Source organism: Lithobates pipiens, unplaced genomic scaffold, assembly GCF_037356315.1.
Source record: "Lithobates pipiens isolate NorthernLeopardFrog02 unplaced genomic scaffold, aLitPip1_a1.2 Scaffold_23, whole genome shotgun sequence".
Lineage (NCBI taxonomy): Eukaryota > Metazoa > Chordata > Amphibia > Anura > Ranidae > Lithobates > Lithobates pipiens.
The window spans coordinates 45,556,796-45,617,743 of NW_027507785.1; the positions used below are offsets into that span (position 1 = coordinate 45,556,796).

Sequence of the window (60,948 nt, forward strand, 5' to 3'; positions counted from 1 at the left end):
TAATAAAAAAATTAAAGCTTTTCATATGTAGGGAGTGCCAGTTATGAGTCCAGGCATCTGAGACAAAACCCAAACCTACTGATACCCTAAAACTTTTGGGGGGCACAAACAAACTGAAAAATTCAGGAAAAAAAACCCCATCAAACGCAGCCACACTGTACAAAGGGTAAACCGCGCTACTCGAACAACAAAAGAAAGCAACCTAAAAGCAGCAACCCTAATCGTAATACTCCGATATCAAACTAAATAGGTGAAAAAAATGAGCTGCGCTAAAAACAAATTAGAAATTAAAAATTAATCAAACACCTAAAACCTAATCAAAACCTATACAAAGTAAGCATAAAAAACAATATTAAATAAACAAAAATGTGATTAGTAAATAGTATATATGAGTACTATCATATCATCATAGAGTGAATAAAGTGTGTACTAGATCTGAAATGAAATTAGTATAAATAATATAGAAAGCACCCACAATAATTAATGTAAATTGAAACAAAAATAATGATGTGTGCTAAATCTAAACGAATAATATTAATAAAAATAATATTCAAAAACCATAAAGAGTTCATATGTGATAAAGGAAAAAATGATATTTTTAGTCCAAAAATATTATTATTGTTGATTCTTCAAACTTGATATTAAGGTGAAAAAAAAATTTTTTGTAGAAAATATTCAAAACAATCCTCCACCAGTGAGAAGAGGGGCCGCTTACCAGAGCTTTAGATCCCAGTGTTAGTGAGATCAATAAGGCAACAGCATAGGGGTTTCTGGGTGAACCGTCACAGGCATCCCACCATCTATGTCTCCAATACGAAGGCTCCAAAACGAAGGCTCCAATCGAGGAACGAAGGTGTCGTAGATTGCTGACACCACGCTGTCTCTATCTCCAGTACGAAGCCTCCAATCAGGGAACGAGGGTATCGAGGATCATATATAAAAGATCAAAGACACTCGCATAGCGTAAAACCACTTGGTTTAATAAAGTAGAATTTAAAAAAAATTACACTCACATACGTAAAGAAAAAACGATCACATAAAAAACGAGCCGGCCGGACTCGTGTGCCGCCCGCACTTCCTGGTTGGGCGTAGAACGCGGAGACGTCAGAACGCCTATCTCCCTACGCGCGTTTCGTCTCAAACGGACGTGTTCACGGGATGCATCCCGTGAACACGTCCGTTTGAGACGAAACGCGCGTAGGGAGATAGGCGTTCTGACGTCTCCGCGTTCTACGCCCAACCAGGAAGTGCGGGCGGCACACGAGTCCGGCCGGCTCGTTTTTTATGTGATCGTTTTTTCTTTACGTATGTGAGTGTAATTTTTTTTAAATTCTACTTTATTAAACCAAGTGGTTTTACGCTATGCGAGTGTCTTTGATCTTTTATATATGATCCTCGATACCCTCGTTCCCTGATTGGAGGCTTCGTACTGGAGATAGAGACAGCGTGGTGTCAGCAATCTACGACACCTTCGTTCCTCGATTGGAGCCTTCGTTTTGGAGCCTTCGTATTGGAGACATAGATGGTGGGATGCCTGTGACGGTTCACCCAGAAACCCCTGTGCTGTTGCCTTATTGATCTCACTAACACTGGGATCTAAAGCTCTGGTAAGCGGCCCCTCTTCTCACTGGTGGAGGATTGTTTTGAATATTTTCTACAAAAAATTTTTTTTTCACCTTAATATCAAGTTTGAAGAATCAACAATAATAATATTTTTGGACTAAAAATATCATTTTTTCCTTTATCACATATGAACTCTTTATGGTTTTTGAATATTATTTTTATTAATATTATTCGTTTAGATTTAGCAGCCACACTGTGCCCATCAAACTCTGCTACTGTGCCCATCAAACGCAGCCACTGTGCCCATCAAACGCAGCCACTGTGCCCATCAAACGCAGCCACTGTGTCCATCAAACGCTGCCACTATGCCCATCAAACACTGCCACTGTGCCATAAAATGCTGCCACTGTAAGATCTAATAGTGCCACTGTGACCCCAGCCAGTTCACCGTCTGCCTGGTGTCCTATCAGATAGTGCCCACTATTGACAAGTGCCAGGGACAAACGCTGCATGCTCCGTAGGGAGCAGAACAACAGCTGATTTTGAGATAAGCTGTTGTGACGGTGAGACGGCGCCTGCGCACAATAGTCGTTGGAAGAAATGTTTGTGGTAGATTGTGCCCTGCCGAGGCGTGTTCATGTCGGTGAGGGGCGGATTTGTACATGATGGGGGTGGATTATTAAATGATGGGCAGTGCTGCAAAACATATATTTTTCTGATCGAAAAACCCGGCCTTCAGTTGGCTAAACACGCCCCGCAAGCGTCCAGGAAGAATAGCAGAAAAATATGTGTTTTGCAGCACTGGCCATCATTGAATCATCCGCCCACATCGTGTACTAATCCACCCCTCACCGACATGAACACGCTTCGCCAGCACGGGGCACAATCTGACACAAAGATTTCACAAATCACAACAGCTGATCGTAAAATTAGCTGTTGTGCTGCTCCGTATGGCGCATGCGCGGCCCATGTGCCGTTTGTCCCGGGCACTTCTCGATAGCGGGCACTATCCGACAGAACACCGGCACTTATCCTGTCTCAGTAGGGCAGCGGGTGACGGCGGCGAGCGGTGGGACCTTGCAGCGGCTCCTGTGTCCTCTGTGCATCACCCCCACTCCTTTCGATAGACGTCCAATTGTAGCGCCTGTCGTTTCAGCCAATCAGATGACAGGTAACAGACCCTTGCACCTGGTTGGCTGAGAGGCGGTTCAGTGTTAGGAAAGTGAATATTAACTCGCTTTTCTGACACACGTGGGTGAACTGCAAGCAGGTCACCTTTTTTGGAGCTTATTCAGGCTTTTTTGTCTCTAATCAGGTGCTTCAAAAGCAACCCCCTGCGCTGGAATTCAGGCGCCTGGCGTCCGCAAAGGGTTCGGGCACCTGAATAGGGGATGGTTACAGCGGCCATGGATAGATTCATGTAATGCATAGATCTATCCATACTGCACAGAGGGGGCTGGCTCAAGAGAGGGGGCGGCGCCCGTGTGCCCTTAATGGATGCACCGCCGCTGGCAGCTAACATGTACCCACCAGATCATTATCCCCCCCCCCCCAGCTAACCTTTTCCACTTTGAAAACTTCCACTTCTATAACCCCTCCTCCACACCTACCCACCCAACTCCCAATCTCCAAACTCCTATATCTCCTCCTTAACCCCTAACCACCCAACTCCTATAACCCTTCCTCCAACCCTAACCAACCAACTCATATAACCCCTCCTCAGACCCTAACCATCCAATTCCTTTAACCTCCTCCTCCACACCTACCCACCCAACTCATATAACCCATCTTTCACTCCCAACCACCCAACTCCTATATTCCCTCCTCCACACCTAATCGCCTAACTCCTATAACCCCTCTTTCAGCCCTAACCACCCAACTTCCATAACCCCACCCCTAATCATCTAACTACTATAACCCCTCTTTCATACCTTACCAACCAACTCCAGTAACCCCTCTTTTCAGCCCTAACCACCCAATTCCCATAACCCCTCCTCCACTCCCAACCACCCAAGTCCTATAACCCTTTCTCCGCCCCTAATCACCTAACATCTATAACCCCTTCTCTACTGCCAACCATCCAACTTCCATAACCCCTCCTCCAACCCTAACCACCCAACTTCCATAACCCCTCCTCCAACCCTAACCACCCAACTTCCATAACACCTCCTCCACCCCTAATCCCTTAACTTATATAACCCCCTCCTCCAACCCTAATCACTTAATTTATATAACCCCTACTCCACCTCTAACCACCCGACTCCCATAATCCCTCCTCTATGCTCAACCACCCAACTCCTATAACCCCTGTCCTCCAACCCTAACCACCCAACTACTACACCCATCCTCCACCGCTAACCATTAAACTCCTATAACCGCTCCTCCAACCTGAATGACCTAACTCCTATAACTCATCCTGCATCTCTAACCACCCAACTCCCCTAACTCCTCCTCCACTCCTAACTCCTGTAAACCTCTCCTAACCCCCACGCCTAATGGTCCTAACTTTCATAACCTCTCCTCCTCCACGCTAACCACCAAACTTCTATAACCCTTCCTCCACACCTAACCACCCAACTCCTATAACCCCTCCTCCACACCCAACCACCCAGCTCCTATATCCCCTTCTACATATTTTAACCTCTCAGGTGCTATAACCCCTTCTCCACACCTAACCACCAAGCTCATATAACCCCTTCCCAACACCCAACCCATTTGGGTGCATCTAGGTAGGACCTGGGAATGACCCAGGAAAGGGGCCCTTTTGTAGTCACAACCTCTAATATCCTCCATTGCATTTTTCCACAGTGTAGCAAATGTACAGATAGATGTTTTTTTTAGAATGTGATATTTTAGGTTCTATGAAATCTCTCTCATTTGTATCTCTTCCTCACAGGAGACCTGCCAGAAGCTTAAGTCGTACCTGGATGGAGATTTGGGTCGATACATTGTGAATGTCACCGCCGCGGCCTCTCTTTGCAGCCAGGAGCTCTGTGGTGGAAACGGACGCTGCCAGCGCCAAGAAAACGTCACTGACGCCTTCCTGCACCTCAATCCTGCCAATTTCATCATCATTCGGGCTCTTCCAGGGTTCAGTTCCTCTGTTCCTAGGTGGGTGCAGGGCCAGCTGTCGGAAAGTGACATCAGTAATCTGCGTTCACAGTTTCAGTGTCGATGTTATGTAGGCTGGAGTGGAACCACCTGCAACATCCCACCACCATCCACCTCAAACCCTGTGGGAGCTGCAGCTTCTCCCATAGGCCATGTACTGGTGTGGCTACTGATGGCCTACCTCTGTATTTTTCTTTAAAGGCCAGGACAGTTTTTTATTTTTATTTTTTAGGTGCTGCTGAGGACCCCGTTATGGGAGAGCCCATGCCTTTCCAAGAGGGTGCGGAGTTCTATCCGGGGATGAAATGGCTCTGTGTTTTCCAACCTCTAGGTCTACACCTACCGCTATACAGTGTTAGGTACAAGGTCGAGCAGGTCACCTTGGAGCCCATATGTTACAATTGGAGCCCACCAGTCCTAGAACTGTGCAATACAATTCTCTTCCCGTGTCCGGAGATACGGGAGTTTTTTTTTTTTTTTAACCAAATAACTGCCTTGTTAGAGATCAATGCAGTCCTTTCTGCCCTGATTTGGTAGCCCAGGGGTTAATAGCGAAAGAGACGCTCAGGGAATGTACCATTGTGCCATTCATTGGGGGGCCCCCAAGATTTACATTGGGGCCCTATTTTGACTGAGCTTTGTATGAAGGATAAACCTGGGGATCAAGACTTTAAAAAAAAAAGAGACTATAATGTTTTTGGTCCGTTTTCATTATTAATGATAATAGTTATATATTTTAATTATTAAATCTGTTTCAAACCTGTATGAATATGCACAGTCTTTGTTTTACAATGAATACTGGGATAAGCAATGACACAGGATTACTGATGGTACAGATGGACCCCTAAAAGTGAAGAACACTTGGATTATTAGTGCAGGGCTAGGGGAAGGGGAATTTATCTGTCTGGGGTCAGTCTTAAGCCCCATACAAACGGTCGGACTTGTACAAACTTTTCCGTGGACTTTTGTACAAAGGGCGTGGTCCACAAGTTTGTATTGCATACACACGGTCGGACTTTTTGACAACAAACACGAACGTGTTGACGTCAGAACGTACGGACGCCACTTCAAAAGAGGACGTTCAATGACTCCAGCGCCACCTTTGGTCAACTTCTGTATTGTAGTCTGATCGTTTGCAATGGTTCTGAGCATGCGTGTTTATACCTTGTACAAAAGTCCGATGCTTTTGCGTACACACGGTCGGACTTTGCTCCATTGGACTTCTGTTGTCAAAAAGTTTGTCCGTTCGCACAGCCAACAAAAGTCAGATGAAAACAGAAAAAGTTTGTCCGATGGAGCGTACACACAGGTCGGATGTTGCTCCAAACCAGCTAATTTGCATGTTTGTTGTCAAAAAGTCCGACCGTGTGTACGGGCCTTTAGTAAGGACTGAGAAGTCACTGGATTCAGGCCTCTATTGAGTACTTATGTGTCACTTACCTCTATTGAGTACTTTAGACCCTTTTCAGGAGGTAAGATGGTCATGCAGTACAGATGGGTCCCCAAGATTGAAGATCACCCAGATTATTAGTGCAGAGCTAGGAAGATTTACCTGTTGGGGGTCATAGTAAGGACCGAGAGTATGCTGAGTCTGGGCCTCTGTAGACTAGTTTGGGAATCTGTAGGAGGTTATAAATCTACGTTGTACAGATGGATCCCAAAATACAAAGAACATCTGCATTAGGGAGCTTTGTATTTCTGGGGTCAGTCCTAGTAAGGGTTCAGAAGTGACTGAGTTAGGGTCCCTGTAGTTTGGGCCTCTGTAGCCCAATCCAGTTGGCCGCAGAGCTGGTTTTCATAGCAGAAATGGCACCACCCTCATCCTCGGGGATGTGGCATAACAGAAGATAAGAATCTCGATGTACATTGGAGGCAGTATGGGCCTCCAAAGCTGTGTAGCTCCTCTTGCCGCATCCTTTCCTCTTCATTTACCACTAACCCAAACACCGCGTCCTGCAACGTCTTCCAGATGTGACATCCAAAATGTTCTGCATCAACTGACTGGAGCCCCCCCCCCCCCCCCGGGTGGGAAATGGAGATTAACTCTTTCATGACTGGTCACAACTAGGACTGTAAAGTGAACATATACAGGGAACAGAAAACTTAAAGGAAAAATGTAAAAGAGGTTATATTGACGGTGATGGAGAAATGTTTTAGGGATGTATCATAGCCCAATCCAGGGCCGTTTTTAAGGCAGGGCAAAAGGGGCAGCTGCCCTGGGCCCTGTCATTGTTGTGGGGCCCAAAGCAGCTGCCTCACACTTGCCAACTATCCTGGTTTAAATTCCCTCGTCCCTTGAGGTTTTAGTCCTGTGCTGTGTCCTGATATCTCAGTGTGAAGTGCTGCTACTTATGCTGCTCAGCTCGCCCTTTTGTTGTGTACAGATGACTCACCTGCAGACCCTGTGTTTACATGTAAATTACCTGCATTCATATGTAAATAGCGGGGGCCGGCAGCACTGATATGTATACCTTGCCCCCCTGAGGTCATATCCACAGCAATCTCTAGCAGCCAATCAACAAGCAGAAATCATGTGCTGTAACCACCTAGCAAATAACCAGTGAGCTGTAATGTGTGCTGTAACCTCTATCAACCAGTCAGGGAGCGGTAATGATACACTGTAACCTCTAGCAACCAGTCAGTGAGCGGTAATGTGTGCTGTAACCTCTATCAACCAGTCAGTGAGCGGTAATGATACACTGTAACCTCTAGCAACCAGTCAGTGAGCGCTAATGATACACTGTAACTTCTAGCAACCAGTCAGTGAGCGCTAATGATACACTGTAACCTCTAGCAACCAGTCAGTGAGCGCTAATGATACACTGTAACCTCTAGCAACCAGTCAGTGAGCGGTAATGATACAGTGTAACCTCTGGTAACCAATTGCAATAGCTGCCTGATCTGATTCAGTAAACTGATTTTGAGTCTAGCTGCTATTTATTGTATGTCTCAGAGCAGGTGGAGAGCAAAAACTGCATGGGGGGGGCCCCAAGAAAAGTTTTTTGCCCGGGGACCAATCAATATTAAAGACGGCTCTGGCCCAATCTATGTAAAACAAAGGTGTCGCAGTGGCGGAAGGTTTTTCCAGGACTTCCTGTTTAGTATTCCCATTGAATACAGCCAACTGTCACTCATGAGCTTCGTTTAGAAGCAAATGCTGAAGAACAGGCAGCACATTTCTCTGACATACAAGAAAGCAGGAGACAACATTTTATTCAATGGATACTTCTTGTAGTGAGCAGCTGACAACACTGCCTCTGCTCGGGGCCAGGATAAGGGGTGGGCAAGAGGGACAGCTGCCCTGGGCACAATGGTATTGTGTGAGGTGGGGGAGCACCACAAGAAGATTGGGGGGGGGGATTTGTGTTAGCAGAGGAACTTTGGGGGTGGCAGGGGGTAAGTATTGTCCTAGGAGGGAAAATGGGGGGGGGGTTGCTTAGAGTGGTGAACTAGGGAAATTTGTATTGGGGGGGGGGAGAAGATTTGTGCAAAGAGGGGGATTTTGGAGGGAATGTGTGCTAAGGGGGAGGGATTTGAAGTGGATGGGGTCATGGGGGAATGGGGGAGAGGGTAGATGCACTAGGAGTGGAAATCCTAGGGGTAGAGGATTTGTGCTAGGAGGGGTACATTTTTGTTGGGGGGGGGCATTTGAGCCCGGGGGGGGGGGATTGGGGTACAAAGATTAGTGCTGAGAGGGGAGGTTTCAGTGGGGGGGGTGGATTTGTGCTGAGAGAAGAGGGAATTTAAGCTTAGGGGGTACACATGCAGATTAGTGCTATGTTTTTGTTGGGGGGGATTTTGCTGACACATAATGTTCATACATACAGAGGGGAGAACAAGTATTGGGTACACGGCCGATTTTGCAGGTTTTCCTACTTATAAAGCATGTAGAAGTCTGTAAATGTTATCATAGGTTCTCTTCAACTGTGAGAGACGCAATCTAAAACAAAAGCTCAGAAAATCACATTGTATGATTTTTAAATGTCTTACATGCTTTGTAAGTAGGAAAACCCGCAAAATCGGCAGAGTATCAAATACTTGTTCTCCCCGCTGTATTTGAGGTGGGGGGGGGGGCAGTTTGGTATGTTCCCCCTGGGCTCTACATGACCGTTGTCAATCCTCTCTTATTCTCCCTCCGGCCGGACTACAGGCCAATTTGGCACTGCGTCGCTTTAACTGACGATTGAACGGTCCTGCGGCGCTGTACCCAAACAAAATTGACGTCCTTTTCTTTCCACAAATGGAGCTTTCCTTTGGTGGTATTTGATCACCTCTGCGGTTTTTATTTTTTGAGCTATAAACAAAAAAAGAGCGACAATTCTGAAAAAAAAAAAATAACAATATTTTTTATTTTGCTATAATACATCAGTTTATGCCAATGCGTATTCTTCTTATGGAAGAGCTCTGGGGCCATCAAAAAAAAAAAAAATCTGAATTCTGAGTTTGAAAGTCAGAATTCTGACTTTGAATCTCAGAATTCTGACTTTAAAACTCAGAATTCTGACTTTGAATCTCAGAATTCTGACTTTCAAACTCAGAATTCTGAGATTCAAACTCAGAATTGTAAATTAAATTTTTTTTATTTTTTTTACAGAATTCTGAGATTAAAAGTCAGAATTCTGAGATTCAAAGTCAGAATTCTGAGTTTGAAAGTCAGAATTCTGAGATTAAAAGTCAGAATTCTGAGATTAAAAGTCAGAATTCTGAGATTGAAAGTCAGAATTCTGAGTTTGAAAGTCAGAATTCTGAGTTTGAAAGTCAGAATTCTGAGTTTGAAAGTCAGAATTCTGAGTTTGAAAGTCAGAATTCTGAGTTTGAAAGTCAGAATTCTGAGATTCAAAGTCAGAATTCTGAGATTCAAAGTCAGAATTCTGAGTTTATAAATATAGCAGTCTTTATTAAGAAGATTTTAGGACCAATGAGAAATAATGTAGTAACACCCACAGACCATCATTCTGCAGACATTCATGTCTGCTCTGTACATGGATATGTAAACCTATCTTAGTTATAGCACACAGTATGGGGAAGCAGGCAGTGCTGGGTTCTCTGGTTCCTCTACTGTATTAATAATTCCTCAGTTTGCTGTCTTATTCCTCTCTGTCATCTGCTCCAACAAGAAGGGCCATGCTGAAAACATGTGGGGGGGGGGAGACACAGCTTCCATACATAACAGAAAACAATGGCCAGCACAGCTCTGCACCCCAACTTGTAGGAAACATTGCACTATTGTCCCTAAATTGAGGGAATTGTGAATGGCTAGAAGGCAGCAGGACAATGTGTTTTATGGCCCTAACGGATTGATCTTGGCAATTACTTATCTGAACTAACAGTTGTTTCACAAACAATTAACCTCCTATTAAACAAAAAAGACACTAAAAGTAAGTAGTGAGAGTTGGTATAGTGGTTAGAGCAGCAGGCTTAAGTAGGTAAAGGCAAGGGTTCTAATCCAGGTGACAGAGTATTTTTTTTTTTTATATATATATTTTTTTTTAAAATATGAGATAGTGAGGGCTTAAATTGTATTTTATCAATATATCCAAATTGATTTTAAGGTATATTAACAAAGACACACTGATATATTGAGCACACAAAGTTGTAGTATATGCTGGCTACTATAAATTAGAGAGTAGAGATTTAGAAGAAAAAAATGTGTACATATTAGGGTGATCAAATGGGAACATTAAGGTGTCATCTTTAGTTTCCCCGGGGGGCGGTTCACAATTTCAGGAGACTGCTCATAACAGATCGATCATATCCATTACTTGTCTGGACTAGTACAGTAATTTCACTGAGAATTAATCTCATATTAAACTTAAAAAGCACTATTTAAGAGTCCTGGAGTGATAGTATAATGGTTAGAGTGAGAGGTTTATATTGTTGAAGTTGTAGGTTCTAATCCAGTTCAGCACTTGGTATATGTATATTTTCAATACATTGATTTTATGTTAAACTTATTTTAAAGTATGAGTTAGTGAGGGCTTAAATTGTATTTTATTGATATATCTAAATTCATTTCAAGGTATATTAACAAAGACATATTGATAAAATTGTTCTATATGCTGACTATTATAAGACCCCTTTCACAGTGGGGCGCTTTGCAGGCGCAGTGGGGCACTTTTCAGACAGCTGCTGCTCACCTTCCATTGGCTGCCCTGGCTTCCTAACTTTCTCTGAGCTGGACTGGCAGAGGGCGGGCGATCCGTGATTGAGGGAGCTGGGGGGTTACAAGAGGAGGGCAGAGTAACAGTCTGGGACACATGGGAAATCACCGTGCTGCACCTGCTTTCATACAATCAATCCCCATAGCGATGCCGCTGGCACCTCTGGCCTGGAGCAGGGGGTGGCTCGGGCTGCTGCGGTTGACAGCCTGGAGATCATGCCACGCTCGCGGGTGTCCGTCAGCCCGTCGTCAAATGCGGGAGACTTGGGATGTCTGCATTGCCATCATATAATGCTGATTGAACAGAAATGCTATTACACACTGCTCACTACCCTGTCTCTACATTGTGTTTAATGACTGCCCTGACACTGCCAGTACATACAGCTCATGGCCTGCTCTGCACTGCCACTACCAGGGCTGTCTCTACTATTCATTGGACTCTAGGCAAACATTTTCTTGGCTACCCCCCCCCCCCCCCCCACCTAAGAAATACAACAGATAGCAGCTAGACTCAAGAATCAGTTTACTGCAGCAGATCAGGTAGCGATTGTGATTGGTTGCCAGAGGTTGCAGCACATCATTGCCACTGATTAAATGGTTGCTAGAGGTTACTGCACATCATTTCTGCTTGCTGGGTGGTTGCTAGAGGTTACTGAACATCCTTAACACTCACTGATTGGTTGCTAGAGGTTACTGCACATCATTATTGCTCACTGATGGGTTGCTAGAGATTACAGCAGATCATTACTAAATTAACACAAATCTATAAAAAACAGATTCAAGCAGCGCTAATTACAAATAACTGCCACAATAAAGCAATTATTTTAACATCAGTCCTTTTTTTGTAATCCATGCTCTGTGTAGCTAAACATATAGTCCATATATCAGATCATGGAAATCACTATCAGACGCTGTATAAAAAATTCTATTGCAGATTCATAAAGCGGAATGAATGCAGAATGCTGACACCGACAAACACCACCTTCACATGTGCACAGGTAGAAACAGGGGGCATGTGGAAGAGACCCCCCTTGATACAACCCTTACCAGAAAAAAGGTTCAATCTGACGTATAAATATACAATCAAAAAGTGGCAGCAATCTTCGTTTTCTTATCCACCTCAAAATTCAGTGAAAGAGAAGAACAGCGGACATAGCGTAATCTAATTTAAAACATCTTTAATGCTATTTATATAACTTCACAGTGTACACTCACAAACAAAGGATAATGTCATAGCGTTGTTCACAATATGTCAGAAGAACCAGATAGATACAGCGTCTCCTACCGCTCACTGCTACTATAGCCGACAGAGGATCCGACTGCCTTCCTAAGACTTCTGGCGTGGTTACACTTGTCATATGGCTGTTCACTGATTGGTTGCTAGAGGTTACTGCAAATCATTATCTCTGCATCAACTTGTGGGTGTGGCTAAACTGCACTAAACAGTGAGGCATTGTTACATACCAAGATTTTAGGAGTGCACTATATACAGACTGCAGGGTTGAGGAGTGTGCTACGTACAGAGTGCAGAGTTGAGAAGTGCACTATATGCAGAGTTAAGGGATGCACTATATGCAAAGTGCAGGGTTGAGGATTCCTTTAGTACAGAGTGCAGGTTTAAGGGGTGCGCTATGTTAAGAGTGCAGGGTTGAGGGGTTCTCTATGTGCAGGGTTGAAGGGTCCTCTATGGGCAGAGTGCAGGATTGAGGGCAGAGGCATAACTAGAAACATTAGGGCCCTGGAGAAAGAAACCATGAAGGGCCCCCCTGACCCCCCCTTTGCACCAAAGACCCGGGCTTCCAGTTCTGGGAGGGCTTTCATGGAAAAAACTCCCAGAGCCCTGCCTCCGGGGGCACACAACCAGCGCACTCTGTAGCTGCTGTGTCCTTCAGACACAGCTGATCACAGATCACGGTAAAGGGCCAATCACAGCAGCCCTTTACCAGGTGATCAGCTGATCACATATAAACAGACTTGCTGGTTATCGGCAGTACTTTCCTTCCATGCTGTGTCTGTGTGAGGAAAGGAGAGCCATTAAGTGGCAAGAATGTCAGTACCTTATTTACACAAAAAATCAGGGCACTGATCATCAATGCCCTGATTATCAGTGCATCACCATTAGTGCCCATCAGTGCTGCCTATCAGTGCTCCTCAATTCCGCCTATCAGTGCCCATCAATGCTGCCTATCAGTGATCATCAATGCCGCACGTGAGTGTCCATCAGTGCAGCCTATCAGTGCCACCTTTCACTGCTCATCAATGCCACCTATCAGTGCTCCTCAATGCTGCCTATCAGTGCCACCTATCGGTACTCATCAATGCTGCCTATCAGTGCTCATCAACGCCCCTTATCAGTGCCCATCAGTGCTCATCAATGCCACCTATCAGTGTTACTCAATGCCGCCTATCAGTGCCACCTGTCAGGGCTTATCAATGCCCAGTGCAGCCTATCAGTGCTTATCAATTCTGCCTATAAGTGCCCATCTGTGCCGCCTTTCAGTGCTCATCAATACCATCTATCAGTGCCACCTATCAGTGCTTCTCAATGCTGCCTATCAGTGCTCATCGATGCCACCTATCAGTGCCAACTCTGAGCTGAGGGCATCTCTTTCATAGAGCCCAGAGCCTGCAATGACAGTTCCCCCTGCCTCCTCACTTGCACGGATTGGAGAGAACTAAGCGGATCTGCCCCTCTCCCTCTGTGTGCACCCTGGGAAGTGGGAATGATCAAATTCAGCTGCTGGGCTTCACAATTCCCATGGTGCACAAAGGTGGAGCGGGGCAAGAGGGAAAGGAGCATATCAGCTCTCTTCTCTCCCATCCGTGCATGTGAGGAGGGAGAAGGAACTGTCAGTGCAGGCTCTGGGCTCTATGAGAGAGACGCTCTCTGTTCAGAGCCCTCCAGTCAGCAACCCCGCTGGGTGCCCTCTACAGTGTCGGAACACCAGGGACGGTCGCAAGTGTGATCTTTGTAACCCTGGTAGTTCCGCCACTGTCCCCCAGGAGGTCTGTCCCCATTATAATCCCCCCATGTCAGATGGATCATACTGGGGTATATACCGACGTGGGGGGATTACACTGGGGGACAGATTGGCCTGGGAAATGGGAGGACTGTACTAGAGGACAGACTGACTTGGGGGGGTTATATTAGAGGACATACTGGACGATCACAGTGTGCATAAATACAATCTAAACCCCCCACCCAGATCAGGCTGTCACAGTGTGCACAATCACTAGTGATGGACACACTTCCGACGGGACGTTTCGCGAACGCGGACCACGAACACGGGCGATAGTTTGCGAACCGGAACGTTCGCGGCGGGCCCCATTGACTTCAATGGGAGGCGAACTTTGCAAACCTACAGGTCAAATTTGCAGCCACAAAATAATGAATAGCTGTGCAAACATAGTCCCACCACATGGCCAATGACATAACACATGTATGAGGTGAATCTGGGATCGACAACTACAAGCATTCTTTTTTTATATGGGAAATTGTTGTGACAATTCAGGACTGTGGAGCGCATGAAGGCAATGGAGGAGAGGGAAGGTCAGGGACCAGGGTAGACAAAGAAGAGGGTGCAGGAGATGATCACCAGCAGCGTTACATACAGCAATGACACCTGCACCGTGATAGAGTCATCTGACTCCAGCACCGTGATAGAGAGCACTGACATCAGCAGGGTGACATAAAGCACTAACACCAGCACCGTGATATACAGCACTGACAGCAGCACCGTGATAGAAAGTACTGACATCAGCACCGTAATATACATCACTGACACCTTCCCCCGTAAGCAGCCCCAGGAGGAAGTCAGCATAGCACAGGGATGGTGGGAGCCCCTCATAAGGAGCATAGCACAGGGATGGTGGGAGCCCCTCATAATGAGCATAGCACAGGGATGGTGTGAGCCCCTCATAATAAGCAGCCCCAGGAGGATGTCAGCATAGCACAGGGATGGTGTGAGCCCCTCATAATAAGCAGCCCCAGGAGGATGTCAGCATAGCACAGGGATGGTGGGAGCCCCTCATAATAAGCAGGCCAAGGAGGAAGTCAGCACAGCACAGGGATGGTGTTAGCCCCTCATAAAAAGCAGCCCAGTAGAAATATGATCCACCCCTGTATACCACCCCTGCGGAAGGGCCTGCCTCTTCCTCTGCCTGTCATTTTTTAAAACAGGCAGAGTCCCTATACCGATGAAGGACTGCTGCAGTATAGGTCAGCGGTCAGTAGTAGTGCACCTCAACCCTATGTATTGTGGACCTATACCAGTCCTTATAGAATAGCAGACTGTACCTCACTCAACCCTATGTACTGTAGAACCCTAGACAGACCAAGTTACCAGTCCTTATAAGGACCTTTGTGGAACAAGTAGGTTGTGACTGATTAGCAGACTGTACGTCAGTCCCTATACCGATGAAGGACTGCTGCAGTATAGAACCCTAGACAGACCAAGTTAACAAGTAGGTTGTGACTGATTAGCAGACTGTACGTCAGTCCCTATACTGATGAAGGACTGCTGCAGTATAGGGCAGCGGTCAGCAGAAGTGCACCTCAACCCTATGTATTGTGGACCTATACCAGTCCTTATAGAATAGCAGACTGTACCTCACTCAACCCTATGTACTATAGCACCCTACACCAGGTTATTACCAGTCCTTATAAAGGACCTTTGTGAAACAAGTAGGTTGTGAATGATTAGCAGACTGCAGCAGAAGGGCAGCAGTCAAGTATAATATTCTTTCTATAATTGGAAGAAAGAATATTATACGTGTACAAGCCTATTACCATACCACTGATACCAGTCCTGAAAAGAACCTTTGTGGACCTAATATAGTAACAGCTACTGATTAAACTGACCCTCACTGCCTCACACACTACTTCCTGCCTGTCCCTATATAAACTGACAAAACAGAGGCTACTAGAACAATAACTGGAATAGCACTTTTGTGGACCTGATAGTAACAGCTAATGACTAAACTGACTGTCCCTACAGCAGACACACCGTCCTGTCCCTTTCTCTAAACTGACAAAAGACGCTCAGGCTGCTGCAACAATCAGTAGCACAGCAAACCTATATACACCTATACCAGTCCTGAAAAGAACTTTTGTGTACCAAATAGCTAGCGATTTGGGTCACTTGCAAACTCTCCCTGCTCCACACAGCAACCTCTCCCTATCATGACAGAAGAAAGAATGTAAAATGGCTGCCGGATCGGGTGTATTTATAGGTTAGGGGGAATGTCCAAGTGTCCATGTGCTGTAATGTCTCAATTGGCTGTCCTGTACCCCATGATGGATGTGTCATCATAGGTCAAAGTTCTTTTACACAGTAAAAACACGGAAGTCCGCCGGGCGAACGGTGGCAATAGTCCACCGATCGGGCGAATCGCGAACAGCCGAAACAACCGCCGGGCGAACCGTTCGGCCATCACTAACAATCACTCCCCCATCCATATTTACACACAGTACTTAAGCAGCATGTGGAATTTCTTTTCTCCCGGGCTCTTGCAGGTGCAGTTAGAATGGCATCATTGCCCCCCCCCCCCCCCGATGCCGATCCCACCCACATGCAGTCGCGGTCTGCTCCTGGAAAGCAGCAGGATCTGACTGGAAGGGAAGTCACACTATTCTGTTGTGACAAAAAGCATAACTTACACAGAACGTCCATGCAGGTTGCTGGCTTCACGAGGATCGTGTAGATTCTTCGCCCCTCTCCCTCATCTGCTCTCATGTAGAGATGTAGAGAGCAGAGAGGATTCTGAACGGCAGCTAACAAAGCAGAGCAGCCAGCAAATGACCAGCGCAGGTTGTGGAACTCCGGCTTAAAAAAAGACCTAGCGGGCAGGAGCGTGGGTTTCAGTGCAGCTACTTTGGGCCCCCCTGCAGCAAGTGGGCCCAGGGCATCTGCCCTGTTTGCCCTGCGCTAAAGACGGTCCTGGCCACTACATACACTAGTTACTGTGCATGGCCCTGTACATCTTTACTACTAAAACTTATTGCATGTCACTAATTGCCTCCCCACAATCTCTGCATACTATTCTGCATGGAGACTACATATCATGGCTGCATAGCACACACATTAGCACCAACAATAACACTGAGTGGGGAAGTTGGGCTGTTAGGACCCTATGATTTTGAAAGACAGCTCTGTCTCTAGCAATGACTATAGCTCTCAGTGACTCTAGCATTGATCATTGTAATGGCACTGAGTCCCAAAAATGTATCCGTGAGGATGACTATAGCCTACTGTCACCTCAGTCTCCACAGCTGAGATAGGACAAGGTCATCCAGTACCCAACTGTGCCTGCTCCCCCCTCTCAGGTAGGGATTTTGAGAAAATAGTGGCATACAGAGCAAAATACTGTACCTGTATATGCATATACTGTATATTTGCAATATGTTAGAGTTTAAAACTGGCGCACACATAAGGGGCTAACAGTAGTAAAGAAGAAAAATAACCCTGCATCAGTGGTGTCATTGGATGGAAAAAATGACCCTGCATCGGTGGTGCCACTGGATGGAAAAAATGACCCTGCATCGGTGGTGTCATTAGCTGGAATAAAATTTCCCTGTGTCAACGGTGTAGCTAAGAGGAAAATGGCGCTGCCTCAGTGTCAGTGGGGATAAACTACAGCCAATCAGTGAAGGGGAGATATCGGCGTGTGCATGTGCATTGTAGTACACACACACAGATTACCTTATAGTACGGAGCCCAGGGCTGAGTCGTGACACATGGTGGTTATCATGAAGCTTCCAGGGACAGTCTTCTGAAATTGAGAACTGGCCCCATGTTACCAAAATCATCCTAATATATACACCGATTTGTAAAAAAAAATCCCTACTCTAATTTAAGCCCCTTTCACACTGGCGCGGTGGGTGTGTTGGCGGTAAAACACCGCTATATTTAGCGGTGCTTTACTGCCAATTTTGTGGAGCTATTCGGTCACTAGCGTGGAGCTAGAGGCTGAGAAAGGGTTAAAACCACCACAAAGCTTCACCACTCCTTCACCGTTCCAAAGATGCTGCTAGCAGGACTTTTTGTAGTGGCCTGCCAGAGCACCACTGCAGTGTGAAAGCCTCGGGGCTTTCACATTGGAAACACAGCAGCGGCTCTTTCAGGGCGCTTTGCAGGCACTATTTTTAGCGCTGTATCGCCTGCAAAGCGCCCCACTGTGAAAGGGGTCTTATAGTAGTCAGCATATAGAACAATTTTATCAATATGTCTTTGTTAATATACCTTGAAATCAATTTAGATATATCAATAAAATACAAGCCCTCACTAACTCATACTTTAAAATAAGTTTAATATAAAATCAATATATTGAAAATATATATATACCAAGTTCTAAACTGGACCAGAACCAACAACTTTAACAACATAAGCCTGTTGCTCTAACCATTATACTATGACTTCAAGATTTGAACGCTCCCATCTGATCACCCTAATATGTACACATTTTTTCTTCTAAATCTCTACTCTCTAATTTATAGTAGCCAGCATATACTACAACATTGTGTGCTCAATATATCAGTGTGTCTTTGTTAATATACCTTAAAATCAATTTGGATATATTGATAAAATACAATTTAAGCCCTCACTATCTCATATTTAAAAAATATATATATATATATAAAAAAAAACATATGGTAACCTGGATTAGAACCCTTGCTTAAACCTGCTGCTCTAACCACTATACCAACTCTCACTACTTACTTTTGGTATCTTTTTTGTTTAATAGGAGGTTAATTGTTTGTGAAACAACTGTTAGTTCAGATAAGTAATTGCCATGATCAATCTGTTAGGGCCATAAAACACATTGTCCTGCTGCCTTCTAGCCATTCACAATTCCCTCAATTTAGGGACAATAGTGCAATGTTTCCTACAAGTTGGGGTGCAGAGCTGTGCTGGCCATTGCTTTCTGTTATGAATGGAAGCTGTGTCCCCCACACACACACACAATACACACGTTTTCAGCATGGCTCTTCTTGTTGGAGCAGATGACAGAGAGGAATGATAAGACAGCAAACCGAGGAACTATTAATACAGTAGAGGAACTAGAGAACCCAGCACTGCCTGCTTCCCTATACTGTGTGCTATAACTAAGATAGGTTTACATATCCATGTACAGAGCAGACATGTATGTCTGCAGAATGATGGTCTGTGGGTGTTACTACATTATTGCTCATTGGTCCTAAAATCTTCTTAATAGAGACTACTATATTTATAAACTCAGAATTCTGACTTTGAATCTCAGAATTCTGACTTTAAAACTCAGAATTCTGACTTTGAATCTCAGAATTCTGACTTTGAAACTCAGAATTCTGACTTTGAATCTCAGAATTCTGACTTTGAAACTCAGAATTCTGACTTTGAAACTCAGAATTCTGACTTTGAAACTCAGAATTCTGACTTTGAATCTCAGAATTCTGACTTTTAATCTCAGAATTCTGAGATTAAAAGTCAGAATTCTGAGATTTAAAGTCAGAATTCTGAGTTTTAAAGTCAGAATTCTGAGATTCAAAGTCAGAATTCTGAGATTAAAAGTCAGAATTCTGAGTTTGAAAGTCAGAATTCTGAGATTCAAAGTCAGAATTCTGAGATTCAAAGTCAGAATTCTGACTTTCAAACTCAGAATTCTGTAATTTTTTTTTTTTGATGGCCCCAGGGCTCTTCCATATTCTTCTACATATTTTTGTTAGAAAAATAAATTACAATAAGCGTATATTGATTGGTTTGCGCAAAAGTTAGAGTCTACAAAATAGGGGATAGATTTATGGCATTTTTATTATACATTTTTTTATTTATTTTTTTACTAGTAAATGGTGGTGATCTGCGATTTTCATTTGAGCGGGACTGCGACATTGCGGCAGACAGATCGGACACTTTTGACACTTATTTTTGGGACCATTGACATATATACGGCGATCAGTGCTATAACAATGCACTGATTACTGTTTAAATGTCACTGGCAGGGAAAGGGGTTAACACTAGGAGGGGAGATCAAGGGGTTAAGTGTCCCCTGTGAGGTGTTTCTAACTGTGGGGGGGGGGGGGAGGGGAGGGGAATGACTGGGAGTAGAGAGAGAGAGATCGCTGTTCCTGATCACTAGGAACACCAGATCTCTACTTCCTTGACAGAACGGGGATCTGTCTGTTTACATTGACAGATCGCCGTTCTGTCTCTCTCTAAGGAGCGTTCGCGGGTCGTCGGCCAAAATCGCGGGTGCCAGCCATGCGCATCTGGCCCCCCCCGCCGTGCAGCGGGTGCGTGCACGCCTGTTCTGGCTCTTAAAAGAGGCGACAGACAGGTACGGTGATTTGCGGGAACGGGCCGACCTGCCGCAGTATGCTGACTTGGTAAGTGATCAAAGTAGTACTATAGGCAAAACATTTTTTTTTCATTTTGGATAGAGTAAGGGAGGGTTAAAACCCCTGCGAGGTTTATGTTTGCCATCTTTGTCTGTTTGGGGGGAGATTTCCCTTTACTTCCTGTCCCATGGGAAAAACAGGAAATGAGAGGAAATCCCCGCAAAATTAAGGTACTCCCTTGGGCGACACCCCCCCAGGTCACCGCCCCCCCCCCCAATTGGAAGATTTACCCCTTTATTACTTTTCTGGGGACAACCCAAAATTTGGGATTTTCAATGATAACGGTAAACTGGACGCATAGAGAGGGTGACGCTCCCTGATGGGAGCACAGACAGCAATAAAGACCTGCCAGGGGTTCTAATCCCTCTCCACTCTATCCAACACTAAAAAACAAACAAGGTTTGCCCTTAGTTATACTCTAACACCTCTTTGTCTCAATATCATACAGGGGAGGTGTTCTGTAGTCCAGAGGGACAACTGACATCACTGCTCGGGAGGGAGGGAGGGAGCGTGGGTGTCAGCTCACGCAGAAAAATAAGAGCACACTGGATTTCTGGCAGATCAGCCAAGTAATTATTTTCTGTAATTCTTTTTTATAGGGCCAAAGTAAAAGGAAATGTATTATAAGGATGTGCTGAATATGTTTTATTTTCACTTGCACTTTAATCGGTATGGTGGCCAGATTATTAGCATTTTCAGAAGTAGCGGCCGTCCCCGTGTCGCTCGCGGCCGCATTCCGTTCTAATAAAGACCATTCTCCTTTTCTTTAATTCTATAGAAGAATGCCGAGAGCTCTCCCCTTGTGCGACTCCTATAGATGTCCCCATTGTTTTCCCGTTTTATGAGAAGTCACTGTTAGGTGTGACCTCAACAAGTCACCTATTTGTCAGGTTATGTTACCGTTTCCCAATTGTTAGTTAGAGTTCTTATCTGAGCAAAGAGACACGGAGGTATTCAGTATTTCTGCTCAGAAGTCCGTCGTTAACTCTAACTGTCTCTGACTGACTGTGGCTCTGAGGCTTCTTTATTACATCTTTTATAGACAGAAAAGAGCAAACATCAGCAAATGTAAAAAAAAAAACATTTTCAAAGTAAAGACAATTCTCCGAGTGTTATCAGCTGATAAGACAATCTTCTGGGCGTAGACTGCTTTTTAGGGCTGATGCGGCCTCTTCTTGATGAGTACGTGACAATAGATGACGAATCCTTATTTTACAGAGAGAAATACAAGTAATTAGTAAGACATAAGGTCAACCATTTTGTTTCAACATATACCTTAATCCTTACATTTCCCCCTTTGACATCACCCCTCCCTCTTGCCCTGGGTCCACCTGAACAAGTTCTAGTCGGCCTATATCCAGAGTACTCTCCCTGACCGCGAGTTGTCAGAGGGGTATACACCCATCCCCCTGGACAGTACCAACATCTAAAATTCAGGAAGAGTGGCTTTTCTGACAGATGGGTGATGTCAAGGATCTAAATCTACCTATCTTCACAAAAGTTCCATCTTTTCCGCATCATTTACCTTGGCTTTCTTGCAAAAGCATATGAGCAGTTTAAAGCATGCATAAAAGAAAAATACGAATAAGAGCACCACTATAATCGTCATTGCTGCCTTCTTAACCCAAGAGAATAACCCTGAGAAACTAAAAGTTCCACCAAACGGATCCCAGTCGCGACCAATATTTCGGGCCTTCTCTTGTAAATTCTTTACTTCCGTACGGTGTTGTGCAATGATGTCATAATAATCAGGTACCTCAATGCTGGTGTTATGTATCCAAGTACAGCACTCATAGTCCTCAGTAGTTTCACAGAGTCCTGTCAATGCTGCACTCATACTTTCAATTGCTAATTCATGTAATTCTAATTGTTAATGCTACTGTTAGCAAGATCAGTATAGTTTATAGGAACTGCCATCAGTGGTATACTTGCTGTGCTGGGGTGTAATTTGCTACAAATCCAACATTTCTCATATCCTGACTTCTGGGCATAAGCATATTTAAACTTCAGTAATAACATTTTTTTAGAAAATCCTTCATCCTTGTGTATTTTATTCTGTGAGGTAACCAAACTATTAGCCAGGATTACTGAAACAATAAAAAGATACATGTTGTCATTTGCCAACTGGCTCCTTTTTACAATGAGAAGCGTGGATCCAGGTAGGTTTCCCTTCCAATTTCACTGAGGTTGCTGTAATCAATAGCACCTGGAAAGGACCTTCAAACCTTGGTTCCAGTGTCTTCCTGGTATGTTTCTTTACATACACATAGTCTCCTGGTTGTAGATCGTGTGTACCTGTGACAGAATTAGGGTCTGGAAGAGAAGAATATACACTCTTGTGGATTTTAGTCAGACGCTGTTGCAACTGTATTACATACGTAGTTAAACTATCACATTGTAATTGCATACTTTGAGGAAAATATAAACCTAATCTAGGTGCACTTCCAAACAGTATTTCATATGGGGATAACCCTGTTTTTCCTGTTGGGGTGTACCTAATAGAGAACAAAGCTAAGGGTAGGCACTCAGGCCATGGTTTGTTCAACTCCTGCATAACTTTTTGTATTTTCAGCTTGATTGTACCATTTACTCTTTCTACTGATCCTGAACTCTGTGGGTGGTAAGGAGTATGAAAACTTTGTTGAACCCCTAACATTGCCATCACATTTTGCATTATTTCTCCCGTGAAATGTGTCCCCCTATCTGATTCTATTGTTTCTGGGAGACCAAACCTAGGTATCAGCTCAGTAATCAGTTTCTTGGCGGTGGCTTTTGCCGTAGCTAATTTCACAGGATAACTTTCTGGCCAGCCTGAAAAATAGGCAGATGCACACAAGAACAAATTCAAAGGGGCCGCTCTTAGGCATTTGTATGTAGTCAATCTGCAGTCTCTGAAAAGGATATTGGGCCCGGACCTGATGTTTACGTGGGGTTTTCACTCTCTGTCCTGGGTTATTAATCAGACAGATTTGGCATGCAGCACAGTAGTTCCTTGCAGTACTACTGAATCCAGGGGCTAGCCATCCTTGGCTTACAATCCTATACATAGAATTGGAGCTGACATGAGTGGGTAAGTGAACAGCCGCTGCCATTGCGGGGTATAGAGAAGCGGGTAGACATATTTTGTCTCTTTCTCTCCATACATTGTCAAGGCCTGGTGCAGCTCCCTCCTTAACCCAACGGTCCTTCTCAATAGCCCCTGCTTGTTCCTGTAGTTCCATTAGCTGCTGCCATGTGGTTTCGGGCATACTCACCTGTACCGTGGCTAAGGTCTCAGGGCTTACTTCCCCTAGAGCTGCCTTCTTTGCAGTTAAATCTGCAAATGCGTTTCCTTTTGCCTCAGTTGTTTTTGCGCTCGTGTGTGCCGCTATCTTCATGATGGCTACTCTTATAACCTTTTGAAGATTGTTCAGGACTCTTTTGATTCCTTCACCATGTTTAACAGGTGTGCCTGCTGCTGTAAGGTAACCTCTAGCTTTCCATATGTGGCCATAATCATGTGCCACACCGTAGGCGTATGCGGAATCAGTGTAAATGTTCCCTTCTTGTCCCTCTAAGTGTTCTAGGGCTTTCTCTAGAGCGGTTAGTTCCGCTTCTTGTGCCGACATGTGTGCTGGTAGTGACTTTGCCTCAATTACCTGTGTGTCCGTTACCACAGCATAACCTGTGTGATATTTACCTTTGTCATCGGCAAATCTACTACCATCTATGTACAGTGTGTGTTCTGCATTTGCAATGGGTATGTCTGTGACATGTGGGAACCCCGTGGTTTCTTGTTCCATAAGTTGAAAACAATCGTGTTCATCAGATGTTATGTCATGAAATGAAAGTGTGTCAGAATCCTGAGTATCTTGTGCTGTGTCTACACCATTATCATCATTACTCCCCCCTGTCAAATCTGTCTGTAATGGTAAAAGCTGTGCTAAGTTAAAAGAAGTGCATCGCTGAAAGGTAACATTGGGGGGTAGGAGCAAAGTGCATTGCAGACGCAGCTGCCTTGCCATTGATATGTGTTTTGGCTGGACCTGTGACAAGATGGCGTGTATGTCATGTGTGGTATGTACCACTACAGGATTGTCTAAGACAATTTCTGAGGATTTGTCAATGATAATTGACACTGCTGCAACTGCTCGTACACAGGACGGTGATCCTCTAGAGACAGGATCGAGAGCCGCCGAGAAGTATGCTACCGGCCTTTGTTTGATGTGTTGTTGTGTCAACACCCCTGTTGCGTGTCCCGTGATTTCAGCAATGTACAAATGAAATGTTTTGGTATAATCAGGGATCCCGATCGCAGGTGCCGAAATTAGTAACCTTTTTAAGGTGCTAAAAGATTCATGACCTGCTTCTGTGAGTACATAGGGTACTATTTTCAAGCAATCATATAATGTCTGCATCAGAGAACTGGCATGTGGTATCCATTGTCTACAATATGATACCATTCCCAGAAACATACGAAGTTGCTTAAAATTGCGTGGGATATTCATTTGTCTTATGGCCTGGACTCGGTCTTCAGTGAGGTGTCGAGTACCCTGGGATATACAGTGGCCCAAAAAGACAACCTTTTTCTGACATACCTGTAACTTAGTTCTATTCACCTTGCACCCTTTTTCAGCCAGGAATTGTAACAATGATAGAGTGGCTTTTAAACAAGTATCGTTATCCGGACAACATAACAATAGGTCATCTACATATTGCAACAATACACAAGTGTCAGGCGGTAGCCATTCCCCCTATTTTTACCTTTTAAAGGTTTAGTCAGTCAGTGGGGCATCGGACAAAAGACCGTCATAACCACTTATGGGTATGGTGTCACGGGACGTCATGTGTGGAGGGACTACTGAATCAGACAACAGACTGCGTGACGCTCCTGTGTCAACCAAACAAGGAATATGTTTACCTTCCACCTTCATCAACATGTGGAGCATTTTGTTCTCTGATTCAGCTAGGACTGGGGCAAGTCATGCGGTCGGATCGTCCCTATCATTGGTACGCCTCTGTCTGTAGTCCCTCGTGTCTCTGTCCGTGTTTCCTTCCTGTTCATCTTTTATCCTTTTCCTACAGTCTCTTTTTATATGTCCCACCTTGTTGCAGTAATAACAGGTAAGAGGTTTACGGGAGGAATTCCCTCCTTCATTGACCCGGGCAACAGTGTTAACTCCCGGTGTCCTTCTGGGTTTAGTTTCTGCTAAATCAGCCTCTATGCCTTGTGCTTTCTGCAACAATGTTCCTCTGTCCCGTATGGCTCTCCATTCGGGAGTACATGCCTTCAGTTTGTCACCTATTTGGGGTACTAGTCCTTCCATAAACTGTCGATTGAAAGCCCTAATGGTGACGGGTAAGGCTAAATCTAGACCTTCGTCAGCCATCATGCTTTCCATGTTGAGGTAAAATTCTGTAACAGTCTGACCTGGGGCCTGTTTTATGGGCGCTGTCGAACCCCTTTCCTGCTGTTTCCCTTGGCAAAATTCTCGTAACTGAGCAATAAACAGGGGTCTAGAGTCTATATGACGAGGGTGTACTCCTGGTGGATCTGCCGCTGGATCCCCTTGTGGTCTATGTGGAGCAATTTCATTCATAAATTGATTAAACATCGTTAGTGTCATTTTATGTCTACATATATCTTCCCCATCTTGCCAAGTTGCTTCATGTGTGTCTAGTAATTGTGTCACGAATCTACAGAATGCGGCAGGTTTTGCTACGGGATCAGGAGCATTCTGTATTAATGCCATAAGAGTGTCAGCCGACCAAGGTGTCCATGTCCTCAGAACGACTTGTTGAGTCACTGTAGGTGGCTGTCCTGCTTGACCCGCATTTGGATTATTTACTTGTATTACCCTAGTCCGACTATGGACTGGAGCTACGGACTCTGGTCTTTGAGCGCCGCAATGCACACATTCCTGTGCCCAGTCTGGGTTCTGGGTACCGCATACTCGGCATACCCACCCTCTTCCTCTTAAGGAAGGATAAAGTTTTGGTCTTTCGCTACCTGGTGTGGTAGTGTTATAAGGAGGTGGAGTATCTCCCGTATTTACCCTATCGCCGGGAGCAGAAGGAAGACTTTTGCGTCGGACCTTCATATCCCATCCACCCTTTTCCTGACAATACTCCCATCCCTCCTCTTCAGCCCTGTTGGAAACCTTAATTAAACATTGCATTTGTGATACCCATCTGTTCTGCAATATCTCTCCCTGTCTGTCTCTCTTTATTTCTTCCCAACCTTCTACACTTAATCCATTTTCTCCATCCATCCCCAATTTCTTGAGAATCCTATTTGTGCCCTGTGCCTTATCCTTCCCATACAACATTGTAATTATGTCTTTAACAGCATAACATTTCTGAGATTCCTCCTGGGGTTTACCATGTGTCTGGCCCATTTTGACAGTCCTGCCTAGGTGGCGTTTGGATCACTTACTAAGTGTCTCGTTGCCTTCTCCTCCTAGGGTGCCAAAATACTAAAAAACCTCTCCTATATGAGATCGAATTACTTTATATGCTAGCCAACTGACAAATATTATGACCAGACTGACAGCTACAACATATACAAGCATTCCCTTTTGGTGGCCAAACACATATGACTAGGTCTCCGGGGCTTTGTGGAGACCTTATTTCCCTTCCCATTACCATGGAATCTCTCAGCATTCGTTTCTTATTCCTGCTTTATTGAGGCAGGGGGGGACAGGAAACCACATAATCACATCAGTGTCATGATGAGGAGGAAATGTGATTATTCACAGACACAATGGTTTCCTCTATCCCAATAAACACCAATCACTCCAGCAATAAATCTCACCCTGGGAAATCCCATACATCGTACACTATATTGTCAAAAGTATTGGGACGCCTGCTCTTTACCTTTACACGCACATTAACTTTAATGACATCCCAGTCTTAGTCCGTAGGGTTCAATATTGAGTTGGCTCCGCCCTTTGCAGCTATAGCAGCTTCCACTCTTCTGGGAAGGCCGTCCACAAGGTTTAGGAGGGTGTCTATGGGAATGTTTGACCATCCCTCCAGAAGAGCATTTGTGAGGTCAGGCGCTGGAGGAGAATGCCTGGCTAGCAGTCTCCGCTCTAATTCATCCCAAAGGTGTTCTATCAGGTTGAGATCAGGACTCTGTGCAGGCCAGTCAAGGTCTTCCACCCCAAACTTGCTCATCCATGTCTTTATGAGACAGGTGTCCCAATACTTTTGACAATATTGTGTATATCGGGGTGCCAAGATTTCACTATAGAGCAGGCTCTCCAACATTTCTAAACAAAGGGCCAGTTTACTGTCCTTCAAATTTTAGGAGGGCCGGATTGTGGCCTGTGGGGGAAGAAAATGTCTTGGCATCAGTGAGTGTAAACAATAACCCATCATTGGTATCAGAGGGAGGAATAGTGCGCCATTTTTGGTGTCAGTGCAAGGAATAGTGCCCATTGTTGGTGATAATGGGAGGAATAGTGCCCATTATTGATGACAATGAGGGGAATAGTGCCCCAGTTTACCAGTCATTAGATGGGATGGCTGCATTTGTTTTCTTTTTTAGGCTTTATTTCCACACGGTGATCCAGCTAGTAATACACCTCCTGGATTAGAGGTTCCCACCTCTGGATGAAGGAGCACAGGGGGCACCTTTGGACAGCAGCATCGTCAGTCTGGTCTGGGGGGGGGGGGGGGTGTTAGATGTACAAGAAGATTTTGTGTTATCAGTGCTGGGGGCTTATTGTAATCACTGACACCAACTCTGGGGGTTATTATTGCATCCACTGACACCAAAGCTGTTGGTTATTATTCCTGATGCCAATTCTGGGGGTTGTTATTACTGGCACCAATGCTGGGGGTTATTATTGCAATCACTGACACCAATGCTGGGGGTTATTATTGCAATCACTGACACCAATGCTGTTGGTTATTATTACTAAAGCCAATTTTTTTTTTTTTATCACTGACACCAATGCTGTGGGTTATTATCACTGACATCAATGCTGTTGGTTATTATTACTGGCACAAATGCTTGGAGTTATTATTGCAATCACTTACACCAATGCTGGGGTTAATTTTGAAATCACTGAAACCAATGCTGTGGGTTATTATCAGACACCAATGCTATTGGTTATTATTACTGACACCAATTCTGTTTTTTTTTTATTTATTTTTTTTATTTTTTTAATTACTGGCATTATTGCTTGGGGTTATTATTGCAATAACTGACACCAATGTTGGGAGTTATGTTTGCATTCCACTGACACCAATTCTGGGAGCTTTTATTGCAATCGCTGACACCGATGTTGGGGGTTATTATTGCACTTACTAAAAATAAAATTGGGAGTTATAATTGCACTCACTGACACCTATTATTATTGCAATAACTGACAACAATGTTGGGGGTTATTAATCCTGACACCAATGTTGGGGGTTATTATTGTACACACTGACACCCATTCTGGGAGTTATTATTACACTCACTGACGCCAATGCTGGGGGTTATTGTACTCGCAGCTTCCTCAGTGTGCATTAAGATTTGCTGAAAAAAATAAAATACAGTAGGACTGACATTTGTGGGCGTTGAGGTGCATTATAGCTCATTCAATTTGAGTGGGGCGCCTAATTTGACACATTGCACCTTAATGCATGAAAATGTGCTGCTATTGTGGGGCCCTCTGAAAGTCCCGGGGGCCACATTTGAGGCCCTCTATAATTACTAACATGAGTGCCACTGACTTATAGAATAACATTGAATTTGTTTTTTTGTTTTTTGTTTTTTTTTTCTTCAGTGAATTGATTTGAAAGATTTATCAACATTTTTAGGTATTTACCTCAAGTTTGATATTTTACTTTAATAAGTTGACTATTTATCTGTTATTATAGCATGTAGTATTTGAAAATAAAACACAAATATAGAATGCAATAACTGTTAATGAATTGACCCCACATATGCCTACCCTGTATCCCCTAAAATAAGACCTAGCGTGATTGTCGGTGTTGGCTGCAATATAAGCCCTACCACCCAAATAAGCCCTACTCAGTTTCCTCAAAAATAAGCCCTACCCTGAAAAGAAGACCTACAAGGACTTTAACTAGGGCTTACTTGGGGGGTAGGGCTTTTATTGCAGCTATCACCAACAATTACACTAGGTCTTATTTTAGGGGAAACAGGGTATTAGAGGTTCTCAGTGTGAATGACTTCTTATAATAATGTTGAACCCATAAATCGAGGATTGTGGCACCATCTAGTGGATGAATGGCAGAATGCAGGCATACCCAATGCAGGGCAATTATGCCTAATACTACATGCTTGTAAATGTAGTCTGGGAAAAAAAAAAAATAATAATAAAAAACACTGCAAACTCTAACTACATATTTCCACATGAAATGTATTTATTGGCTTTGGTCAGGTCTTTGGCTCTCCCTGCTGTGATCCAACCTGAGTATCTCCCCAGCTGCTCATCAACGTATGGATGCGCCATGCCTACTGCAAGCCTTATATCAATGTTCAGCTGGCGTGATATCTCCAGACTTGAATAACAGATTTAATAGATTTAAACTGATAAAAAGCGCTCAGTTTTTAATTACTTTCAGGACTGATTTAATCACTTACAGAGTATGCAGCTTCTTTATCTTTTGATCCTTACCAGGTTCCAGGCTAAGCTGGTGCCATGACCCCTGCCCCGGGTTTCCTTTTTTTCGGGTGGCTCCTTTATTTTGCAGGATGCTATGGAGCCACTGCTGTATGCAGAGGCTGGATTTGTGTCTCCCTGCACTGCGTGCATCAATAGAAACACACAGCCCCATAGCCTGGGATGGCAGGGGACTCCCATCCTCCTTCCTTCTATTCCTACCTCCATTCTCCAAAACAACAGACTGCACACTGTCCACTATTACCTTTTCTTGTGAAGACCATATGTTCAGGAAAGCAGCACTGAGAGCAGGAGCCAGCAGCGTTGAATGTAAACTGCAAGTGCTGGGTAGGAATAGTTTACTGGGGGGTGTTTATTTTATTCTTCTCAATGTGTTGAACTAATGCCGTGTACACACGATCAAACAATCGGGTGGAAAAGTCCGGCAAACTCAAGTCCGCCGGACAATCCCCCCGTGTGTAGCCTCCGGCAGACTTTTTTGACCCGAAAGTACGGCGGACTTAGAAAGTAGTTTTGCACTCCAATCTTCCCGCCGGACTCGCATTTCGGCGGACAATCCGGCCATGCGTATGCCAGTCCGCCGTACTTTTGCAATGAACAGACTTTTCCGGCACGGAGAAAAGTCCGCTCATTTCGAGTGGGTCTCCAGGTAGGCGGGGCCCGCGAAGGAGACGTCGCTGGCCCCGCCACCTGGTATGGACTTAAAGGGGAACCCCAATGCCCAAAAAATCAGAGTGGGGTTCCCCCCAGGTCCACATCAGACCCTTGTCCAAGCACGCTACCCGGCCGGCCAGGAAAGGGGGGGACGAGCGAGCCCCCCCTGAACCGTACCAGGCCCCCCCACCCCAAAGCATCTTGTCCCCATGTTGATGAGGACAAGGGCCTCTTCTCGACAACCCTGGCTGTGTACCCCTACCCATTCACCTGTGAAAAAAAAGTACAAAAAAAAACACAACACAAGGTAAAAATAGTTTATTGCACAGCTCCGGGGGTTTTCTCGCCGGACTCCTCCGCTATCTTCTGCTAGCTCTTTTGCTAGCGGAGGAGCCCGGCTTTCTTCCTCGCCGTCGGCCTCTTCTTCCGACTTCGGGGGTCTTGTCCCCCTCTTCGGTTCTTCTGCCGGGCCACCGCGCCTTCTTATAGCTCTTTTACAGGCGGTGGCCCGGTCTTCTGTGGCCGCTGTCTGTTCTTCTCTTCTTCTCTTCAGATGTTGACTCGTCGCATCCTTCGCTCACAATGGCTCCGACGCGATGCGTGGTGACTTATATAGGGACATCACCGGATGATGTCCCCGCCTATTATTATGTCACAGTCCCAGCATCCTCTGGGACTGTGACACCATAATGGGCGGAGACATCATCCGGTGATGTCCCTATATAAGTCGCCACGCATCGCGTCGGAGCCAGCGACGTCTCCTTTGCGGGCCCCACCTACCTGGAGACCCGCTCGAAATGAGCGGACTTTCCTCCGCGTGTGTGGGCGAGACCGTTCATTTCAAAAGTATGGCGGATAGTACGGCGAACTTAGTACGCCGTATTAGTCTGCTGAAAAAGTGCCGTGTGTGGGCAAGTAGCCCGTTCGGAAAGTCGGACGGACAGTCTGGCGGATAGTCCGCTACGTGTGTACGCGGCATAAAACATACTGAGGGTTCAATACTGCTGTAACTGAGAAACTGTATAATGACTTACTTACCCCCCCACACACACACATTACCTGCAGTTTCTGCAGAGAAGAGGGCAATATCAAGGCAAGATTCCAGGAATGCTGATCATCCCAGAACAATGACACACTGACATTTGGGGGTCCCAGAACAATGACATGCTGACACTTGGGGGTCCCAGAAAAAATGGCACGCTGACACTTGGGGGGCCCAGAACAATGACACCCTGACACTTGGGAGTCCCAGAAAAAATGGCACGCTGACACTTGGGGGGCCCAGAACAATGACACCCTGACACTTGGGAGTCCCAGAAAAAATGGCACACTGACACTTGGGGGTCCCAGAAAAAAATGGCACACTGACAGTTGGGGGTCCCAGAACAATAACACCCTGACACTTGGGGGTCCCAGAACAATGACACACTGACACTTGGGGGTCCCAGAACAATGACACACTGACACTTTGGGGTCACAGAACAATGACACACTGACACTTGGGGGTCCCAGAACAATGGCACACTGACACTTGGGGGTCCCAGAACAATGACACACTGACACTTGGGGGGTTCCAGAACATTGACACACCGACACTTGGGGGTCCCAGAACAGTGACACCCTGACACTTGGGGGTCCCAGAACAGTGAAACACTCCCACTTGGGGTCCCAGAACAATGACACCCTGACACTTGGGGATCCCAGAACAATGACATACTGACACTTGGGGGTCCCAGAACATTGACACACTGACACTTGGGGGTCCCAGAACAATGACACACTGACACTTGGGGTCCCAGAACAATGACACACTGACACTTGGGGTCCCAGAACAATGACACACTGGCACTTGGGGGTCCCAGAACAATGACACACTGACACTTGGGGGGTCCCAAAACATTGACACACTGGCACTTGAGGGTCCCAGAACAATGACACACTGACACTTGGGGGGTCCCAGAACATTGACACACTGACACTTGGGGGGGTCCCAGAACATTGACACACTGACACTTGGGGGTCCCAGAACAATGACACACTGACACTTGGGGGTCCCAGAACAATGACACACTGACACTCGGAGGTCCCAGAACAATGACACACTGACACTTGGAGGTCCAAGAACAATGACACACTGACACTTGGAGGTCCCAGATCACTGACACTTGGGGGTCCCAGAACAGTGACACCCTGACACTTGGGGGTCCCAGAACATTGACACCCTGACACTTGGGGGTCCAGAACTATGACACACTGACACTCGGAAGTCCCAGATCACTGACACTTGGGGGTCCCAGAACATCGACACACTGACACTTGGGGGTCCCAGAACAATGACACACTGACACTTGGGGGTCCCAGAACATTGACACACTGGCACTTGGGGGTCCCAGAACAATGACACACTGACACTTGGAGGTCCCAGAACAGTGACACCCTGACACTTGGGGTTCCAGAACTATGACACACTGACACTCGGCGGTCCCAGATCACTGACACTTGGGGGTCCCAGAACAGTGACACACTGACACTTGGGGGTCCCAGAACATTGACACACAGACACTTGGGGGTCCCAGAACATTGACACACAGACACTTGGGGGTCCCAGAACATTGACACACAGACACCTGGGGACACAGAACATTGACACTTGGGGGAGGGTGCAGAACAACTGGAAATGGAGTCAGATGGTCTGGTCCAGGAACACTGCCCTGCAGGCTGCCCTAGGGATGGTATGCGGTCATTATGGTGTCTAGTGAAGACACAGTCTAAGGAGCCTCAGAGGCAGATGGGACTCAACAAGAGACACTCCTGGATTTCATCTTCTGTTGGAAACAGAGGGGGATCCGAAATTGGGAACTCGAGGACAGCATGACCGGTAATTTAGGATTTAATTAGTACTTACTTGTATGTTGACATTGTAACATTTCTGGGAAGTAATTTGTAGCACAAATCAGATCCGTCTGAAGTCATTGTGCTACAATGTATCAATTGTGAGGGGCTTTAGGCAGGTGTGATGCTATTGCTGTAAATGAAGAAAACTTTCAGAAATAGAAGTGTTAATAGTTTTGTTATTTTATCAATCAACACATTGAAAAAGTAAATGAACAGAAGAGAAATCCAAATCAAATCAATATTTGGGGTGACCTCCCTTCGCCTTTAAACCAGCATCAATTCTTCTAGGTAGACTTGCACACAGTTGTTGAAGGAACTCGGCAGGTAGGTTGTTCTATGTACATCTTGGAGAACTAAGCACAGATCTTCTGAGGATGTCGGCTGCCTCCAGTCCTTCTGTCCCCACGATGGTGAGATCAGGGCTCTGTGGGGGGCCAAACCATCCCTTAATGTTCTTCTTTACACTGAAGATAGTTCTTAATGACATTGGCTGGATGTTTGGAGTGGTTGTCCGGCTGCAGAATAAACTTGGGGCCAATCACACACCTCCCTGATGGTATGGCATGGTGGAGAAGTATCTGTTTCTCTCAGCATTATGGACACCATTGCTTATTTTATTGCTTAAAAAAGAAGTTCAAATATCAACCTTTTTTTATGTAAAAATGTAAATTTAGGACACTTTCACCCCTTTCCTGCCCAGGTCTATTTCCAGCTTTCAGCGCTGTCACACTTTGAATGACATTTAGTCATGCACCGCTGTACCAAAATTACATGTTTATCATTTTTTAGACATATAAAGCTTTCTTTTGGTGGTATTTAATCGTGGTAATAATTTTGCTATATAAATTAAAAAATACCAAAAGATTAAAAAAAAAAAACACTTTTTTTTTCTTTGTTTCTGTAAATAAATAATATTTTTCGTTAATTTAGCCCAAAATGTATTCTGCTACATTTCTTTGGTACAAACAACCCAAATCGGTTTAAATTATTTAGTCTGCGTGAAAGTTATACAGTTCACAAACTATGGTATATGTAATTAAAAATGAACCAATCCCGACACCTCATTACAAATATCCCCCGAATTACCCTTTTTGGAAAGTAGGTGGTCCAAGGTATTTAGTTAGAGGCAGGGGAAGTGTTTTGAATTTGTAATTTTTATGTCACAATAAAAATAAAAAATAGAGTGAAAATAAAGAAAATTAAAACTTTTTTTTTCACGTTTATTAATTTTTTTACATACATGTCACCAGTGCAGTACAGCTTCACCAAAAAAAAAAAGACTGGTGCGGCTGTGATCAGGGATACTGACTGGTGACCATTATATTTATGTATAGAGGGGTCAAGTCCTGGGAAAAAAAGTGTGGGAACTCACCCAAGATTCCCCACCCAACCTCAAAAATAAAAAAGGTGTGTGTAATATAAGCACTCCTTTTTTTAACAAATAAAGTGCAACATTTATTGTAAAGTGACAGTTTACGAGGACACCTCCAAAATTCACATGCATCAAAAAAATAAATATAGAACAGATCTATAACAAAATAATTTAATTAATAAATATAGAGGGACCACTCATCATGCCCAATTTAAAGTTTCTCCTGCCCAGACCCCACCTCCTGATATGAAGGGACCACCCATCATGCCCATTTTATGGTTGCTGCTGCCCAAACTCCACCTCCAAATATGGAAGGACCACCCACCATGCCAATGTTACGGTTACTCCTCTCCACTTCCAAATGGGCAGGGACCCTCTATCATGCTCACTTTACAGTTGCTCCTGCCCAGATCCCACCTCCAAATATGGATGTTGCACCCACCATACCCATGTTATGGTTGCTCCTACCCAGACCCCGCCTCCAAATATGCAGGGACCACCCATCATGCCCACATTACTGTTAACCTGCATGCTATACCAACAAAAAAAACACAATGTGTGATAATGGTTCAATTCAGACTCACTGTGCCCATCATTGCAGCCTCACTGTGCCTATCATTGCAGCCTCACTGTGCCCATCAATTCAGCCTCACCATGCCCATAATTGCAGCCTCACCGTGCCCATCAAAGCAGCCTCACCTGTGCCCATCAATGCAGCCTCACCTGTGCCCATCAATGCAGCCTTACTGTGCCCATCAATGCAGCCTCACCTGTGCCCATCATTGCAGCCTCACTGTGCCTATCATTGCCTCCTCACCTGTGCCCAGTGCTGGGAGAAGATCATCCAGCGCCCAGGGCAAAGACACCAAATTGCGCCCCCCTTTCCCTTAGGGTTAGGGTCAGGGTGCCCCCTACCCCTACAATAAACCATTGCGCCAGGGCCTGCCGCCCCTCCTGCCCACCCCTTGTCCCGGCCCTGCCTGTGACCATCAATGCAGCCTCACCGTGCCCATCATTGCAGCCTTACTGTGCCCATCAATGCATCCTCACCGTGCCCATCATTGCAGCCTCCCCCAAGCCCAAGGTGGGAAGCGCTGCAAGCCAATGGGAATTTGCAGAAATCTAAACACATGCTGTCCTTCTCAGTGGTGGAGTGTAGCATGTGTAGTACTGCAGCAATGGTTACTAGGTCATTGGGCACTCGCCAAGCTCATGCTGTTTACTGCCAGATTGCCAGGCTCGGACTGACCGACGCGGTTCTATACCACCAGGCAGCATTGAACACAGTGGGAGCGGCACCCGTGGCCCCGTTCACCGCTAGAGAGTAGTGGGCGGGACTAGGGGCGCCACTGCCAGTGTGCTCAGTGCTGCCTGACAGGGTGGGCGGGACTACGGGCGGCGCTCCTGCTGTGTTTAATGCTGCCTGCCGGTGTAGAACCATGTCAGTCAGCCCGAGCCCAACAATCTAGCGGTGGACAGCATGAGCTCAGCGAGTGCCCAATGATCTATTAACCCTTGCTGCAGTACTACACACGCTACACTCCGCCACTGACAGGGACATCATGTTTTACACAAGAGGAGGAGGGAGGGCAGGGTCGGCTCCCCGCAGCCACAGTGCAAAGGGAACGTCGTTCCTGCTGTTGTAGAAAAAGTACAGGAACGACGTTTCCATGGGCTCGAGCCCTATATATATATATATATATATATATATATATATATATATATATATATATATATATATATTATATGTTTTATATCTTTTCAATTTTTTTAACTTTGTTTTTCTTTTCATACTATTTCTTTTTTTTTTTTTCTTTTTTACATACTGTCACCAGAGTAGCACAGCGTCACCATATGACTTAAAAAAGATATAAAAACCGTGCCTGTGCAATACCAATCCTGCTATGATCCTTAAAGGGCCATCATGCAGTCAATAAAGTGCAATTCATGTAAATCCCAACAATTGTGTTTGTGTTTATATACTCTTGGCTTATATAAATCTCAAATAATGAATAAAGCGCTTTTTGTGCCATTAACAACGTCTGTGCAATTCATAAATAATTGAGAAAATAATGTATATAATATTCAAACAAATATATACAAAATGATATTATTCAGTGTCCTATGTCCATTATCATTATTGTGCTATTTTCTAGCAGTAAAAGCAATGTGCATATATAGACTTTTCTCCACCGGTGAGTATTATGGGGTTGCTTATACTTGTAGTGCCGCTTATCCCTCCACCAGTATTAAATGAAAAAAAATTATATCAATTATATTTGGGCACAGCGTCGCACGATCACACAATTGTCAGTTAAAGTAACGCAGTGCCGCATCGCAAAAAAATGGTATGGTCAGGAAGGGGGGTAAATCTTCTGGAGGTCAGGTGGTTAAAGAGACATCAACACAAGCTTGCGCCCAGCTGAAAAAGCTGCTCTACCCACCCCTTTTTATTGTATTAGCTACTAAATAGCTAGGCGATCTGATATAGACAACACATCGCTTCAACCTAACCTGTACACTGGCATGTGCCCTCTGCCTATGTTTTCGGCTCTGGCACAAGGAGACCAGCAGAGGCAGAGAACACGAAGGTCCCACAACATCACTCCGCACTTCCAGCTCCATGCAAAACCGGATTGACAGATGTGCAGTTGTTTTGCTGGTTGTAGGATCCCCTAAGGACTCACATCTTGAACAGTTTGACATCTTTGCCTTGGGCACTGGATGACCTTGCCCCGGCAGTGGCATTGTCCACTTGGTCCGTAGATCAGAGCTCCTCCATTCTCGGCCTTCCTGCTGAACAGGTTACATCAGTCCCCAGACTGGACCAATCCCCTGCACATATACAGACAGTTACATGCTTGGCTCTGTCACACTGGTCTGTCCTGATGGGTTATTATTACCATTATCCCATCATAAAACGCATTATCCCATCATAAAACGCAGCTGGCAGGCGCCGATCTCGCTTGGCAGTCGGTCTGTGTAGAGTAGACAGCCCTCAATGTGGCAGCATTCTGGCTGTCCTTGCAGGACATAGAAGCCATGACTGCTTGGCCACTTGCTGACCGCAATACGTTTATATAAATTGTGCCTTATAAGTGGTATATCGGCGTCATGCCTAATGCTACCAGCCATAACCCTGGTATTTTTTTTATTTCAGCCAGTGATTTTCTTTTTCTCAAGAAAGCGGTCTGAGTGGCTAAATAGCTGTTGGATCCCTTTTAGAAGCAGTGAGAGGGATAGGGTTGCCACCTTTAGCGCCACGCAGCAATTTTTTTTTTTATAGTATAAACTATACATATATTTTGATATTAAATAACATCTCTAATCATATGAAATTAATCACAAGAGTCCCCCATTACATCAGAGTCCGCAGAGTTCATCTTTTACATCTGAGCATCTGAGTTTCATTTCACTGTAAGGGGGGAATCTGCAGACTCTGATGTAAGGGAGAACTCCAGGGACTCTGACATAAGGGATGCTCTGGGAACCCTGATTTAAGGTGGAACATTGAGAACTCTGATGTATGGAGAAGACTCTGATGTAAGGGGGGACACTGTGGCCTCTGGTGTAAAGAGGAACTCTGATGTAAAGGGGTGCTCTGAGAACCCTGATCTACCTTTGTGTAATCACTCAGAGGCAGGAGAGAGAAGAGGGGAGACTTCAGTCACAGACAGGGATGGATGGTGAGCTCACTCACCCCTTGGCAGTCAGCACCACTCATCCAGATGTATCTGAGGCTGCTGGACTTCAAATTTCCAGCCCCCCACTTTTCTGAGGCACAGTGCCGGGGATTGGAGTGTGGGCAGGCACAGAGGGGTAGGAGTGTGTGGGGGAGGGGGGGAGGTGGAAGCTGCAGGGAACCCATAGTCCAATCTAAATAATGTGTCTGGGTTTCAGGCAGTCTGAAACCTGGACGCATAATTCCAAACCACAACTGTCTGGGTGAATCCTGGACAGGTGGCAACCCTAGAAGGGTCCCACCCCACGTTCCCCGGTGTTTCTCAGGCTTAGCATTCTTACCAGGAAATGATCTGATCATTTGTGTAGCTGGTCACAAAGGTGAACAGGAACCAGATCATCTCTGATCACCTCTATGATCCTGGAGAAACAGAGCGACGTCATGATGTCACTTCCTGTCTAGGGCTGAAGTAAACTATTGTTTTTTTTAAAGCAAAAGATCTTTTTTTTTTTTGATCTGTTGCTATCAAAGATAGAGGAGCGATTTGGGGTCTTATAAAGCAGGGGTCTCCAAACTTTCTGAACAAAGGGCCAGTTTACTGGCTTTGAGGCTTTGGAGCAGGGGTCTGAAACTGGCGGCCCTCCAGCTGCTGCCAAAACTACAAGTCCCACGAGGCAATGCAAGGCTGACAGTTACAAGCATGACTCCCTAAGGCAGAGGCATGATGGGACTTGTAGTTCTGCAACAGCTGGAGGGCCACCAGTTTGAGTCCCCTGCTTTAGAGGGGCCAGACTATGGACAGTGGGATTAGAAAACACAGTGGTAATGGTAAGAACAAACAGTGCCCCATCATTGGCTTAAGTGGAAAGAATGGTGCCCCATTGTTGGTATTCAATGTATGACTGGTGCCCCATCGTTTGTGTCTATGGGATGAATGCTGCCCCATCATTGGTGTCTATGGGAGGAATGGTGCCCTATCATTGGTATCTGTGGGAAGGATGGTACTCCACAATTGGTGTCTGTGGGAGGGATGGTACTCCATAATTGACATCTGTGGGAGGGATGGTCCTCCATAATTGGTGTCTGTGGGAGGGATGGTACTCCATAATTGGTGTCTGTGGGAGGGATGGTCCTCCATAATTGGCATCTGTGGGAGGGATGGTACTCCATAATTGGCGTCTGTGGGAGGGATGGTCCTCCATAATTGGCGTCCGTGGGAGGGATGGTACTCCATAATTGGCATCTGTGGGAAGGGATGGTACTCCATAATTGGTGTGTGTGGGAGGGATGGTATTCCATAGTTGTTATGTGTGAGAGGGATGGTACTCCATAATTGGTGTCTGTGGGAGGGATGGTATTCCATAGTTGTTATGTGTGAGAGGGATGGTACTCCATAATTGGTATCTGTGGGAGGGATGGTACTCCATAATTGGTGTCTGTGGGAGGGATGGTACTCCATAATTGGTATCTGTGGGAGGGATGGTACTCCATAATTGGTATCTGTGGGAGGGATGGTACTCCATAATTGGCATCTGTGGGAGGGATGGTCCTCCATAATTGGTGTCCGTGGGAGGGATGATACTCCATAATTGGCATCCGTGGGAGGGATGGTACTCCATAATTGGCATCTGTGGGAGGGATGGTACTCCATAATTGGTGTGTGTGGGAGGGATGGTATTCCATAGTTGTTATGTGTGAGAGGGATGGTACTCCATAATTGGTGTCTGTGGGAGGGATGGTATTCCATAGTTGTTATGTGTGAGAGGGATGGTACTCCATAATTGGTGTCTGTGGGAGGGATGGTACTCCATAATTGGTATCTGTGGGAGGGATGGTCCTCCATAATTGGTGTCTGCGGGAGGCATGGTACTCCATAATTGGTATGTGTGGGAGGGATGGTACTCCATAATTGGTGTCTGCGGGAGGCATGGTACTCCATAATTGGTATGTGTGGGAGGGATGGTACTCCATAATTGGTGTCTGCGGGAGGCATGGTACTCCATAATTGGTGTCTGTGGGAGGCATAGTACTCCATAATTGGTATCTGCGGGAGGGATGGTACTCCATAATTGGTATCTACGGGAGGCATGGTACTCCATAATTGGGATCTGCGGGAGGCATGGTACTCCATAATTGGTATCTGCGGGAGGGATGGTACTCCATAATGGAGTACATTGTCTGAATGGACACAAGGAGCTGTGATTCGGCTTGGGTTCCCCCATAGCAAACTGCTTGCTGTGGGGGCACTCGACAGGAGAGAGGGGCCAGAAGAGCAGGATCTGGGCTGCTCTGTGCAAATCCACTGCAACAGAGCAGGTAAATATAACACAATTTGTTATTTTTATTGAAGAAAAAAAAAACAACAAGACTTTACAATCACTTTAAATAAACTCTGCCGGACCCAAGATGGCCACCAAAGTCACACAGGGTGCCAATATTCAATCTGTGACTGAGGAAACCTTAGTGGAACTAGGTTCCTCTTGACTTCCTCCTACACCTGCATTGCCTCTGTGGATGATCGCCACCTACAGTGGAGAAAATAGACTGCACCTGCCTACAAGTTCCTTTGGGTTACCTTACCCGCTAAAGACTGTGGAGGGAAATGTAATGCAGATGTTATATTTGATACAAATGCAATCTCTTTTGGACACTATAAACCAAATGGAAAGTAGGATGACGTGTCTTTGTTTTATGGGGCCGCGCCGGGGCTGTTGCTAAACCTGTGGAGGAGAAGGAGCTGTCCTTAAGAGGCTGGCCGAACAACAGTCCTAAAAGCTGTGCCCAGAACAAGCCCTGAGGAGAGGAGGGAGGATCAATCCCTGCAGGGCACATGGCTTAGGTGACCTCTTGTAACTTAAGAACAAAAGTGAACCTAATGCACAAGGCACGGTATGATCCCTCAGGATTATAAATGACAGACCAAATGTGAGATAAAAAAAAAGTATTTATTATACACAATATGTAATTCCAATATCAAAAAGGATTAACATTTAAAAGCATTGACATAAATAGAAATGAAACTCAGCTGCCCTGTACAGAGATTTTGGGCTAGCTGAAATCCATGCTGTAAATTCTGCCTGACGTGTTTCGGACGATGGGGTCCTTCCTCAGAGGCTTAGTGTCACCTAGAACAATCCTATTGTGTTGTTTGTTTTTCTACAATATGAATATACAGTAATAGAAATCAGTACAACAAAGCAATAATAGAAATCAAAATAGATTACTCATTAGAGTTACGCTTTCAACATTGATCAGCAGGCTCAAGCACAGTTCATAACGACAGGGCAGTGGATTAGAGTACTTACACAAGCAGGTCGATCGATACTAGACACATCGGAGGTGGAATTTTGTCTGTACTTCTCCCGGGTCCACAGGCAGCCAAGGACGGCTCCAAGGGGCTGAACAGGGGCAGAGAGTCCAGCCTCAGCAGCAGGGGCATTGCTAGGTGGCAAAAAGACCAGGGGCCTTTCAGCCCGAAGTCCAAGAACCGGGGGGGGGGGGGGGGCAACTTTTTTTTTGGGCTGGGTAGTGGGGTTGTGTGACATACCAGTGCCCATCAATGCTCAGTAAACACACCTGCCTGACACTGACCCTTACACTGACCTGCCTGACCTTCATACACTGACTTACATTATACACTGACCTACATTATACACTGACCTACATACACTGACTTACATTATACACTGACCACTGACCTACCTGACCTACATACACAGACCTACATACACTGACCACTGACCTGCCTGACCTACATACACTGACCTGCCTGACCTACATACACAGACCTACATACACTGACCACTGACCTGTCTGACCTACATACACTGACCTGCCTGACCTACATACACTGACCTGCCTGACCTACATACACAGACCTACATACACTGACCACTGACCTGCCTGACCTACATACACTGACCTGCCTGACCTACATACACTGACCTGCCTGACCTACATACACTGACCTGCCTGACCTACATAAACTGACCTGCCTGACCTACATACACTGACCACTGACCTGCCTGACCTACATACACTGACAATGACATACATACACACTGGGTGTCTGACCTACCTCAGCTCAGCCATGTTGTGCGGTCACAGGAGGCAGTCAGTCAGTCACTCGTCACCATCAGAGAGGAGTCGAGCTAAGGAGGAGAGGAGAGCTGAGGAAGAGAGGAGAGCCAAAGAGGAGAGGAGAGCCGCCCGCCCGAGTAGGGATGTAGCGTACCCACCTTCTGGAGCCTGCAGGCTAAGATGGACCTCACGTTCATACATCCCGTGGTCCTGGCATTGGCGCTGCAGGCTCCAGAAGGCGGGACCTGCGGCACTCGCCCACTTTCGGGCCGCTATGGCACTCGGCTACTTTTGGCCGCACTCGGCCACTTTCGGCCGCACTCATGATCAGATCGGTCCCTTCGGCCGGCGCTGACAATGGAATGCAGCATTCCATAGACTTTGGGCTTTTCGGGGTCACATTCGGGGCTTTAGCCCCCCCTAGCCACCCCCTCCCGAAGCCCCTTCTCAGCAGCACAGCATAGGCCAGTGGTGGCGAACCTTGGCACCCCGGACGTTTTGGAACTACATTTCCCATGATGCTCATGTACTCTGCAGTGTAGTGGAGCATCATGGGAAATGTAGTTGCAAAACAGCTGTGGTGCCAAGTTTCGCCAACACTGGCATAGGGGATAGGGGAATGGGGCCCACTGCAAGAACACCCAGCTAGTGGAGGTACGAACCAACCACTGCTGACCGGCCACTGTTGCGTATATGCAACCTTTTGGCTTATGTATGAGTCTATAAATTTAACCACTTGCTGACCAGCCGCCGCTGTTGCAGTGCGGCAGAACGGGGCGAAACAACATTATATAATGTTGCTTTGCCCTGTGGCCACTAGGGGCGTGTGGCCCCTGCTCGCCCACAGAGCCGATGCGATTGGCCGGCGGTCATGATCACCGCCGGGCTCCCGCGATCGCTCTGGGCACACGGAGCACTGGGATCTCTGTGTGTAAACACACAGTTTCCGTTTCTCTGAGGGGAGAAGTGACAGATCGTCTGTTCATCCAAAATATGGACAGCGATCTATCTCTTCCCCTAACCCTTCCCCCCTTCAATTAGAACACACACTAGGGAACACAATTAACTCCTTGATCTCCCCCTAGTGTTAACCCCTTCCCTGCCACTGATCGCTGTAAAAATGCCAATGGCCCCAAAAATGTGTCAGAGTTGTCCGACGTGTCCGCCATAATGTCGCAGTCCCGATAAAAATCGCAGCTGGCTGCCATTACTATTAAAAAAAAAAATGCCATAAATATATCCCCTGTTTCGTAGACACAATAACTTTTGTGCAAACCAATCAATATATGCTTATTGTGATTTTTTTTTTTACCAAAAATATGTAGAAGAATACATAAATCGGCCTAAACTGAGGAAAAAAATATATTTTTTTATATTTTATTTTTATATTAATATATATTTTTTATATTATATTTTTGGGGGATATGTTTTATAGCAAAAAGTAAAAAATATTTATTTATTTATTATTTATTATTATTTATAATATTATTTATTATTTTTTTTCAAAATTGAATTTTTTTTTATTATAGCGCAAAAAATAAAAACTGCAGGGGTGATCAAATACCACCAAAAGAAAGCTCTCTTTGTGGAAAAAAAAAAGGACGTCAATTTTGTTTTGGTGTAACGTCGCACGACCGCGCAATTGTCAGTAAAAGCGAAGCAGCGCAGAATCGCAAAAAGTTCTCTGGTCAGGAAGGGAGGTAAAATCTTCCGGGGCTGAAGTGGTTAAACTGAAAACAAAATGCCACGGTAGTATAAGTGCAATGATTAGCACTAAACAGTATGTGGAAATATAAAATAAATTGGCTAGCGTGGCCAAAGAGTAAATAGATCAATCGATGTCCAATATAGAGACAGACAGATCTATAGTCCTGCTAGTGTGAAATATATGCTGGTAACATACCTTGAAGCTGTTTGTCTGTATAAAAGCAGATCCTGCAGCATGGCACAATTAGAATGACCGTCCAATCAGAAGGAGTAGGTTATATAGAGGCAGGTACTGTAGGTACAGTTGGCAGTGATTGGTGATAAGCAACCAGAGTCATTTTGGGCACGCCGCGCCATGTAGTAGGCACGGCTGTGCGTTATGGTGTTCTCAGACGAAGCGGCCCGTGGCCCAGGCCCGTCCCTGGTGGCCGGAGCGGCGTCCCGCGCCGTGACGTATGCGTGGGACGCGCGTGTGCTCTGGTGATGAGATAGCTGGACAGATTGAGGTAGAGAGTTCCAGAGGATGGGAAAGGCTTCTGGAGAAGTCCTTGAGAAGAGCCATTGTGAGGAGGAGACAAGGGAGCCTGAGAGCAGGAGGTCTTGAGAGGAGCGGAGAGGACGGTTTGGGTGATATTTGGAGACAAGACCGGTGATGTAGCTCGGGGCAGAGTTGCGAATGGCTTTGTATGCTGTGGTTAATATATTGATTTTAAAACCTTTTTGCGCAATGCTGGGTGCGGTGAGGCGGCAATGATGGACACGGTGAGGCTGCAATGATGGACATGGTGAGGCTGCAATGATGGGCACGGTGAGGCTGCAATGATGGGCACAGTGAGGCTGCAATGATGGGCACGGTGAGGCTGCAATGATGGAAATGGTGAGGCTGCAATGATGGACACGGTGAGGCTGCAATGATGGGCACGGTGAGGCTGCAATTATGGACATGGTGAGGCTGCAATGATGGACATGGTGAGGCTGCAATGATGGGCACGGTGAGGCTGCAATGATGGGCACGGTGAGGCTGCAATGATGGGCACAGTGAGGCTGCAATGATGGACACGGTGAGGCTGCAATGATGGACACGGTGAGGCTGCAATGATGAACACAGTGAGGCTGCAATGATGAACACAGTGAGGCTGCAATGATGGACACAGTGAGGCTGCAATGATGGACATGGTGAGGCTGCAATGATGGGCACGGTAAGGCGACAGTGATGGGCACAGTAAGGCTGCAATTATGGGCATGGTGAGACAGCAATGATGGGCACGGTGAGGTGGCAGTGATGGACACAGTATAGCAGCTATGATGGGTATGGTGAGGCGACAATGCTGGGCACGGTAAGGTGGCAATGATGGGCACAGTACTGTATATTTTTGCTGCAGGCACTGTGGAGAACTTCAACTTTACATTTCACAACACAACCGATGAAATCTCTGTCATTAAAACACAAAAGTGATGGGAAATCCAAACTTTTACAGTTGTTATCAGAACAAGAGGCGAAGGTAAATCTGCCAATGTGGTCACCTGTTCTGGTAACAAGTGGCGCGCAGAATGCCCCTCACTTTGTAAAGATGTCCTCTCACTTCCTGTTGCGTCTCCTTTTCCTGTGTGTTAACATGTTGCTTTCTTGTTTTCTGTTTGTAGGTCCTTCCAAGCTCAGTCTCCAGTCTCTCTCAATGACAACCCACTTCGCCCTTACCTGGGTCCTGTTGGGTCTCCTTACCATAGTAGTTGATGTGCAGTCATCTAACGTGGCGACACACAAGCCCACCGTCCGCCCCGTGTTCAGCGGTCACCCTTTCATGGTGGCGTGGAATGCGCCCACTCAGAACTGCCAGCTCCTTTACAACGTGTCTCTTGATCTTCGACTTTTTGATATAAACTCAACACCTACTGAGGGTTTTGTGGACCAGAATCTCACCCTCTTCTACAAGAAGCGCCTGGGGCTCTACCCTTTCTATGACCAATACAATGTTTCCGTCAATGGAGGTGTGCCCCAAAATGCCAGCCTACGGGCTCACCTGGACCAGATGTTAGTCGATATTAACAAATACATGCCGTCAGTTCAAAAAGAAGGGCTGGCGGTCATTGACTGGGAGGAATGGCGACCCATTTGGGCTCGAAACTGGCATAAGATGGACATATACAAGCAAGCTTCCCGGCAGCTGGTGGCTTCTCGTTATCCAGACTGGACGGACGAACGGGTGAACGAGAAAGCTCAGTTTCAATTTCATAGTTTGGCCCGCAGGTTTTTGGTAGATACGCTGCGATACGCAAAAAAGCTCCGACCCCGCCAGCTCTGGGGGTATTACTCGTTACCGGACTGCCACAACTATGACTACTCGACTAAGTGGAATAATTATACTGGCAAGTGCCCCTATGTGGAGATGGCACGTAATGACCAATTATGGTGGCTGTGGAAGGAGAGTACCGCCCTTTATCCATCCATCTACCTAGACTTCGCTCTTAGGTCTTCCGTAAATGGATGCAAATTTGTCCACTACCGGGTAAAAGAGGCCATGAGGACGGCATCACAACACAGACATTACTCTCTGCCTGTTTTCGTGTACACAAGACCCACCTACAAAGCAAACAACAACCTTCTTTCCCAGGTAAGACAACACAATGAGCGATGTACACCATCAGAAAGGTCCTTCCTTCTCTGCCAATAATGATCACCACCTACACAAAGGAGCAGGGGGGGGGTATAATAAGGATTTAGTCAAGTAAACCTATGGGGATTCCAACAATTTACCCAACCTGGTCATTTTCCCATCAATAAAGAGCTAGAAAGAACACCCTGAGGTGAGGATAGGAAATGCATACTGTATAGGAACTGGCACTAGTAATCTTGTGATTGTTGTGACCCCCCAACACAGTCATTCTCAACCTGGGTTCAGTGGAACGCTAGGGTTCCTCCAGAGGTCAATAGGGGTTCCATGAGCTGTGGCTGATTGACCTTCCATTAGATAATCCCTGCATACTGCAGTTCTATCATGGCACTGATTATTATTTTTCAGCTCTCTAAAGGGGGGGGGGGGGGGGGCGCATTCTGACCATCAATGTAAGGGGTCTTCTTCCCACTAATTACCAACGCGAGGAGGTATTCTATTGGTCGCCAATGTAAGGAGCCATTTTTCAACTAAACACATGTAAAGAGCATTCTTCTCACTGATCACCAATGTAAGGAGGTATTCTTTCTACTGACCACCGATGTAAAAAGCATTCTTTCCAATGATGACTAATGTATGGGGCGTTTTTCCCTTTGGCCACCAATATAAGGAGCATTCTTCTCACTGACCACCAATGTAAGGGGAATTCTTCCCACTGACCATAAGGAGCATTCTTCCCATTTAACTCCAATGTAAGGAACATTCTTCCCACTGACCACCAATATAAGGAGCTTTCTAACCACTGACCACCAATGTAGGGAACATTCTTCCCACTGATCACCAATGTAAGGAACATTCTTCCCACTGATCACCAATGTAAGGAACATTCTTCTCACTGATCACCAATGTAAGGAACATTCTTCTCACTGATCACCAATGTAAGGAACATTCTTCTCACTGATCACCAATGTAAGGAACATTCTTCTCACTGATCACCAATGTAAGGAACGTTCTTCTCACTGATCACCAATGTAAGGAACATTCTTCTCACTGATCACCAATGTAAGGAGCATTCTTCTCACTGATCACCAATGTAAGGAACATTCTTCTCACTGATCACCAATGTAAGGAACATTCTTCCCACTGATCACCAATGTAAGGAACATTCTTCTCACTGATCACCAATGTAAGGACCATTCTTCTCACTGATCACCAATGTAAGGAACATTCTTCCCACTGATCACCAATGTAAGGAACATTCTTCTCACTGATCACCAATGTAAGGACCATTCTTCTCACTGATCACCAATGTAAGGAACATTCTTCCCACTGATCACCAATGTAAGGAACATTCTTCTCACTGATCACCAATGTAAGGACCATTCTTCTCACTGATCACCAATGTAAGGAACATTCTTCCCACTGATCACCAATGTAAGGAACATTCTTCTCACTGATCACCAATGTAAGGGACATTCTTCTCACTGATCACCAATGTAAGGAACATTCTTCTCACTGATCACCAATGTAAGGAACATTCTTCTCACTGATCACCAATGTAAGGGACATTCTTCCCACTGATCACCAATGTAAGGAACATTCTTCTCACTGATCACCAATGTAAGGAACATTCTTCTCACTGATCACCAATGTAAGGAACATTCTTCCCACTGATCACCAATGTAAGGAACATTCTTCTCACTGATCACCAATGTAAGGAGCATTCTTCTCACTGATCACCAATGTAAGGAACATTCTTCTCACTGATCACCAATGTAAGGAACATTCTTCCCACTGATCACCAATGTAAGGAACATTCTTCTCACTGATCACCAATGTAAGGAACATTCTTCTCACTGATCACCAATGTAAGGAACATTCTTCCCACTGATCACCAATGTAAGGAACATTCTTCTCACTGATCACCAATGTAAGGAGCATTCTTCTCACTGATCACCAATGTAAGGAACATTCTTCTCACTGATCACCAATGTAAGGAACATTCTTCTCACTGATCACCAATGTAAGGGACATTCTTCTCACTGATCACCAATGTAAGGGACATTCTTCTCACTGATCACCAATGTAAGGAACATTCTTCTCACTGATCACCAATGTAAGGGACATTCTTCTCACTGATCACCAATGTAAGGAACATTCTTCCCACTGATCACAAATGTAAGGAACATTCTTCCCACTGATCGCCAATGTAAGGAACAGTCACTGATAGGGGCACAGGGTGAATGAGAACCCCACTATAATCTGTGCTAATCAGACTCAATGCTGTATATATGTATATATAATGTGTGCTGTCTCATTATGTTGTGTACTATTTGCTGTGATTGTTTGGGGTGTGACTGTATTCTATTGTCTACTGTGGCTGTCTGCCTCAACTATTATGGGATGTGTAAGTGTCTTGCTGTGAGGAAAGAGGGAAGGGGGATTCCTCCAGCAGCCCTCCTTGCTCAGACTGTTTACTGATGAAAAGTTAAACACCCCTGACCTGTGTGTCCATTACCATTGGACAGTTTAACCCTGCCCTGCTTTCCAAGGGTGGGGGGGGGGGGGGGGGAGTGTTTGGAAGTGGGATCTGTATAACATGTGCTTGAAATAAAGAGTCAGTTTCCTGCTGACCCTCAACACAGTGTCATATATCAGATAAGACCAGTATTGTGTGGACTGCAACAGAGGAAACCCAAACGTGTATAAGTGAAATATAATGATTTATTAAGGGAAGTGAATAATATAAGTACAACCACACAGTGCAATAAATCAACCAACAGAGACCCCCAAATAACAACAGACAGATATGTACAATAAATGGGAAATACCAGGATCATAAACGATAGGCAGGCCAGGGTCATGCACAGAGGATCAGTAGATAAACAAGGGCAGTCCAAAATCAGAGATACAAGCCAGGCCAAGGTCATACACCGGTAGATCAGCAGATGGGGAAAGGAACACAGGACAGGGAGAGGATGGACGGATCAGACTGCAGGGCAGGGATGATGGTAACAGGTGGGACAGGGTAGGGACCAGGACAGGGAAACAGGTTCAGGGCACAGGAACAGGTTCAGAATCAGGATCAGGATCAGGATCAGGATCACAAGCAGCAGGTCAGGGCACAAGGACAATACCAAGGCAAACATGTGAGTGCTTGCCAGCTATTTATAGGCCTGTGATTGGCCTCAAGTAACACCTGATTGATGTAGGTGCTGTCTGCTCCATACTGCCAGGATCCATCCGCTGGTGCACGCCAGTACTGCAGCCCAAAGATGACATAACATCAGCAGGGAAAAGCTCTCCTGACAGCTCCAAACTGCCCGGAGACACCTGCAGGTGGACCTCAGTACTGCACACCAAAAGACAGATATTATCAGCGGATGGAACATTTCCTGACACACAGAGCCTCGTCTCGTGCTTGGGGGGGGGGGGGGGGATTATTTGTATGGGTTTCTTGTTCTGATGATTGGAGTGTTCGGCAGCTGCCTTGGTGTTCCGGTATGGAATGTCCTAAATGACTTTAACCCCTTTCATACTCGGGGTGTCGTTACAGGGTGATTTGGAGGGGGGATTTGTACTGGGAGGGTAAAGTCAAAACAAGTGGTAATGAGTCCTGACATGACTGGTGTGACTCTTTAATTGGATGGTTCTATGCCCTCTTCTAGAGAATGTGCCGATGAGTTAGGGCCCATCCACACCTATGAGGGCGCATTGTAGGGAATGTAGTAACATACATACATAGATGTGATTGGGTCTTTACTCCATCCTCATGTGTTTTTCTGGATTCTGAGTAAGATTTTTCCATTATAGGGCCCAACATTTCTTTAGACAAATGACCGGTTCCACCATGTCCTGGGGGTGGGCTGCAAGGTTTCTATGTGATCTGTTTAGGATATAAAAAAAATCTAATCAACGATTTTATATCTTCTACCTTTAGATGGATCTCATCTCTACTATCGGAGAGAGTGCGGCGCAGGGGGCAGCTGGGGTGATATTTTGGGGTGATACAGGATACGGCACGAATGAGGTGAGTATGTGAAGACCCATATTGTGTGTTCTGATCCGGAGTTCTGTCCCTGGTCCAAGCCATTCATCTTACTTAAATGAAACCTATCATGACAGAAATGAATAGACTTCTATTTATGATTCCCTCCAGCAGTTTCTTTTTTTTTTTTTTTTTTTACATGTTGCTGCCACCCTAAACATGGCTACCTGTGAACTTTACAAGCCATTTACATGAACCACTTGCTTACTGGGCACTTAAACCCCCCTCCTATCCAGACTAGTTTTCAATTTTCAGCGCTGATGCACTTTGAATGACAATTGCGCGGTCGTACAACACCGTACCCAAATTACATTTTTATCATTTTTTTCCCCCAAACAGAGCTTTCTTTTGGTGGTATTTGATCACCTGTGCAATTTATATTTTTTGTTAAAAAAAGTAAAAAAACGAATTTAATGAGGCGGCAGTGATGGGCACCATAGGTGGCAGTGATGGGCACTGATGGGTGGCAGTGATGGGCACTGATTCGGTTACACTGATAGGCATCACTTCTAGGTGACACTGATTGGCACCACTGGTGGGCATTGATAGGTGGCACTTGTGGGTATTGATAGGTGACACTTGTGGGCATTGATAGGTGGCACCTGTGGGCACTTTCTGGTGGCATATATGAGGCATTATTGCCTCTTTCGTTTTGGGACCGGTGAACGGCTTTTTTTTTTTCTGCTCTGCTGTCAGCGTGCGGAGAAAAGAAAAACGATCACTGAGCTTTTGCTTTGATCATGTGATCAGCTGTCATTGGCTGACGGCTGATCACATAGTAAGGGGCCCAGGACCGCCCCCTTACTCAGATCGGTGATCACCCGAGTCTCAGTGACTCGGTGATCCCAGTGCGCTCCAGGTGCGCCCTGTAGGGCGCGCGCAGGGAGCATGCACAGGGGAGGCTGTCATATGATGACGTCCCTGGAATTCACATCAAGTGTCAAGCGGTTAAGGCCTCATGCCCACGGACGTTTTTACAGACGCTTTTTTTTTGGGCGTTTTTTGCAGCTTAAAAAACGCCTCTTGATATTAGCCTATGGCCTCATGCCCACCATGGCGTTATTGAGCTGTAAGTGGCATAGGCGTTTTTCAGTTCCAAAGAAAACCCCAGGACCAGTGCGTTCTGAGGCTCCAGCGTTAGAGCTGTAAAAACGCCAGTAAAAGGTGTTAAACGTGATTTTAATGGGGCTTAACCCCGTAGACACAGCGTCATGCACCGTCCAGCGTGCATGAAGATCTCCGTATTTGGAGCCAAAATCTCTCTTCCTCTAGGCGTAAAGAGTGCCCCCGTGTCCTCTGTGTTGACCGTAAAGTGAATAACTCAACACCAAGTTCACTATGTAGATCCCTTATATATTTGTACAGGTTGTCCCCCCCCCCCCCCCTTAATCTCCTCTTCTCAAGAGAGGATAAATTCAGTTCCTCTAATCTTTCCTCATAGCTGAGCTCCTCCATGCATCTTATCAGTTTGGTTGCCCTTCTCTGCACTTTCTCCAGTTCCCCGATATCCTTTTTGAAGGTGCCCAAAACTGAACTGCATATTCCAGATGAGGTCTTACTAATGATTTGTACTGGGGGGGGGGGGGGCAAAATGACATCTCTCTCTCTGGAGTCCATACCTCTCTTAATACAAGAAAGGACTTTGCTCGCTTTGGAAACTGCAGCTTGGCATTGCATGTTATTATTGAGCTTATGATCTACTAAAACCCAAACTTCTAGAAATGCATTTGTGAGGTCAGTCACTGATGGACGAGAAGGCTTGGCTCACAGTCTTCCGCTCTAATTCATCCCAAAGGTGTTCTATCGGGTTGAGGTCAGGACACTGTGCAGGCTAGTTAAAGCGGAGGTCCACCCTAAAGTGGACCTTCCGCTCATTGGAACCCTCCCCCCCTCCGGCGCCACAATTGGCACCTTTCAGGGGGGAGGGGGGTGCAGGTACCTGTACAGTACAGGTATCTGCACCCACTTCCGGCGTAGATTCTGCAGAAGGTACGCCCCTTTCCGCAGAATCTACGCCCCTTTCCGAAGGTCCCCCGCTGCCTGCTGGGAAACACACGGATCCCAGAGACAGCGGGGACCATCCTTATTGCACAGCGCGACTCGCCCATGCACAGTAGGGAACCGGGAAATGAAGCCGAAAGGCTCCACTTCCTGATTTGCATACCCAAGATGGCGGCGGCAGCACCCGAGAGACGATCGAGAGATCGGCTTCGGGTGCTGACATCGCGGGCACGCTGGGCGGGTAAGTGTCATTATTTTAAAAGTCAGCAGCTGCAGTATTTGTAGCTGCTGTCTTTAAAAAAAAAACAAAAAAACGGCGGACTCCCGCTTTAAGTTCCTCCACCCCAAACTCACTCATCCATGTCTTTATGGGCCTTGCTTTGTGTACTGGTCCAAATCATTTGGTGGAGGGGGGAATTATGGTGTGGGGCTGTTTTTCAGGGTTGGGCTTGGCCCCTTAGTTCCAGTGAAGGGAACTCTTAAGGCGTCAGCATACCAAGACATTTTGGACAATTTCATGCTCCCAACTTCGGGTTGAGGTCAGGACTCTGTGCAGGCTAGTCAAGTTCAGTCTAAATTTGACATACTGAGTGTTATCTGATTATATGATCTCTACAAACCTTTCTAATCTGGTTCTCTTCCCCGCAGGAAACCTGCCACAGCATTAAGTCGTATCTAGAGGAAGATTTGGGGCGATACATTGTCAACGTCACCACCGCAGCCTCCCTCTGCAGCAAGGTGCTCTGCGGTGGAAATGGACGGTGCCTGCGCAAAAGACTCATCAGTAACGTCTTTCTACACCTCAACCCCGCCAACTTCCGCATCGTTCGCGCACCTCCAGGGTCCAACGCGTCGGTTCCAATGTGGGCCGAGGGCCGGCTGTCATCAGAGGATGTTTATTTTCTTCACGGACACTTTCGATGTCAGTGTTACCTGGACTCTCCCGGAAACACCTGCAGCACTAAGTATGGCAATGCTGCAGAACACATGGGCCGGGCAGGGGTTGTGCACAGTCCTGGATATTAATGGATCTCTTGTTGGTGCTGCTGGAATGGGACACTTTAAGAAGCTCAACTGTAGCAAAGCCAAATGATTTCCAAACTGGTGTTAATAATGTTTCCAAATGTAGCAATAAAGTGTTTCCTGTCATGAAAGAAACACGGGGGCTGCCGCCGCTCACCTCCTTCTGAAATGCTGCCTGCCTACTCTTCTGACTCTTCAGTAATCCCTCGTTTAGAGTCCAACCATGGGGTCAATTCACAAAGAGTTAAATAACGCTGAAAAAGCGGTAAAATAACGAATGTGGAAGCAATTGTGCAAATGTTCAATTCGCTACGAATCGTGCGGTAAATAACTACTGTGGTAAGGTTTTGATAATGCGGTGATTGCCGCATACTTTCCTGAAGTAATTTATCACTAGCGATGGGCTCGATGTTCGAGTCGAACGTGAGTTAGACTCGACCATCAGCTTCGTTTGTTCGTAGATCAAACGAACATATGAGGCGCTCTCGGGCAAGTTCGCCCGCCGCGGAGTGCCCCATAATGCACCGTGAGATCGCAGTGCATTGATGGCTGCTGATTGGCCAAAGCATGCACCTGACCTGCACCAGCATGATGTGCTGTGAGAGCCGTGATTGGCCCAGGGCAGGGTGCCTTTGGCCAATCATGTCTCAGTCCACGCCCCACACAGAGTGCAGTTAGTGTAGTATATATAATACAGGTCAGAGTATATAGTGCAGTTAGTGTAGTATATATATATATATATATAATACAGTTCATGTATTATTATTAGTGCAGTTAGTGTAGTGTACATATATAATAGAGGTCAGAGTATATAGTGCAGTCTGTGTAGTATATATAATACAGGTCAGAGTATATAGTGCAGTTAGTGTAGTATATATATATATATATATATATATATATATATATATATATATATATAATACAGGTCAGAGTATATAGTGCAGTTAGTGTAGTGTACATATATAATAGAGGTCAGAGTATATAGTGCAGTCTGTGTAGTATATACCGTATAATACAGGTCAGAGTATATAGTGCAGTTAGTGTAATATGTATATATATAATACAGTTCAGAGTATATAGTGCAGTTAGTGTAGTGTATATAATACAGGTCAGAGTATATAGTGCAGTCTGTGTAGCATATATAATACAGGTCAGAGTATATAGTGCAGTTAGTGTAGTGTACATATATAATAGAGGTCAGAGTATATAGTGCAGTCTGTGTAGTATATATAATACAGGTCAGAGTATATAGTGCAGTTAGTGTAATATGTATATATATAATACAGTTCAGAGTATATAGTGCAGTTATTGTAGTGTATATAATACAGTGGAGACTATATAGTGCCATCAGTGTAGTATATATAATACATAGCAGAGTATATAGTGCAGTCAGTGCGGTGTATATATAATACATAGCAGAGTATATAGTACAGTCAGTGCAGTATATATAATACAGTGGATAATATATAGTGCAGTCAGTGTAGCATATATAATATAGTGCAGGGTATATAGTGCAGCGCAGAGTATATACTGTAATACAGTGTATTGAAGTGGTTAAGGGGAACCCCATGACAGAATTAAGAAATAAAACGGCGTGGGGGTCACCCCCAAAATCCATACCAGGCCCTTTGGGTCTGGCATATATTTTAAGGGGAACCCCACGCCAAAATGTAAAAAAAATTGGCGTGGGGCCCCCAAAAATCCATACCAGACTCTTATCCGTGCATGCAGCCTGGAGGTCAGGATGGGGGGGACAAGCGAGCGCCCCCCCCCCCCCCCAGAACCATACCAGGCCACATGCCCTCAACATGGGGGGGGGGTAGGTGCTATGGTGCAGGGGAGGCTCTGTGCCCCCCACCCCAAAGCACCTTGTCCCCGGGGTCTGCGGGCTTATAGTAATCTGGAAGCCCCTACCCATTCACCACAAAAAGTGTCAAAAAGTAAGAACCACAACAGACAATTTTTGACAATTCCTTTATTAAAAAAAAAAAAAAAAAAAAAAAAAAAGGTTAATCCATCTTCAATTTCAAAAAATTTAAAAAGCTCCGCCTCGATGGGAGACCTCCCGGCGACTGCTGTCTCTTGGCTTTGACAACTGTTTTATAGGCACCCCCCCCCCCCCCCGGTGATGTAACCGAGTGACCCTGCCCCCTCTGACGTCATGTGACTTCATGTGACGTCAGAGAGGGGGTGGGGTCATCTGGTTACGTCAGCGGGGTGGCCCCGCCCTTACCTATATAAGAGCTGTCAAAGCGAAAAGACAGCAGTCACCGGGAGGCCTCCCATCAAGGCGGAGCTTTTTCCATTTTTCCATTTTTCGGGTCCATCGGGTGGCGTGATTGAAGGTGGATGGACATCGCGGGACACTTTTTTTTTTTTCTTTTTTTTTTACTTTTATAACATAAAATCACAGTGCGAACTATGAACTCGCACAGGAATCGGATCACATAGGTGAGAACACCCATGTGATCTGATTTCAGGGGGGGGGGGTCCCTGCTATTTTTTTTCCTGCAAATCGAATGCGGGTTCAGCCATACAACTGTATAGCTGATTTCACATGGCAGTGCGGGTGCGAATCACATGCGATGTCTGAGATCGCAAATGTGTGAACCTAGGCTGAATTGGAATTGTAACCTGCGTGTGTGTGTGTGCGTCACCTTGTGCGTATGATAGTGATAGTAAATGGCTTCATATCATCACTATCCGAAAATAAGAGACACTTTTTTTTTTGGCACGATCAGTTATATTTTTATTATCAGTGCCAAAATGTCACCATTTCTGCCAGGGGGGGGTGCAAACTTATGAGCACAAGAGTAACAAAGTAACATCCAACTAGATGAAATACAGTACTGTGTGTGTTCTGGAAGGAGAGAAGAAGAGGTATTGTATGAATGAGTAGAAGGTTTCCTTACGATATAATCGGTCACACCAGAGGATGTATCACTTCTATAGCCGGACTTGTCTCCATTTACCTCACCGCCACCGGCGAATCCTACTCCGCACAATGCAGGGAGAAATACTACGAGCCTAATATACAGAAAGAAAAGAAAAATAATTAAAAGTCACCAGTGTCCACTATTATAGGGAACACATGCTTACCAAATATTCAACCATTACTAAATACACTATATTGTCAAAAGTATTGGGACGCCTGCCTTTACACACACATGACCATTAATGACATCATGCACACGAGACGCAGATGAAACCTCTGTTAAAAAAAAGCTGAAACGCGCGTTTAGAAACGCGCGTTTTGCCGCGTTTGCATGCCGTGTTTAGACGCGTTTAGACGCGTTTGCGTTTAAACGCGTTTATAAAGATAACATCATGTAGACCCTCCCCAAGCTCTCAAAGCATTTTTTTTAACTATTTCTGCTATTTTGATCAGAGTGAGCAGCAGCAGCATAGAGAGCAGTTGTACACTTGCATTTGCCGTGTCACTTGCCACGGCACCTGCCACAAGTTGTGGATTGTCCACTTGCCACGTCACTTGCCACAAGTTGGGGATTGTCCACTTGCCACATCACCTGCCACGTCACCTGCCACAAATTGTGGATTGTCCACTTGCCACGTCACTTGCCACATCACCTGCCACGTCACTTGCCACAAGATGTGGATTGTCCACTTTCCACGTCATCTGCCATGCCACCTGCCACCAGCTGTGGATTGTCCACTTGCCACGTCACCAGCCACATCACCTGCCACAAGTTGTGGATTGTCCACTTGCCACGTGACTTGCCACATCACCTGCCACGTCACTTGCCACGAGATGTGGATTGTCCACTTGCCATGTCACTTGCCACGTCACCTGCCACGTCACTTGCCACGTCAGCTGCCACGTCACTTGCCACAAGATGTGGATTGTCCACTTGTCACATCACCTGCCACATCACTTGCCACATCACCTGCCACAAGTTGTGGATTGTCCACTTGCCACGTCACTTGCCACATCACCTGCCACGTCACTTGCCACAAGATGTGGATTGTCCACTTTCCACGTCACCTGCCATGCCATCTGCCACAAGTTGTGGATTGTCCACTTACCACGTCACCAGCCACATCACCTGCCACAAGTTGTGGATTGTCCACTTGCCACACCACTTTCCACGTCACCTGCCACGTCACCTGCCACAAGATGTGGATTGTCCACTTGCCACGTCACCAGCCACATCACCTGCCACAAGTTGTGGATTGTCCACTTGCCACGTCCCTTGCCACGTCCCCTGCCACGTCACCTGCCACAAGTGGATTGTCCACTTGCCACATCACCTGCCACAAGTTGTGGATTGTCCACTTGCCACGTCACCTGACACAAGTTGTGGATTGTCCACTTGCCACGTCACTTGCCACATCCCCTGCCACAAGTGAATTGTCCACTTGCCACATCACTTGCCCCATCACCTGCCACAAGTTGTGGATTGTCCACTTGCCACGTCACCTGACACAAGTTGTGGATTGTCCACTCGCCACGTCACTTGCCACGTCCCCTGCCACAAGTGGATTGTCCACTTGCCACGTCACTTGCCACGTCACCTGCCACAAGTTATGGATTGTCCACTTGCCACGTCACATGCCAGTCACCTGCCACAAGTTGTTGATTTTCCACTTGCCATGTCACCTGCCAAGTCACTTGCCGCGTCACCTGCCAGGTCACTTGCCACGTCACCTGACACAAGTTGTGGATTGTCCACTCGCCACGTCACTTGCCACATCACCTGCCACAAGTGGATTGTCCACTTGCCACGTCACTTGCCACGTCCCCTGCCACAAGTGGATTGTCCACTTGCCACGTCACTTGCCACTTCACCTGCCACGTCACTTGCCACAAGTTGTGGATTGTCCACTTGCCACATCACTTGCCACCTGCCATGTCACTTGCCACAAGTTGTGGATTGTCCACTTGCCACGTCACTTGCCACAAGTTGTGGATTGTCCACTTGCAATTGCAATTGTTTAAAATATTTTTCTAATGGTTTTTCATCATTTGCAATCATTTTTGAGATTTTTAATGTAAAAAAAAAGGTCACCTTTAAAAACGCATATAAACGCAAACGCGGCTAAACGCGGGTGCCGCGTTTAGCCGCGTTTAGCCGCGTTTTGCGTCTGAAACGCAGAAATTTTGAGTTCAGGTGCAGTTGAAAAAACTGTCCAACTGCATCTGAACGCGCGTTTAACTGCGTCTCGTGTGCATGAGGCCCCCTCATGCACACGAGACGCAGTTAAACGCGCGTTCAGATGCAGTTGGACAGTTTTTTCAACTGCTCCTGAACTCATTCAATGTTATCCTATGTGTCCATGCACACAGTCTCGTTTTTTTCCGTTTTTATGCAGTTGCGTTTAATCTCGTTTTTCCAGAAGCAAAAAAATGCGTTCAGAAGCAAATATTTCCACGTTTCAGACGCAAAACGCGGCAAAACGCGGCAAAACGCCGCTACCGTGTTTAGCCGCGTTTGCGTTTATATGCGTTTTTAAAGGTGACCTTTTTTTTTACATTAAAAATCTCAAAAATGATTGCAAATGATGAAAAACCATTAGAAAAATATTTTAAACAATTGCAATTGCAAGTGGACAATCCACAACTTGTGGCAAGTGACATGGCAGGTGGCAAGTGACGTGGCAAGTGGACAATCCACAACTTGTGGCAAGTGACATGGCAGGTGGCAAGTGATGTGGCAAGTGGACAATCCACAACTTGTGGCAAGTGACGTGGCAGGTGAAGTGGCAAGTGACGTGGAAAGTGGACAATCCACAACTTGTGGCAGGTGACGTGGCAAGTGACCTGGCAGGTGACGCGGCAAGTGACCTGGCAGGTGACGTGGCAAGTGGAAAATCAACAACTTGTGGCAGGTGACTGGCATGTGACGTGGCAAGTGGACAATCCATAACTTGTGGCAGGTGACGTGGCAAGTGGACAATCCACTTGTGGCAGGGGACGTGGCAAGTGACATGGCAAGTGGACAATCCACTTGTGGCAGGGGATGTGGCAAGTGACGTGGCGAGTGGACAATCCACAACTTGTGTCAGGTGACGTGGCAAGTGGACAATCCACAACTTGTGGCAGGTGATGTGGCAAGTGATGTGGCAAGTGGACAATCCACTTGTGGCAGGTGACGTGGCAGGGGACGTGGCAAGGGACGTGGCAAGTGGACAATCCACAACTTGTGGCAGGTGACGTGGCAGGTGACGTGGAAAGTGATGTGGCAAGTGGACAATCCACAACTTGTGGCAGGTGATGTGGCTGGTGACGTGGCAAGTGGACAATCCACATCTTGTGGCAGGGGACGTGGCAGGTGACGTGGAAAGTGGTGTGGCAAGTGGACAATCCACAACTTGTGGCAGGTGATGTGGCTGGTGACGTGGCAAGTGGACAATCCACAACTTGTGGCAGGTGGCATGGCAGGTGACGTGGAAAGTGGACAATCCACATCTTGTGGCAAGTGACGTGGCAGGTGATGTGGCAAGTGACGTGGCAAGTGGACAATCCACAACTTGTGGCAGGTGATGTGGCAAGTGATGTGGCAGGTGATGTGACAAGTGGACAATCCACATCTTGTGGCAGGTGACGTGGCAGGTGATGTGGCAAGTGATGTGGCAGGTGATGTGACAAGTGGACAATCCACATCTTGTGGCAAGTGACGTGGCAGCTGACGTGGCAAGTGACGTGGCAAGTGGACAATCCAAAACTTGTGGCAGGTGACGTGGCAGGTGACGTGGCAAGTGACGTGGCAAGTGACGTGGCAAGTGGACAATCCACATATCGTGGCAAGTGACATGGCAGGTGATGTGGCAAGTGACGTGGCAAGTGGACAATCCACAACTTGTGGCAGGTGACGTGGCAGGTGATGTGGCAAGTGATGTGGCAGGTGATGTGACAAGTGGACAATCCACATCTTGTGGTAAGTGACGTGGCAGCTGACGTGGCAAGTGACGTGGCAAGTGGACAATCCAAAACTTGTGGCAGGTGACGTGGCAGGTGACGTGGCAAGTGACGTGGCAAGTGGACAATCCACATATTGTGGCAAGTGACGTGGCAGGTGATGTGGC

The 60,948-nt window shown here is 45.9% G+C and overlaps 2 protein-coding genes and 1 long non-coding RNA gene across 4 annotated transcripts in view; 2 read left to right on the forward strand and 1 right to left on the reverse strand.

The window, feature by feature from the left end:
• Positions 1 to 5,437, forward strand: part of LOC143927441 (hyaluronidase-2-like) — a 28,728-nt gene extending 23,291 nt beyond the window's left edge. For both annotated transcript variants that reach the window (XM_077451517.1, XM_077451518.1), the window contains exon 4: positions 4,460 to 5,437. In XM_077451517.1, the coding sequence (XP_077307643.1) occupies positions 4,460 to 4,873 (414 nt within the window). In that variant the 3' untranslated portion in view covers positions 4,874 to 5,437. The remainder of the gene's footprint in view (positions 1 to 4,459) is intronic.
• A 15,723-nt stretch (positions 5,438 to 21,160) lies between these two features.
• On the reverse strand, positions 21,161 to 26,161 carry LOC143927442 (uncharacterized). The gene is made up of 2 exons (XR_013262271.1): positions 25,108 to 26,161; positions 21,161 to 22,520 (listed from the first exon to the last, which is right to left on the reverse strand). It is a non-coding gene; the product is annotated as an uncharacterized LOC143927442 (long non-coding RNA).
• A 16,532-nt stretch (positions 26,162 to 42,693) lies between these two features.
• Positions 42,694 to 53,907, forward strand: LOC143927109 (hyaluronidase-2-like). The gene is made up of 4 exons (XM_077451063.1): positions 42,694 to 42,751; positions 45,865 to 46,832; positions 50,773 to 50,862; positions 53,530 to 53,907. Exons 1-4 carry the CDS (start codon positions 42,694 to 42,696, stop codon positions 53,905 to 53,907), a joined length of 1,494 nt encoding a protein of 497 aa, XP_077307189.1.
• The last annotated feature ends 7,041 nt before the right edge of the window (positions 53,908 to 60,948 follow it).

Coding starts and splice junctions, on each gene's coding strand:
- LOC143927109 (XM_077451063.1), top strand. CDS start 42,694: ATGGACCTCACGTTCATACATCCCGTGGTCCTGGCATTGGCGCTGCAG. Junction 42,752..45,864: donor GGCGCTGCAGGCTCCAGAAG/GCGGGACCTGCG, acceptor TTCTGTTTGTAG/GTCCTTCCAAGCTCAGTCTC. Junction 46,833..50,772: donor ACAACAACCTTCTTTCCCAG/GTAAGACAACAC, acceptor TTCTACCTTTAG/ATGGATCTCATCTCTACTAT.